General features: G+C 36.8%; 1 protein-coding gene across 1 annotated transcript; it reads right to left on the bottom strand.

Annotated features, from left to right (window-relative positions):
- Positions 1-26,302: 26,302 nt before the first annotated feature.
- Positions 26,303-58,879, bottom strand: TACR3 (tachykinin receptor 3). The gene is made up of 5 exons (XM_062574916.1): positions 58,404-58,879; positions 44,068-44,256; positions 42,433-42,583; positions 28,219-28,415; positions 26,303-26,618 (listed from the first exon to the last, which is right to left on the bottom strand). The coding sequence occupies exons 1-5, from the start codon at positions 58,877-58,879 to the stop codon at positions 26,303-26,305; spliced, it is 1,329 nt and encodes a 442-aa protein (XP_062430900.1).
- Positions 58,880-72,089: the final 13,210 nt, after the last annotated feature.

Raw genomic sequence — 72,089 nt, 5'->3', positions numbered from 1 at the left:
TAAACATCTGCTAGTTGGTTGAAGTCTGTGATTGAAGGGTGTGACAACATACTAAGGAAGACAGTGTTCATGTGGGTTCAAACTTGAGAGAGATCAGTCAGGAAGAAGGCTATTTCTAAGGTAATTTACATGTTGTGAAGATTATTTGGGCTGTGGAAGACAAAATACATTGTCAGAGGCCCTGCTGCAGAATTTCTGTGGTTTTACAGTAACCCAAAGAATAGTTTTTGGAAAGCTTGTGTCTAACTGGGCTTTTATGGCTAAGCTAATAGAACTCAGTTCCCTGAATGTGTAAGATATCCTACTGATTTTTCTTTCAGACTACCTCTTTCTTCTTCACACACTGTTCACTCTCAGCAAACATTCTGTATTCTGGGACAGTAGGATGAACTGGACTCACCATTTTTTTGTTTCCCATCCCATAACTATTATTATTTATGAGAAAGAGCTTGTCCTATTAAAAGTGATTGTAACTTCATCATCACCATCTTTTTCTCCACTTCTTTTGGTTGCAGATTATATGGGATGTCAGGTCTTGCACATCTCATTGTTAGGTACATTTGCAAGCCAAAATATGGTTTTCTGGTGCCATGCAGGGTACAGGCCAGAATGGGTCTCTTACCCTTACTGTCACGGTAGTTTATTTTATGTTATTTTCTGTTTATTTGCAGAATGTGGATTCATACCAGGGAGAGTGAGTGGACTATGGTAAGATGATACAATGGAAAGGGACATTTTTTCTTGCAATTCTTCTGAAGTGTTTTTGCTTGGTAGTGAAAATACTCTTCAGAGCAGTTTGTTTCAGAAACTTCTGTGGCAGTATTTATGCACTGACTTTCCATTTTCTTAGACAACACTCACGTTATCTAGATTTTGTAGGATACTAGAACTCTACCTTAATGTATTTATTAAGTAAATGCTTACAGAAATGGTAACAGAATAGAGGAAGGCTGCAGTTAATGCAGCAATTTCAGCTGCCTAAAGGTGAAAGCAGAATGTGAGTCAAATCTTACAAAATGCTTAATATAATTAATTTTCTCTGCCCCGTGAATGAAGGTATACATAGTATACCTTCACCTTATACCTTACCTTATATACAGTAATTGTGAACATACAAGTCACAGGTGGCCATAAGTGGTTATTTCAGGTAGGAGCAGTAGACAAACGTAAGTATTTATGCTTTATGCTGATTTGGTTCAGCTTGAATAGAGATATTCAACTCTAATTTTTATGTACCAAAATTAGAATACACATCTCAATTTTTAATGCACTCTTGCAGAAGAAAAGCTTAAGTGATAATGCTGGGAGAAAGTATATTCACTATGTATGATAACAGGAACCAATATTATTTAAAGAAAATCTTTCTTGGTTTGGCATACAGCAGCATGAAGATGGTCATATGAGATAATGTGCTGTCTCCCTAGTCTCATACTGGTTTTGGAAGCAGGCAGATTTGAATGCCAAAAATAAAAGTGTTTGTGTGTGTAGTTATGTGTGAAAATACATAAGTAAGAAATTCCATAGCTTGCTTTAATTTCATAAGTGTTAAAGGTGATTGTCCTAAAGAAGAAAGATGTTTGTTTGAATACATATAGACTGTGTTGTTCTACATATCCATTTCATAACATGGGAAGCTTATGTCTTGTTTCATGGTTTTAATAATAAACTGTGACAAACTCTGCAGTGCTAGCTTAGACTTAGGCGTTGCTAGTAGTTATACCTTACTTGTGATGTCCTTGCTTTGTCCTTATCTAATGGCCGGAGATGACTTAAGCAATTTTCAGCTTTCAAATTCTTACTTAAGAATGAGACTTTAGACACAGGCTTTCATCTATGTAAATATGAAGGAATTTGTTCATGCGTGGGGGAAAAAATGGAGTAAAATTATGACAAGGTGGAATCTAGGTAAGCTGGTTTTGTAAAAGAATCATTGTTGCCACATTGTTGCAGGGTTTAATTTCAGGATTAAAATTATCTTGTCAGAGCCATTTAACCCAAATGTCACTCCTGGCTACTACTATACTGTATTGTCACATAGTCTCGCTATTATGTGCACTTGAAATGGGACATGGGCATTATTCCTAGTCTTTTATAATCCATCTGGTACACTATTTCACTTCACACTCTGTCTGATACTGTGGCATGTCTGGACACAGTGTGGACCAACTATTTTAAGTTTGTCACAACAAAAGGACAGTTCTGGACATCGATATTGTGATTATTGTTTTTTACAGTAGTGAGTATTACTGATGCCACTATTTGAGTTAATGAGATCAACAACTCGAGCAAAGTTTTCAATTTCTGTAAGATATGTTTAATGGTGTATAAATATCTAAATAGAAAAGTTTCTGAAATTTTTTAGTCAGTGAACAACAGGACTCACTTTGAAGTTTAGTGCCTTATGCTGATTCCTGGATGATATTTTAGCAGTCATCAATGAAAGCTTGAAACCTGTCACGTTAACAATTAAAGATAATATAAGTAAACCATTTTCAAATCTACTAATGTTTAGTTTGCCTGTTGCAAAATAATGGTAACAGTTCGATGACTTACCTAATCATCTGATGTCTTTGATTATTATTAAAAAAAAGAAACATTACCGTATTCAGTCTATTTCTCAATTTACAAAGGCACAGTTCCTGACTTTTTAGAAAATAAGCAGTTATATGGGTTATTTGTTAGAAATTGAGATAAATAATTGGTATAAATTATCTGTAAGACTTCCTGAAGTCTGCCTGACTTATGCCATGTACTGTAGTTCCCTCAAAAGCACTTGTAAAACAGCAGGCTGCTTTATCGTGAGACCTTACACAGAAAACACTAGAAAACTGAATTTGCCACAAATTGCGAACAAATTTTGGCCTTGGGGGGCCGTCGGTCTTTTGCTCTCTATTGCTGAAACACCTGCTTAAGATAATGTTCTTTGCCACCAATTCCTTTCCTGTTTTAAAGAGACTCTGTTATGTCTAGTGCTGTAACAGTAGTGCTCCAGTAGAGTAGTGCATAGAATTCATTGTGTTCCGTTACTCTTTCTTTTTTCTCAATGATTTATTGCTGGTCAAAGGAATGAGAGAGGGTGAAGGTTTTTACAAATGTATGAGGAAAAGAGTGAAATTAAACAAGAAGAAAATTGAAAGTTATTGTTCACATTTGAAGGAGAAAAGAACTTATTTTTTAAAAATGGAATTACTTTTTCAAAGAGAAAGGCCTATTGCTGCCCCATTCTGTGAAAGTCTGTATGAATATGAGTTGTAATGGAGTAGACCAACTGTAAGAGTTTATACGAAAGCGTTATAGGACACAACAAAGACAACTGCCCTTTTGTTGTAGAACATTTCTGTAAAATTCACCTCAAGTTACAAACCCCACATTCAATTCTAGGCATCTTATAACTGGAGCTGGAAGAAAGCAGCAATAATGCATTAAAAAAAAATCAAAAACCTGGTGGAAAATATTTAAGGAGGAGGCAATTACATATAGCTTGTAGAAGGATTAGCCACTGAAAGGTGTTGTGGAAATGGAATAAAGGGAGTTATAACTAAGATTAATTTTATTCCCTTTAGGAAGAGGCACATTTTTGACTAACAACCTTCTGATGAACAGATTAACTAGGTATGAAACATTTCTAACAGCAAAGGCAGGAAATTGTATTGGTTCAGACTTCTGAAATGATCATACAAACAGTGGTGTAGAAGTTGTAAGAAATGACTTTTTATTAGTAAAGCAATAGACTAGAAGATCTAATGGGTTTATAATTCCTATACATTTATAGGATTTTACTCAGTGGCTCTTCATTGTAATACTATGCTGCTTTTTCTTGGTTTGGTATAGTGTGAGTGTGAACAGCCCTCAGTGCTGTTTTTTTTTTTTTTTCCTCTCTTGTAACTTGCATGTCAAAAAATAAAAAATACAGAACAGAAGCAGAGGACAGAACTGAATCTAAAAGGTGATTATTAAGGATTTATTTGATGTTTATTACATAATGCGGACATTTCTGTGGTAGAAATCTAGCAACTGTCACTTGTAATGCATAGCAGATAGTGCTTGTTGTTGCTAGGGACCTTGCTTTCAGTGGAATATGATGGTATTAGTGTGGCAGGAGAACAAAAGAAATGCAGAGTGATCAAGTAGCTGAGAAGGGCAGTGCATAGCACTCTACCTCTTCTGCAAGCTTGATATTTCCATTTGCTCTGTGAATCAGCTATGTGATGGTGTTTTGATTTGTTTATATTGTACATTTTGACTTACAAAAGTCTGTGAAAGTAGTGGAAGTAATGCTTTAGCTCTTAAGGGAGAAGGGATCAACTTTTCCAAATGGATCCTAACTTTTATCCTTATCTTAACTGTTTTGCACCAACTCGGTGCCAGTGCTTTCTAGACCTCAGTAAGAAAGAATGCTTACTTGAGTCTTTAAGTATAATACTTAAAGTATTCAAAGATAGGAGCAGAACACAAGATTAGTAGCTAAATTCTTATGTCCCTTCTGATGCTCGAAGTCCTGAGATGATAGAGCATTGGACAGATGTCTCGATTAAGGCATGGCATGCTGTGCAGGTCCTGTCTGTAGTAAGATTCACCAGCACCAGGGCTTGTTAAGTGTTTTTTATATGGTTTTGTTACACAAACAATACTATTAATCATCAATAGTGCTTAGACAGTGGCAGGTAAATCCAGGGTTTTGGGGAAGATCATTCTTTACATTTTTACAACATTTAAGCATTCAGAGGATGGCACATACAGCTGATAGCAGCCTGCTTCTCATGCACATACTAGCTCTAGGTTAAAACAGCAGTCAAGTAGTGTGGTTAAATACCACATGGATTACTACCTCCTCAACTTAATTTGCTGGAATATTACCTCCTCAGTATACAGTGGTCTTCCAGGTAAGCTGCTATACATACTGAAAGTGAAAAATTCTGGTTGCAATGGGAAGAAAGATGTTCTTCTAGTAGGTATCTAGATTCTTTGTGGTGTCTCCGAGCACCTACTTACACACCCAAATGCCTACACAAGCATATGCATTTTAATGCTTGTCTAAGTTGGAAGATGAGTTGAAACCTTCTTTAAAACATGGAAAAACTTAAGTCTGTGATTCCTCAGGGATATTTTGTGCTTCTGTAATCTGATTTGTGATTTGATCTATATGTTTGCATGTTCCTTTAGCTACATTGTAATTATAAGATGCTCTGCTACATTGTAGTTTGTAGTGGTGAATTCTCCTGCTTTTGTTAGCTTGTGAAATGATGCCCTAGCCTAAATGGTGAACACCAGCAATTACAAGGAAATAGCCGAGGCTGAATAAGTAGCTTTCTTTGCTTGTTAGGCAGGGAAGTGTGTCCCAAATGTACAGATTTTAATTAGTAATGCTTGATATATAATGGAAGTGAGTAACTTCTGTATTTCTTCTTCATGTATATTTGCATACATTTTACAAGATGCCTGTCCAAAATTGATTTTTCAGTGATACTTTGAGAGCTTTTTCCTTTGTGGCATGGTTCATTTGGTTTTGTACCTGAGTTGCTTAAAGAATTTGCATTATGCTGTTCTTCTTTTTGAGGTTTCACGTTTAGATTAGGGTGGCTCTCAGACTAGTTTTGTGTGATTTAATGGCTTCAATTAAATGTACTTACAAGATTCTGATCTTTGAAGATGGTGTTTGAGCTGCTCAAAAACATCTACAGACAGAAGTATAGGGAACTTGTTCTTTTTTATTTGTGGTCCTGTGAGAAAGCTGGAAAAAAAATAAAATGCAGATGGGAATCTAACTCAGCATTGTGCAGGGCTATAGTTGATGGAAATACTGATCTCTTAAGTTACTCATAGGAACTGATAGAATTGAAGAGTTGGAGCTGTTAAAACTTACTGAAAACAATCTAGGTTACAGGTTGTACAGTCTACTTTATAAAAATACTGTGAAATACGGAGGGATGTGATTTTAACAATTCCCTTGCTAGTGCCAATGAAGTATATTCATAACATTTCACTGAAATGTGAGTGAATTAAAGATCTTTTTTCCATTAATGAAAAATACAGGCATATTTCAGATTTTCTCTTACTTGCCTGCAGAAATGCCAGCCTTCCTGATTATGAAGAACTCCTTTAAACTGTAAGACAATTGTAAACCTGAAAGCAATGTTTGAAAACAGCCTGAAGTAACGGCTCTAAATTTCTGAAATGTCCTATTTTTCTCAGGCATCAAAGTTCGCAAGGAGGAGTAGAACTGTGAGTGATAAACATGCTGGGAATGGTAAAGTTTCCACTACTGTGTCTGTGTGAATGAGAAACACCAAGGGAAAAAAGACATTGAACATAGTGGGTGAGAAGACAGGTGCCTCATACTTTCCATGTGTGAAGATTAGAGCACTGAAAGCACCAGCTAGCATCTTCAGTGGCCTGAATATATGTAAAGCAACAGATACCACTTCTTCAAGGCTTTCTCTTCATATGTTTATGTAAGATTATTTAAATTACTTGGGTAATAAGTTGCATTTTATTTAACGATAGTGTATATTTATGGAGGGATACCTAAATGACTCAGGGCCAGATTTTTATCCTTATCTTCTAAGACCAGATTTTTATGTCTAAACTTTGGGAACTATTATGTAGTTAGTGCAAACGTGAGAGCTCTGGGGACTCAGGAATCATTATATTCATTATTTTTTTAAAAAGCTTTTTTTAGAGGATAAGATTTGTTTGAGTCTTACAAGGTCTAAGTGTATCATCAGTAGGATTTCCTGAGATGGATGTCATCACTGTTTTGCTTAGAGCTTATAAAATGACTCTCCAGAGGCATCCATTCCTGATACATTAGTGAACCATGAAGGATGAATGTGAATAATCAGCTTAGCTGATAGTGGTGGCAATTTAGGAGTATCACAGGAATGGATTAGGTGACAAGATAGCATGACTCTTCAGGCAGGTGATTTATCATGATTTATTGTGGTAGAAACTGATAACTTGATTAAACACTGATAATACTATAGTTAGACTTTTCTTCTGTCATCTCTAAACCCATCTGTAAGTAATGCAGGATATTTATTTCTTTTCAAGTGGATATATACTTTTATAGGGTATACTCAGCGTGATGGTCTTGGTGTACAAGAAAGGATGACATGGACTTTAAAAAACAGTCCTCAGTAATGACATTTGTCACAGAATTAGCTACTTGAACAGAGATGGAGAAAAATCAGTGTTGAATGAGCTAGGTAAACAGCGGGATTATTCTCCTCTGAAGCTGTGAAACAGCAGCTCTCCTTCACTACATGCATTTCTAAAGTATGCTGTAACTTTTCCCCAGTATTTTGCTAAACAGTTCCAGGATATCTTCATTTTCTGATAAACTCTGAAAGCTCTGCAAGCCATTTTGTTTTCCTTCTTTATTTTAAAGAATCTGCTAATCCACATTACAAGCAGTCAGGAAAATGAGTATTGTCTGTATGTAGCATGCAAGAATACTTACAATAAAACCTTTATTTAATTGATACCCTGGTACAAATGTTAGGTTCTTCATAACATCCTCTAGCTTCATATCTGCTATGCAGGCATGCAAAATTTGTGAATGCCTGTAGCCAAGCTATGCTTTAAACTGTAGATGAGGCCCCAGCTCTGTTTTAGCAACTCTCTGTAATTAAGGGATAAGAATCCTCAGAGTTGCACAGAATCTTACAGAGCCTGTAGTTAACAACTCTTTCTGAAAATACTGAATTGGTAAATTTTAATGTCACCAGGGTAAGAGCTCTGTAGTTTTGTTGGGTTCTTTTCTGTTTGGCTGGCACTGGATGTCATGGCTGTTGAAGAGCTGGTACTTAAAGTATCTAACAGAAGAAAAGTAGTCTTTTACCAGCGTTTCCTTGATTTTTATCTGCAAGACTAAGCCGGTGGAAAAATAAGTTGATATTTTTAGCTATAAGTTGCTTCATCCCTAATTTTTCTTTTTTGATTTTCATCATGTGCACAGTGTAGTGCCCTGATGGAGTCAGTGGGAGGCCTGTTAACTGAGTTGTGATGCTTTCATGAGATGATATCTAGAAGTTCATCCATCTGACCAGAAGCATCACTGGGGACTGTCAGAGCTGGTCATTGGCTGAATTGATTGCTGCCAGCTCGGAGTCTGTGCTGAGATTCTACTAGCTCTGCTAAGGAGAATACAACCCAAAAGTTGTAAATGTGATGGAAGATGAAATCCAAGCATGATCTGACAGACTAGGAAGGGAAAGTTTATTTTTCAATGAAATAGGGTACCCTGCAATTATTGTCTGCATTTCTGTCCTGTGGAAAGTAATTGGTGTATCAAAGTCATTCTGATGTATTCTCTAGTTCTTGCTAGGAGTCTCCTGTTTCTCTGAATAATTTTGGAGTTTTGATTTTAGGTCAGCATATATTTCCAGTACCACCTCTGCATGTGGTTGTACACTTCAGGCTGTTAATCTTGTATACACTTTTTATTTTAGTGACTATCTTAAAACAAAAAAAAAGGCTGATGGTGTTATAATTATCTAATAAGTGTTTATAATGTGACAAGCAATAGTACTATCACTTGAGCTGCAGTGTCAGGGTAAAACAAAGCTATCTTCAGTCTTAGAGTAAGGGGAAAGGAGTAGTAGACAGTTGAGTAGTTTCAGCATTAAGGTGTCCAGCTCTCATTACCCCATCTATCTGAGGTGATTAATTAATGCAGTGGTTCTGCAGATTTTTGTGCTTACAGGGACAATTTGATGATGGGATCTTTGAAAAAAAAACGTAGAAGATGCTATAATCTTGAATATAGAAGTCAAGCAGGAAAGCAAGCTCTTCCTAAGCTACATTTAACCTAAAATCTTCCCTTTCTATGTCAGGCTGTCAGTGTTGCCTCTTCTCTGACAAGTCACCTCATGCACACAAGCATACACAGTTCCATTAGGTGGGGTGAATGGAATATCAACCAATGTCTCCTTAAGCTGTCTTATATAGTGAAAGAGTTGGAACCTAAAACTAACTGACTAGAAAGAGGTAATTTTTATTGCTTGTTAGTTTTTTTAAAAAAATATTATCTAGAATATTATTTAGTACTTCATTATGGAAAAAATAAGGCAAATTTTCAGCACAGTCAACCAACTTCCAGTTCATTCCTCTGCAGGCATTCCTGAACATTAGAAGTTTTATTGAAAAAATACCTTGAGAAACATTAACTTCTGATGAGCATCTTGATTATAAAAGTATTGAAAAGGAATTGTGAAATGTGTGAAATAGGCTCTTTGTAACTATATATATATATATATATATATATATATTTTTAGTTGAAAGTTACTTTTCTTTTAGAAATTCTGATTTCTGATAGGTATTATTATAAACATTTTAAGCTATCAAGCCAGGCTTTTCTTTATGCTAAGCAGCTCCGAACATATTTTTGGGAGGCAGGTTTTTCATCTTGCTAAGATCTAAGATTGTCTTAATGAAATGTGGGGCAAGGTGAATAAAAATCTCAAAGCTTTGAGTACTGTAGTACTACTTCCCATGTACTTCCATAGCTGTTCTGCCTTTCCCATATTCCTTGGTTGAAGTAAGTTTTTCTAGTGTTAATATTGCCAATTATCTTCCTGGCCCAGGAGTGTGTTTTGAAAAAAAATTAATCCTATGCTTCAGAAGCTCATTCTTTCTGTCCCAGAAAAAACTAACAACATTCTTCTTTTTGAATAATTTGAGCACTGGGTTTCAATGAGTATTAAATTAGTTTCTCTGATGTATCTAAAAGTATATACTTTATTTTTATGAGGCTTTCATGAAGCTTTCATGGATAACTGATAAGGTGAACAAAAAAAGGCTCTTTCCCTTCTGATAAGAGTCCTTTTTCAGTCGATATCATTGGATAAATTGTTTGTTTGTTTGTTTGTTTGTTTACCATGGTACTAGTTGTTCTATCACATTTAGTAGCTCTTTTTCTTCCCCTCTAATAGTAAATGTTCCAGTTAGATCATTGTGATTCAGATGAGCCATTTTTTAGGCTTTAATACATAATTAAAGAAAGTCTCTCCCTAAGTCCCCTTTCTATTGAGATGTTTTTGTAAAACAGCTGTGTGGATGAAAATAAACAAAGGTCCCTTGAACCCATTGCCTGACGCATGCACCTGAGACCTGTTTTTACAGAGGTTAAAGCATCTCTGTTACGGCTTTCCAGTCTGTAGCCAAGTCATTGAGGTAATAGCTTTATTTCAGTGCATTTGCCACATATTGCAAAATATCTCCATGGGAAAGAAACATATTGATCTGAAATGTTTTTCTTTATTTTATAACTTCACACTTTAAGATCTAGGCTGTGCAGTGTTGAACATCTCTTGGCAAGATGCTTTACAAGCATCTCCCTTGACTTTTTCGGGAGCCAGAGCTTATTGGTATGTCAGAGAATGAAACTCATCTGGAGTGTGAAAAGATCTTACTCAGTGTAAATTGAACAGAGATGTTTGTTTGAGGCCCTTTTTCCTCAGCTGAGGAGGGGCTATTGAGCACCTATTGTAATGGTGAGCACTTCTGTTTAAATTCTAAATCATAGTAAATCCACATTGCTCAACTCTCTAAACTGCCGTCTTGTGTCAGCTATTGTGCAGGGGGTATTTTGAGAAGCTCTGTATATTCTTACCACTATCAAAGAAATCCAGAACTGAAAACACCTTAGACCAATTGCCTGCTGATACATTCAAGTTTTTGAATGATTTTGTCTACTTGAGTGATTTTGCCTGTTGAAAGTATATGCTTTATGCACTTAGAAAGAAGAGTTTCTTTTTGATATATTAGGACCGTGGCTGTGCTGCCTAACAGTCAAGATTTTCATGTATGATACCGGCATCATGTACGTACTAAAAATTTTTAGTGTGCACTAAAAATGCAAACATTAGGTAGTTGTGGAGCACAAGTCTCTTGAGAAAGATCATGAAACCTCTGTCAATAAGATAAACAAGGAGTTTAAAAGCTACTAGTTCCAGAGACTTAGGCAGGATGAAAAAAAGACAATTTTCTGGCAGTTTAAATAATGAGAGATAAAATAAATTGCAGAGATCGAGCATAAAGCAGCAAAGACCAAATTGAAACAAGGGCTTAGAAGGGAGTAAATAGAAGTGATTAACCTAAATCTTTTACAGAACAAAGAAACACGTCATTTAGTAGTCTCTTTCAAATGACATGGAGCCACTGAGTCCTACAGGCAGGTATATATGTTTTCTCCTTGCAGGTCACCTTGGGGTCATCGGCATGGAATGAATTGCATGGTTTGGCACTGAAGATGTGCATATGAGCACCTCTGTCTTGCATTTGGACTTGATCCTATTAACTCTGCACAGCCCTGTTCTGTGCAGTGGGAAATTGTGAGGACAAGCTGGTAATCTCTTGGTGATCTCTACTGTGTGCTCAACTCTGAGATGTAGAAATGTCCGTTCTTTCACTTTTTTACACAGCAGTTAGCTTTTGCACCATGCAACAGTGCTTCTTAAATGTTTCAAACTTGCAAAACATTTTGCCAGATAAAAACCTGTGTCAGGTCTTTACTGCTCTATCAGCTGGTTCAGCAAAACATAATAGTCTGTGCCCACGAAACTTACCTTCCTTCTGTCCAAACTGCCATGGCTGAAATCCTTCTAGTAGAAAAGAATCATTGAAAACAGTAACTTAACTGTATTAAGTTTGAAGATGGTGTTTGGAGATTAAAGGAAAAGCATTTCTATACGTGTTGTACAAATGTGAGTTATTTCTTAGAATCTGCATAGAAATTGCAGGTACCATCGAAGGAGCAGGGAACCAGCTGACCAGACAGTAATAGGTCCTGGCACATTGTGCAAACATAGCTGCTGGGGTTGTTCTTTCCCTGGCAAACGAACAAAAGTTATAAAAATCATCACTGTTTCTGACAATGTTTTAAATAATACGGAACAGGTAAGTAGAGACCATGAAGTCTCTCTGACTACACAAAAATACCACATTTTCTCTCCTTAAGCTTAGCTTTGTCCAAGGCATACTACCTGTATTTTTAGAGTCAATGGCACTGTCTCAATATAGCATTTATGTCCAAAATATCCAATATTTGTGCTAGTCAGTATATGCTACTGGTATAAGGGTAGAAATATTAGATCTAAATGACTTGATGTTTATGGGTAGAGGTGTGGCCTATAGGTGTGGCATCAGGTATTTGTATCTTTCCAAATATATAATCCTTTTTTTGTTCCTGGTGAATGTCTGTTAGTAGCTACAGGCTGTATATATATGGTGCTAATGTTGCAGTTTAAACAGCTGCAGAAGAGAAATCTCAGGAGAGTAACTCTATCCAGAGAATCTGCTCCTTAAAAGCTCCAGTCCATGATTTAAGCTGAACTGGCATGGAATGGCTTGGGCAGGGCAATACTTGGGCCTCCGAATTCAAGATTCCATGACAGAACATGTGGCTCCTGGATGAATGCTGTTTCTGAGTGAGTTATGCGAAAGGCAAGGTGTGGACTACAAGAAAAGGTAGCTCTAAAAGATAGGTCATTCTGTCAGGGCAGGTTGCTGGAGGATGAAGAACTCCAGCATGTCCCTTTTGTCTGTTGTCCTGAGGGATACACTTCCTGTCTGTGAAAAGGCAGCTCACTGGGTTGTTTTTGAATCATTGTGGATCTGAAATATGCTGCATGAACTGTGCATTCAAGCAAATCAGGTAGGATTTCCAACAGTGAAAGCTGTATCAGTTAGCTCAGAAAGGTATTGCGAGGCCCAAAGAAATGAGTGGGATCTCCTGGCTCAGTTTGATGGGGACTGTAATGGTCTTTGATCACAGAGGAAAGTGAAATAACAAGGACTGTTGATCAAAGTGACTTGATGAAGGATTATAGTTAATGGTTATATCTAAGGGCATATTTATCATGTTTTACTCCTTATTTGTGTTTTAATGGATCTTGCAGGAGCAGCAGAGATCAGATCCCCATTGTACAGACCTGAAAAAAAAAAACATTTTAGTCTTTTAATCGCATTTTTAGTCATATTTACAGAAAATACATTTCAGTCTTTACACTGGAATTTTTAAACCTAGCAGGAAGATTTAGAACAGAAGAGAGTAAAAGGTAAATGACTTGCAAGCTTAATGGCATAAAACTAAGACCTATACCCCTTTGACCACATTGCTCACTTCAAATTGTGAACAGGGATTGAAGCAAAGTCCTTTAGATATACTCTTAACAAGATACGGAACCCATTTTAGCAGACATTAGTCAGCATCTGGTTACATGTCTTTTTTTTAATGATGACTTTTAATATGATAACCTTTTGTGTATAGGACATCTCAAATGCCTCTTTTTTAGTACATAAAATATGAAGTTAGTAAGTTTTGCCTTGCCAGGCTACAAGGCAAGTCTGCCAGTTTTCACTGTTAAATAGTTCAGAAACCTTTCCTAAAACTATAACTGGGAAGAGCTAAGCAGCCTTCAACAAGTCATGTCCAGAGATAAGTATTCAATTTCATCCTTAACTGTCAGCATATTGCCAAAATGTCAAATGATCTTAAGAACAGAGCCTGGCTATTACGTATGGGGTAATTCTAAGATTTCTCTACAGACTGCTGCTTTTGCATATCATAAAAAGCCTTACCTTATATGTTCAGCCAATTAAATCATTTTAATAGCTTCTAGAAAATACCTAAACTCTGAGCAATAATTGGATGCTAGCAGTGCTTACTTTGCTTCATCTGATTCAGTTCTATTTCACAGAATCTTCTATAGCTGTCTTTATGATTTCAGTTTAGGAGCAGATTTTGCTCAATTGCATCAGAGCAAACCCTGCATAATTGAGTGAAATTTATGTTGCATGGAACTGAAAGGAATACAATATTTGATCCCAAATATACTCTTACAGATCTTCTTGTGAATTCAGTGTTAACCTTGAGAGGGTAAAAGTTGAACTGTACTTTTTTTCACCAAGAGAAAAAGGAGGCATTATGAAAGCATTATCTGATCGAGTTCACTGATATTATTAGCGTACCTACTCTCATCAGCCAGTGACTTCTTTGTTACATTTACATTTTAAGTTCTTTGTAGCAGATGCTTTTTTTGGTTATGTCTGAGATGCACAGCAGAGTGGATCTTGCTCCATGGAAAGAACTTAGTGCTATGTTATGTAATATTTATATGTATTTTTTTAATGTTTTATCATACTATCATCCATGAGATGAGCCATATCAATTCCCCATCACAATTTTCTGTGGCTTGTTTACCCTGTGCCTTCTGCAGGCACAGTTTGATTAATGTATAAAAAGAACCATCTCTGTTATGTAGTTTTGGGATTCCTGTCCATATTAGAAATATTCAGATGTTCTTGCACTTTGGTAGTATTAGACCACAGACGACTTAAAAGAAAATCTTTATTGGCATTTTTGGATAGGCAAGTTAAAAAGCAATTACCTTTGGTCATGATATATACCATTTTGTTTCTATTTTTTTTTTCAGTAAAAGCTCTTGTGTGTTCATTGAGAAAAATACTGAGCTTTTAAAATGTACAGTTAATGATTTCTTTAGCCTAGAGTCTGAGCACTTTCTTTCAGAGTAAGCAAGATTAATATCCTCTTTCATATGGCATCCTCTTTTTCCACTTTTCTTTTTTTCCAAAGGTCTTTGAAATAAAATGAATAATCAGATATTTCTAAAAAGTTCCATTTATGTGAATTATTAAAGGCATAACACACTTTGGGAGAAACATAGTTCAGATTTTTGACCATAATCGTCAGCTGCTTTTTGCAGCTTTTTAATCTGTGTTAAAGTAACTTTTTTGAGCACTAAAACCTCTTCCACATTCCTTATCTTCCAGATATCAACAAATACATCATCATCTTTCTATCTAAAGAGTTTGAAACAAAGCTTCTTACAAAAGAGGAGGAAGAACTGAAGAATAATATTTCTACTAACTGTAGCTTAACTGTAAAGCATGCTTCTCATGGAGGTCATGGTAATTCAGTAGGCCCATTTTCAAACTGCTTTACAAATACAGCATTCACATAATAGCTGATTTGGAGAAGTTTTTTTAAAAAAAGGATGTGTGTGTGTGCAGTTTGTGTATATGAATGGAAACATAAAACTAATGGCTCTAACGTTAATTTCATTTACTAGGGAAAGATGGGAATCTTCAGATATTTCCAAGGGATTGCAGGTCATCTGTTTATCTGGTGTTGCGGTAGTGTCACCTTGTGGGCCACCCAGACAGCCTGTGGGAAGAAGTACATACAGAGTAAAAAGCAGTTTTGATCATGGTAAAGTCTGGCTGTGTGTGTCATTTACTTGTAATAATGACTTAATTACATGTGGTAATTCAATTTGTGTGAACAATCCTCTGGCTTTGAAAGCATCAGGGTGGTGCTCAGCTGTTAAGTATCAGCTGCTCTCAAGACAGAGGCAGTGCCTGTTGTGGGCTTGGCTGGCTCCTGAGAGCTTGTCAGAGCATCAACAGCAGAATACTGCCTTCCCCTTCAGTCTGATTAAATCCCTCCCAAGAAGAGATAGCAGACAGTTTCCTATTAGTTTGGGGAAGATTTATACAGCATCAAAAAAAAAAAAAAAAAAAAAGTGAGAGAGACATTATACAAACTGAGAGAATGGCTTGAGAATTGATAGTACTGTTGGAGTAGTTTGATTGCTGGTGCTCTGCCAGAGTGACACAAGCTGCTCCAGCTGAGGTTCAGCTGTGGGGCAGTCTGGCTCCTCCTGTTGTCATTGAGCGCTCTGCAGTGTGTCAGTGTGCAGGCGCTGCAACCTGAGTGCAACCTTAGAATTACTACTCTTGATGTTCTACACCAGTGGGCATCTCTGCAGTGTTCATCAGAGGCACCTCTCTCCAAAATTTCAAGTCCACAGCTGGAAGGCAAGGGATAACTTCTTATTCCAATCCATTCTGTTCCATTTTGCTCTATCCTCACCTCCAGGCAGAAGCTTACAGCCTCCTCAGAGGCTTTAAAATAATTAATGCTCTTCTGTAATTTTTAGTCTGTAAGCCAAATTAAACCAGCAAAACAGTAATGTGCATTGATTAGGAAAATGGTGACCTAAATCCCCTTAAAGCTGTACATCAAAATGATGTGATTAGCACACTTACCTCTGTCAGTACTAATCTCCGATAGTTCCCCATGGGTTTCAATTGAAATAGTCATCTGTCAGTGTGAGAGGGATAAGGTTACTAGCATTCAACTCTTTGGGTATCCTAACATCTCATTTCTTAATTGCTGCTAGATGTTTATTGTATCACTCAGATTCTTACAAGGATCTTAGCCTTGTGGACAAGTGCCGCAGGCACAACTTGGAGACGAAGGCACATTAGAGAAATTATGTGGTTCTTTTTCACACATTGATTTCATAGATGTCATTCTGAGGTCATTCTCCTTTGAATTTATGTGAAGGTGTGTGTGTGTGTGTCAGTCATTTGTCCTATCTCAGTGAAATTCTATGTAACACACCCCTTGGCGTGTCACTGAGCAGGGCAAACTGAGTTTTTGGGGGAAATGTGGTTTGAATTAGGGCCTATTGCTTCTGCCTCATTCAGATTTGTAGGTCAGCATCAAAATGAGAGGTCTGTTCAGGGCTTTCAAAAGGCTCAGCCACACTGGGAAAGCTGTCTGATTGCATTGCAGCTCCCTCCTGGTCTCTGTGTCAAGCTTGTTTTGCATCAAAATAAGGATAGGATGCCTGAAGATCCTATTGAGGTGAGGGGTTGGGATGTGGTAGAGTGTGTGAGAAGCGTTGCAGTCTCCTTTGGAATAAGTTTAGCCAAGGGGTTCTGAAATATTAATGTTTTTAAATAGTACAGTAGTTTAATAGTAACTTGTCTTGGACCATAACTGCCCTTTCGTTTGCTGGCTTTCATCACACTGTTGTTCAGTACTCAGCCTTTCTTTTGGTGCCTATGTATGTATCCTCAGAGAAGTGAAGAAACTGTCACTTATTTTGGTATTTCCAGTTCAGTTATGCCCTTTTACCCTTTCTAATTACAATGAGGAGAAAATGACAAGACTAATGCTCTTTGCACACAATTCCTCCCCTTCCTACACAGCTAAATAACTTGCTCAGAAAGTGTTGGTTTCACAGGATATCCCAGTGTTCCAAGCCCAGTTTATTCTGAACTGGTGCACAAAGCTGTCATTTCAAAGTGAAAACTTAGGATAAAAAGCGTGGGTTTTTTTGACAGAGCCACTATAATGAAATATTTTATTACAACATTTTCATTAGGATATTCTAGCATAATATAAAAGGTAATTCAAAATGAGTCAACACATGAAGTTGAATTGGCGTTATCTTCTGTTTTTCCTATTAAAAAAATCATTAAAATTTTTACATTGCTACAAAGCCTGTCCATTCTAACAAAACTACAAGTTCAGGTAGGAAACAAGTGTCTGGAGCTGTGTCAACCTTTTTGTAAGGGCTAGTAGTGAATAGGAAACCATTTCCTCTGATCTCCGGTTGTATGGGTTGTTTTCTTACCAGCCTAGTCCTTTCTTTTCCTTTGTAGTCATAGAGTAGAACCTCAGTATGTTTCTGGTTTACTGGCAGCTACTTTTCAATCAGCTTAAGGTCCTGTTAATTTTCAGTCAGTAATTTATCAGCCTGGAAAAGACACATTTTCCCAACATTAGCACCCAGTCAGATAATAATTTTACTTTATTAGTGTTAACGGAGACTTTTTTGCCCATTGCGATTTGTGAGACAAAAAGCAGAAGATGCACTGGTGCTCCACTTTGTGAAGTTACTGCTGCAGTCAGTCAGGACGCATTTCCACAGAACACACAGTGGAATGCCATGTCTCTTCTGTAAGAAGGAGCAAAACGTTTTACTGACTATGCCCTGAAAAAGTAAACACATATCAGTGAAATAGTCACTCATATCTTAAAAATCCTAAGTCCTGTATATCCTGAAACACTTACCCTGTGATAGTAGAGTAATTAATACCTCCATGCTCATCATTTTTTGGAATATACCTATGCAAAGATTTTAAAACAGAATCAATAAATGAATGAGTGCATAGAGTTAAGTTATGCAGCAAATTGTTTAAAGAGTCCTGAGCTGAGATGTGAGCTTACACCTTGTACAGAACCATAGAAAACTGACTTTCCTGCTGATTCCTCTTGTACATATTCCTCAGTTGTGTGTGGTGCCATAGGGCGGTCTGGGAGAGAAAGAAGGCCAGGTGTGATGTTAGCTGCATCACTTTCTTGCATGCCACTGTCTGCAGAAACTACCATAACTTAATCGTGTTAGCCCAGTAGGGCAGGCAGCTTGCTATAAACACTTATTTAAAGATACGTTCCTAGTCAGCCAGCCTGATGCTTAGGAATACAGATTACTGGGGTGTTCAGAATGTTTGAAAAGGAGATGCTTTTGAAGATAAGTAACAGAAACATGGAAGCTTTTCTAGCTTTTGGACTTTTTTTTTTTTTTTTTTGTAAGCATTTATTTAAAAATGTTTTCTGAGTACAAGAGCCTGCAAGTATTTTACATAATGTTTTTAAGCTATTTCAGCTATTCAGTATTTGATGTTTATAACTGGTGGGTTGTTACATGATATGGGCATGGAAACATGCTTCTGATATGACCTTTCAGGCATACAATAATTTAAGACAAATTTCAGAGCTTTCAGTGGTTTTTGAATTCAACATTCAGATGATAGTAAATATGGCGATTGTTTTTTCACACTTGCAAAATTATTAACAGAACACTTGGAGTTGACAAAATCTAACTTAAAACTGTGCTAAATCTGTGTGCTGAAGCTGGACAATTTGATTAGGTATCTGTCATGTTCAAATAAGATTTTGTAACTAGGGAAACTTCTGTTCAGCTGTTTTTTCCCAAGTGTGAGATGTAGTTCAACTAAAATATTTCAACTGATACTCGGTGATTAACTTTTTATACTGCGTGTTTAAAGGCTATTGAACAAATGTTATCAACTGTTGACCTTTTCTGCTGAAAGAGAGAATTCTTGATCTCAGGTAACTCATTTTTGGCTACTTTGAGCTTCAGGGACAATATGTTTTCCAAAGACAAAATGTGTTTTGCCTCCTTGTTTTCTTCCCAGTCTTTTTTTAGTCTTTCAGGGCTGAAGCATCAAACTTAATATTTATGTAGCTGTTTGATAATGTCTGTGGGCTCCTGGGCAATTAGTCCAAGATACTGCAAAACAAATCAGCAAGCTGAAAAACTAAACTTGCGAATGTTATTTGTTAAAACCATTTATAATAGTTTAGTAGTTGTTTCTGAGCTTTCATCTACAGTTCCCATATGGGATATTAGTTTTTCTGCTCTGGGATATAAAGCAGTTAAACCTCTTTCTGGCAGAATGTTAAGTATCTGTAAACCCTATTGTAGTCCTTAGCCAGACTGATCATGGATATGCCATTAGTTAAATGTTTTTAGTGCAGTTTGGTATGGTACTGTGGTGGCTGAACAGTCAAATATACAACATCCTCTGACTCCACTAGCCTAAATTTATCTGGTGAAAGCTTAAGCCATATTTCTGTGATGCCTGATCAGTGCATGTGAGGAAGTATCAAGAGGCTGTTTGATCAGTGGTACAAGCCAGCATATTTTGAGGGCTGACTTGACTTGTGCCAGTAGGAATATCCACCTCTTCTGAGGCCATCCGCCATCACCAAAAAGCAGAGCACTCTGATCACACCTTCTCTTGCCATGAGCAAGCACACTGTGTGCAAGACGAATGTGGAGCCAGCTGGGCTAAGTTTTGATCCAAATGGGGGTTACACTAGAGAAGAGCACATCCCCTCAGTGTCTCCCATTTGTGCCTCAGGAGCAGAGCAAAAAGAAGGGTGTAAAAGCCAGTATCTTAGTTAATATAGGGAATCACAGGATTTAGTGAAGGGGAGGGAAAAAAAAGAGGCTTATAAAAGCCTCTTGTAATTATGAATGTTTGTGATAAAAGTTCATAGTAATTAGGTATAGTTAACTTCTAGCCTTTTCCTGTTTTTTAAGGTGTTCAGCCAAGGAGAAACTATTTAGCTGTTCTCAAAAGGAGAGTTTGAGATTTTCTCATTACATTTGTCTTGTCATGGTCACGTGGAGGCCTGACTGCTGTGATCTTCCTTATATGAACCTCCTTGGGCTCAAGATGCTCTGCAGGTGATGAAAGAGGAGGCGTTTCACTTAGATGGGAAGAAGTCTAAGAGAAGGCGTTGTGAGAGAAATTGAGGTGCAGTTCTGGATACTGGAAGTAGTCCAGCCTTGGCAATATGGGCTAGTTTGCTCTCCTTGGTGATTTCAAGGAAATCTTAGCCTTCGCAGAGATCTATGCTTACATAACTGTGCTATTTCTTGTACCTAAGCACATCTGCTGACTCTAAAGTGTCTTACATCCTGTTTGTTTGAGGAGGGTTACAGGAGGAGTTGTTTGTATTCTATTAAGAGTTGTTTACGGCCCTGGGGATAAACTGGCTTGCTATCTCTTTCTTTTCACTTCTGCCAGTGATGGTGGTGCTGCCTCTCAGAAATTAGCTGGGTAGATGGCAGCAGTGGCATTGGTTAGTGGCCCTGAAGGCACTGGGGTACAGAGAGCAGGGAGGGAAGCAAAGATCACTTTTTTCCTCGTTATAGTCACTAAGCCATAGGACAGCTACTCCAGATGGGTAGCTTCCCCTGGCTCATCACTGCTTGGTGGCGTTGGCTGCCTAAATGCTTCAGAGTTTCCAGACTCAGGCAGAACAAATGAACACTGATTATTGGGACATATTTCTTAACATAAAGCTTCATTTCTTTAGTGCAGACAAAGTCTTACTGAGTAGCGCTTCAGGCCAAGAAATGCAATACCTTTGATCTTTGAGGTGTTGCTGGCTGTCTTAAGTTTTTCAGTTAACATCCAAGGGATGGGATTGTAGACAGGAGAGAGCTGCTGGCTGGGCTTTCTGTCAAGTCCTTTGATGCTGGAATCTTTCTGTGCCCTTTGTTTGCCAGGTGCCATCTGGCAGAACCTCTGCCCATCTGTGAGACACTGCAGGAACTTTTCTCTTGCATTTGGAAAGGAGCTTGCCTGAAGGCTTGATGTGTAGTATCTGTAGAGATGATCTGTTATTATTCTCATTTACATATGAAATTATAGGCAATATTATAGGAGAGTTGTGTGACTGTTTCAAGTGTAACAGATTTGTAGTGTTCAGTTGGGGAGTGCCTGTGACTAAATGATTAGTTTATTTATAAGCTAAAGCTCTTAAATCCAAACCGTCTGGGCAACAATGAATTTTTAAAGCGAGTATGCTTTAGAAATGTACTTCATGTGACTGTTGACATCCTTGCTTGTTTTCATCACAAATATTGTAGTGAAAAACTTACTGCTGAGGAACTCTTGGAAATATTGAATCTGGAGGCTGTTACGGAGTATTCGTGACAGGCAGGTGTGGTATTTATAAATACGACCATTTGCTTTGGGAAATACGATTCTAGCTATAATCCAATATGTTTGTTTCAGTGTTATAGACAGCAAAGAGGCTGGAACGCCCTCTAAGGAGTAATCCAATTAGGTAATAAAAGTATACCATGTGATGTATGAACCCATTTGAAACAATTCGAATTTAAATACTCACAGCAACTGCTCATGGACTGCTGAAGAGTTATCCTTTATTCCACTCAACAAATCATTGTGAGTAACGAACGTAGAACTTCTTTAATTTTGCTCATGAACAAGAAAAGGGCTAAGTTGAACTGAATGCCTTATTTAATATAAGGAACTCATCTGAAACTTGTAAACGATGTTGTGTACTAGGCAATATTGCCTGCATCTATTCACAGTATTATGTGGAAGTATGTGTTAACAAACAGTATATAGTAATTGTAACTCTAAATTTAAATCTTTCTTGAATGAGAGGAAGTAGCATGACAGATTTGAATTCTTACCTGAGTTGGGGCAACTTCAAAAGTCTTGAAAGTTCTATAAACTCAGAATTTGACAATTGGAATGAAATGTCAATGACATAGGAAGCTGCTATGTACCCCTGCCAAAGAAATGCACCGGTGTCAAAGGAGAAACATCCAAGCCCAAAACACACCTGAAAATTTTCATATAAATTTGAAGACGACAACTTTTTAAGTTTCCATTTTGCTTTCCTTCCCTATGCTAGTACCTTTTGTGTGTTGCTTTGGAAAAAATTCGTATTAGGATTGGTTAATGAGCTTCCTCAATGGATACATTTAGTTATGAGACATAAATAAGCTACAGGTAGCTGATGTAGTGCAGTTTTGCCAATGCCTTCTAATCCTGACAATAATACTTAACTGGACAGGGAGGACAACTGTCAAGGGATTCCTGCCAAACAACTACAGGTTGCAGTCTATTAAATACTTCCTGTATAAAAACCTTGAACATGCTTGGAGTTCATTTTCCTCTCAACTTCATGCTTTTATATCGAAAACTTGTGGGGAAAAAAGTACAAATCTCCATGAATTGAATTTCCAAAATCTTTGTTTAGATTTAGTTATGTGTAGCTAATGCTCTATCAGGCATGCTTTTTTTTTTTTTTTTTTTTTTTCCTCCCCTCTAGGAGTTACTTATGTCAAGGGAATGACAGGGAAAGCTGATATTGAAGATATTGTCTCGGGAGATGTGAGATTTGAACCTGGCCCATACTGCAGGAACCTCACTACAGAATGGCAAGTCAGGGAGATTTGGTAAGTTTTTCAACAAAATCTTCTCTTCAGATAAATCTTTTAGAGGCAGACTGCAGTGTGAGCCTGGGATAAAGTAGTAGGAACCCTAAGATGGGCTCATGTCTTGGATGATCTTTAGGATCTGAAGACTATTCCCAGTACTGTTGAAGTTTAGCTGTTTCAGAGTATTGTTACTCTACTACCCTTGGTAAGGAGCTAGCTCTGCTGCTGCGTGTTTTTCATACCTCTCAGTAAAAGTAAAGAATGTGGATTGAGGGCTGGACCAAGGCTGTGAGACTGTTACAGGGCTGCACGAGGGGGCACATAAAGGAATGTACACTGTATGAAGGTCACTAGTTCCTGCAATCTTCTTGGCGCAAACTGAGGATGACCTGCTTTCTTCTACTGTTAATGAGGAGTGTGAGAAGGCCTATAATGAATTTTTGGGGGAAGAGGACACTGTTACTGAAAATGTTCAGAAATAGTTATTGAAATGCAGCCTGCTGTTGGTTACAGCTTTGCTGCACTACATGTTTGAACGTGTAGTCCTTCATATTCGTTGAGGTCTGGCTGAGACAAGAGGGAAGAAATTAGTACCATGTTTTATTGTAATGTTTTGTTAAAACACAACTATGAGCATGAGCACAGATCCTTTCCTTTGACGAAAGGAGCATCTTGTGACTTCAGAGGAGAGATGCAGGAATGCTGAGTGTGTTCATGGACCATCTCTCTCATATTTCAAGATGATCTTTGGCTTACTTTTCCAACAGTCGTGTCCTAAAATATTTGGTAACAGGGAAATTCTTTAAAAGACAACACGGCACCTTGCTGTGAGGAGGCCACCACTGTTCCTTGAATATTTATGAACCAAGGATTATAAAAGTATAGGAGGATGATGTTTTGTACCTTTATGACACAAGTTTTTGTAGTCAGCTTTTAAAGATTTATACTGTACATTTAAAAGCAACAAATTAAACTCTTTATAATCGTATCACATAAAATAACAATGAATATTCATATGATTTTTATCAATACTGATTTTGTAATAGCCACAATTAGAAAATACAGTTTATTGAACAACTTTAAATTCTGTATACATATCTTCCTTGAAAGTTGTACATAAACAATGAAAGATTTTTACAATATGTGCATGTAATATACCACCACTAGACTAATATGCTTAGAGGTTTTTGTTGTTTTGTAACTATTCTAAGCCTTTTCAGCGGAATTGAGTTAAACACCTATGAAGATTTTAAATTCTGAAAAAAGGGTATTCAAGGCAAAAAAAAAAAAAAGTAAAAATGACTTTTATAGGTATTGCATGACATTTGCTGGATTAGTGTAGGCTTTTTTAAAGGAAATAAGATCAGAACAATTACAGCATGATTGAAAAGAAGGCTAATTTTTCAGAAAAGCAGACATCTGAAAAGCTTGAATAGCCATTTAAAAGGAAAACCATTAGTGAACAGAACTCTTGGCTTCAGTGGATTTTGGGTCAAGTCCTGGATAGGGAGAATGTTGGTTTAGTATTATGATACATTTCTTCATGACAAAAACAATGCTTGCTGTAAGTACCCAAATTGGGAACCAAGTTCTTAAAAGTACAAAAGGTGTCCCAAATTAAGACTCCCAGTAAGCCATAAAATATGAATATCACCCAGAAAACAAATTGTAGAATGCTTCTGTATTTGACACAGATTTATATACCTTAATTTTGCAGCATGAATGTTTGGGTTTGTCTTTCTCCTAGCTGATGATGTCATACATTCATCAGGAGGAGATTAATCCTGACAGTCAGTGTCAGTCTTGTACTCTCACTACCCTTGATCCTTGATAGGCTAGCTTGTGTCACAAAAGCTGTCTCACTTTTGAAGTTCAAATAGATCAGGAAATTCACAAATGCTGTAGTATATCCATTTCATTATAGCTATATACCCTGGACTACAAATTGTATCAAGATATTTTATAACATTGCTAATTAGAGCCATTTTCATTTACTGAAAATTTTATAGAGCCAAAGGCACTACTTTTAGCCATTTTCAGAAAGTAGCTTCCCTGTAGGTTGCCCATTCTAACAGTGTTAATTCAACCACCACAAAACAGTCCAGTTCAGCCTTCCATGTCTAGGTTTTCTGCCCACAAAATGACTCTCCAAATTATTGCAGAAAGTAGTAGATATTAGGATGTGCCTGGAAGACCCTGTGAGGTGCAGAAGCATTTTTAAGATATATTATTTAGGTTGGCAAGAGACCTTTTCACAGAGGAACAGGAATGCCATTGGTATTTTGTCATTATTAGCATTTGTCAAAATAAATATTGCTATTGATATCAACTTCAGAAATGACTGGTATTAATGGTACTAATGCCATTTTTAAAAGTCTTTTGGGTTAATTTAACTCTTTGCTAAATCATACCTCTGAAATCAGTGTGTTGCATGCTTTGCTATAACATAGCCTTTGAATCAAGGTCTTGCCACAGTCACATTAGTGTTAATCTCACCTCCACAGCAGTCAGTAGGGTTATCTTGGCTTTCAATGATATAATTGAGAAGAAACTTTGATTCTCAAGTCTTATTGGTAGTTTGGCAACTTTCCCTGATTAGAGCAATGACTTTTTTTTTCCAGTAGCAGAAACTTGTCTGTGGCTGAACATGCAGTTTTGATTTCAGCAGAGCAAGATGAAGAGGCTGCTGATTTTCCTGTAGCTCTAAAATGGTCGTTACTGTCTTCCACAGTCTTCCTAAATAACACATGTGTAATAGCACCTTAATCCAAGGCTGTTAAAGTGTTATGGCTGAACCTTTTACATTTTCCAGCTGCTAACACCACGTATGTCAGACTAGACAGTTTGACTGAACTGATTTAGGAAACTGTGTGCATAGCAATGCCTGACAAGTCTTCAGATGCAGACAGAGCGGTATTTGAGTGCATATAGCTAGGAAGAAATTTAGAAAAATTGCCTGACTAGTGTTTTGTTTTTGTTTTGTTTTGTTTTGTTTTTTTTTGTTTTTTTTTTTTTTGGTGGAGGTATTTCATGCTGAAACGTGTGACTATTTTCTGCAGAGAAAAGGGTTCATTGCTGCAGCGTTTTTTTTATTATAGGCACATACCTGGTTTAAAAGCTTTTAGGGAATTTCTGACCTTTCTAGTCAATCAGTAAGCTCCTCTTAGGGTCATGGACTTCAGCTTGTTGGTTTGCTTGGGGATAGGGACAAATTGTAGAACAACTAAATAGATTTGAGACTTATCAGGTCTTCATTTTTAAAACAAATCTTATGTAACTTCAGTATTGTAGAATTAATAAACACATAATAGAAAACCTAATGCACTTGAACTTTAAGTAAAACTTACTGAAATGTGATAGGATGTAAAACATAAATGCCACAGGTCAGATAAAGGTCAGCTGAGACAATGTTTTTATGCTATTGACTTCTTTAAAATAATTCCTACAAACCTTACTATGTACAAGATACAACTTTGCTTTCAGACTGATGCATACAGATGTCTTGAAGTTTTTCTTTTTCTCCAAAGCACAAAAGTAAGTGAAGCCAAAAAGGTTCATGGTATTTGTAGCTAGGATTCATCAACAGAATTACGTTTGCTTTCCTGTTACATGGATATTTAGTTCCAAGGAGAATAGCATTGTCTTTCCTGCCTAGTGCTGCCCTTCTAGGAGCTCTCACCAAGCAGTGCTTAGGAATAGTCATCTGTTGATATGTATGGTGAACCGATGAAACTTGAGGTTGTAGAGGTGGTCTTGGAATTTTTGCGTGAACAGCCGTTGAAGCTCACATCCCTTGCAGTTGCCTTTTTCTTATGATTGGCCTGGGAATTAACTCCGTCATTAGTGTCAAACACTACAGTCATACTGGACTCCATTCTGGACACAGCGTATAGGCTGCTTTGCCGGGTGGGATGTAACCTGGTTGCTTTGAGCTCCAGCTCGTCGTAGTTGGACACCTCAATGAAGGGGCACCAGCGGAAGGCTCGCTTGAAGCCAACTCGAAACCTGAGAAGAAAGGTGCTTGGTAAGAGCTTATGCTTGACAGAGCCAGCCACAGACCTTCATTCGAAGACATGACTTTTGGGGAGGATGCGTAATACTGTGCTGACAGGATGCAGCTACTTTACTACTCCCTTGGCCCCTAGTGCTGTTTGTAGGTAAATCAGTGGGAGTAAAGTTAGAGTAAAGTCTGAGCAGGCAAAAAATGAATACTGGATAATAGTTCATTTCTGTTAGTTCATTTTCCATATGCTTTCTGTGCATTGTAGCATTGACATTTTCCAGTTACTCAATTTCCCTTCCTTTGCCCATGCTTATAAATCAAGGCCAGATTTCATAGCATTGCCTCAACAGGAATTGTTTTGATTTGCTCTGCGATGAAATCTGCATTTTCTATATTTTCGTAATCTCTCAGCTGAAACTTCACAAAACCCTTGTGTCTGACATAGCAGGGATACTGGAATCTGGGATGCTATGTTTTCCTCTATAGCAGAGAGACTTAAATTAAAAATTATGCTAAAAGATGTAATAAGTAATAGCCACATGAATTACTTGGCAAATCATTTGTAGTAATTGAAACAATCCCAGAAAAAATATAAATATATAAAATAAAGACTATCTAATGGAAATAGAGCTTTACTAAAGGAAGCTATAAAGAAGTATCTTTAGACTTTTATTATTTTTCATGCTACCTTCTGTCCTCCTCATTTTGGGCTTGGTTTTCCTTCCAATTCTTGAAATAATGCTCTTTCTAGATACTTAAATAATATATCCTAACTAGTATGGAGATGAGACTCGTGTGGATATTACAACCTTGTCTGATGCCAGATCCATCATAGGTGACAACACTGCATGAACTGACCAGAAAAAATTCCCACCAACAGACTGTACTGCATGGAATTAATGCAGTTTTAGGAACTTAATGTTGAGTTCATTCTGTAATCCAGAACTAGACTCAAACTACCAAGTATCTGTGAGATACTTGAACTCAACAAGGGCCTTTGAAATTCACAGCATAATGGTTTTATGCCTGACTTTTCAGGCCTTACCATCACAGTCCTGTAATTTAGTATTGAGTAACAAGACTTTAAACACCCATTTTATTAGCCTGTTACAGACCTCAGAGTTTACTAGAAATCTAATGTTGGGGTATGAAATACATAGTAAATCACATTTTATAATATAGCCTTCCAGCACTGCAAAATATGTTTGTGACTACAATTAGTGAACATATAGATTGCAGAGTATTGCATTAGTAACAGTCTTTATTTTTGGCATATATTTAACAATTAATAATCTATTTTGGAAGTCCAAGAGTAGGAAACCGCTTGTGAGTTTTTAAATTTTGTATGTAGAACCAGGATGGGCTGGTTTCTGAATGCAGAATTTTGTTCTGAAATTCTAAGCAAACAGAAGTATTTACTGAAAGTGTGCATTTGGTTCTTTAAGTTTATACTTAAAGCTAGTCCCAAAGGAAGATTTTTTTTTTTTTCTAGCTTCCCACTGACTGAAGTCTAAAGCAGAGAGTCATCATCTTTTATCATACTTAAACCATTTATATTCTGGTTAAGTCATATATACCAACTGTTTCATAACTAGTTCTTACCTCTTATTAAGACAGCAGTAGATAATGGGATTGTACATTGTAGAGCTCATGGCAAGCCAAAAGCTGGCCAAATAGATTTGCTGAATGTATTTCCACCGATTTAATTGTTGATAGATCCCAGTAACTATGAAGTAAATGTGGTATGGCAGCCAGCAGATGGCAAATGTCAGCACAACCACAATCATCATTTTTACCACCTGAAAGAAGGAAGTAATGATGCCATTTCATAATACACATTGTCCTTTTTTTATTCCTAGCACCATTTCAGTATCAATTCATCATTTTGTTGCATGGTTTCATTATTGAAGTTAGTCAAAGCAAAGATGAGCATGCTTTTATATCATTTTCCTTTTAATCTGACTTTCCTACATTTCTTTGTCTTTTAAATTTAAAATGTTTTGCTGGACATCCTCCTTTTCCTAAACAAAATTATTAGATGTAATTTGAGTAAACAGTAGGTAGTAGGGAATGAGCAACTGCATCATCCTCTTTAATTTTAGAGGTTACCAATTTCACTGGCAGGTGACTGTTGTTCTCTGTAGTCATTGTAGCATGTATTATCTTCCTTAGTTTCTGTAAAATGCAAATAAAGAGGAGCTTTCTTTTGCATTTGAGGGGAAAAAATGTGAAAATCATGGAAGGTTTTCATTACTGTCTTTCCTTCTTCAGATGTATCAGCTACTAGCCCAGCTACCATTTTCAAAGCAATACGTCACAAATTAACACAAAAGGTTTTATTCTGTGTAGGTTAAATGAAACCAAACATGATAGATCTGTACTGGGAAGGTCTCTTGTTCACTTGTACTATGAGTATCTACATGTCTTAAGTTGATTTTTTTTCAAAACTTCAGTTAGCCTAATTCATTCAGTTTACATAGATATGTTTATCTAATGATACAGCCTTTAACTCATATAATGTTTTGTTGCAAGCATAGCAATTTTTCATTTGGTATCTGGCACTGATTTAGAAGTCTTTCTGCTGGCTGGAGAGTGCTGTACAAAATTTTAGGAGATGAGAATGCTTATTATCACTGATCTGTACATTAATCATCACTTAATATAAAAACTATATTTCTCTACACATATAGCAACATCTTTGTTACATTGATTTGTCTGAAGCACTTTTCATCAGTTGACTATAAAACATTTCAGAAGAAAGAACAGTATTTAAGGGAGGGCAGCACATCAAAATGTAACATCACTCCCATGCTGTGAGTGTATATTTGTATGTCTATATCTAGGTGTGTATAGATTAATATTGGACTATATGTGAGGGTACAGACATCAATGTGTTTTTTTGAGGGAGGAAGAGGTGATGACTTTATGTGAATAGACATTTCTGGACTAACTTACACATCTGAAATAATACCATAAAAATACATTCTCTTTAGCAAGTCTAGCAAAATTGTTGACAATTTCCTCAAGTAGAGACCAGCATGCACACAGTACAAGACAGCACTTTATAGCTTATGCTATGGTTCTTGTCCATTCCGTTGCTCTTTCCAAATCATGTTAAATTTCTTCTGTAGTTGGTGATCAATAGCTCTGAACAAGAACTACCTTCAAGTTCTATACACCCAGGGCACTTTAATTTGACCTTGTGTAAATCCTGATGAATGAATATAAATGCCAGTAGAGAGTAAAGTTCAATCAGGACATGGGGAAAATAAATGAAACAGACTTTGCCCCCAAACCTGGTTGTCTCTTCCCTCTGCATGGTGGCATTCTGTAGTGACACTGTGCATGTTCAGCTGCAGAGGATAAGAGAGCCTGAATAGGTTTTATTTTGTTTGGCATACTTAGACCTGTGACACTGACAATAACAAAGTTCTTTTATTTTCTAAGATGCCTATTCTGTTTTTTTGAGATTTTTCAAATTTTCAATTGCTTTTTCCTCTGTTGCATAGAATTCATTAATAAGAGTTTGCTGTTGTGCATTCAGAAACATTTCTAAGGCAAGCAAACCAGAAAATACTGAATTCAGTTATACTTAGCTCTGGTTCTGTTCCTGCCACCATTTTGCCATGGAGGGCTTTCCAAAATCTGTGACTGCAGTGGGCATCACCAACCTGCGTCTAAATTCTGCTGGCATTCTGTCCAAGCTCCCCTAGCATACTGTGAGCAGTGTGGCTGGAGGAACGGGGTGTTATTCTGTTCTGAGACTTCTATATTTTGTTAAAATGAATTGTACTGAGCCCTTTGGCAGTTGCACAACCTTTAGAGAAGCCTTGAGGCTAGATTTGGAATATGATGGAAAAATCAAAGCATTTTGTATTTTGATTTCAGCAGCATTTCCTGCTGACATTGATCCTGCAGACTTCTGCCTATGCCTAACAAAAAATCTGTTGAAGTAGCTTTATTTATTTATGTGCTTTATAGTCTTGATGGTCCCTTTAAGTCCTTTCTGTCCTGAATAAGCAGCATTCTTTCATAAATAACAAAGCACATGTAGTTTTATTGGAATTAATTTGTGAGTTTGCTTGTATTGTAAAACATTTGATGCTGTAAAAGGGAAAGAGGATAAAAGATTTGCTGCTCTCTGTAAACAGAATAGTTTTTTTTCCTTCCTGTTCTTATTCTGCATGAAAAATAGCTTAAAAATTAGTCTGATTTAGATATAGCATAGAGAACAGCTCTTTCAAGATTAGGAGTAAAAGGCACACTTTCCAGAGAATTAATTGATGCCAAGAGACTATAGCAATATTTAGAAATACTCTCATTGCAAGATATTGGTTTGCCATCAGTATCTAAGACTTAGGCCAAGCTATCATTTAATTTTCAAACTGCTCGGCAGCTCTTCATTGTCTTTCAACGGCATCTTTGATATTGCTACTTCTACAAGGTCAGGGATTTTGCTTCTGGCTTTATATATGCACCAGTTTCACAGTCAACAACTTCATTAATTTCAGAGTTTTTACTCCTGGGTTATGGAGATGTAAATGAGAAACGGAGCAAAGACTTTGAAAAACCATACTCCATAAGAACTTCTTAGTTTACGCATTCATGGATATTGCTTATCCATGAGCACAGCTCAAACATGAATATTAAATGCAATTCCGAAATAATCTCTGGGAGCTCAATGTGTTCTCTTTGTGCTTTGTGCTCTTGGAGAAGGAACAAACTGCCAAAGTAACCTTGCACAAAGTATTTCCCTCAGCATGGTAGCATGCAGTCAGTAGATCCACTTCCTAACCCTGGGGACAAATATGAACACGCTTGCAGACTAAGCACCAGAGAGAGTGGAACGCCATTATGTCTCTTTCCCCCGACACTTGCCTGGAATAAATCACAGTCTGTCTTTTGCAAGAACATTAGGATTTCAAGGTAACTCTACCAGCATTAGTACAGAGATTGGACTGTTTGCTGAGATACCAAATACTGTGGTTTCTCATATCATTTTTGCAAGCTCAGGGATTGTCTGTACTCCTTTAGCCTGTAGCAAGGATATGTTCCTAATAAGTGAAATAGATGCAGATTTTGAAGGAGAAAGAATCAGAAAGCTTTAAAGTGCAGGATTTCTTTCAATTAGGTAGGACACATGCCAGTTTCAGTGCTCCACAAAATATTCTTTTGCTCTGACTTCCACTTTTCATCCATTTTTTTTTCTCAGTTATGTTAAAAAAAAAAAAAAAAAAGCAACTACTTTTCTATTCAATTTTGTCCCTTCATATGAACAGAATTCATGATCACTTACTTTGTTATTTAATTAATAAAGTTGAAAAAAAAGATTCTTATATGAAGTATTTCAGCATCAGATTACTGTCTTACAAATGCTGAAATATTGTTTTTTCCCCTCCAAATCGAAGCAGTTCTGACTTTTTACTTGAACAGACTTGACTACTGCCATTTTAAAATTATACTATTCTGATGTTGCATGGCTGTCTGTACCTTTCCTGGAAATAACTTTTCAGAATTTTGCTGAATGAGTTTGCTGATGATTGATTCTCTGAGGCACAGTATTGGAGGTCTATATGTCTGGCGCACAGATACTACAGAGCAGGGAGAGCGGTACATAAGACAGTGCAAGTCCTTTCTGTCTGTTTTGGGTTTTTTTTTTTTTGAGTTAAATTCCGAAATGGAGTATGGCTGTAACAGTGAGCTTGACAATAAGATTCTCTCAGCAAATACAGAATTATCCCTAGGAGTAAATCTTCTCATCTTTTTGTCATGCTTTTTGTCCTGAGTAGAGATTATTTTACAAGGATCTCATTGGCAGGTGTGTGTGGGAGAAAGTAGCCACCAGTTTTACATTACTTTATATGGTAAGTGTCTTGATTTCTCGTAAGAGACTGTTAAATATAAGAAAATACACTAACATCTGCTGTTGAGATGATTACTGTAATCTGGACTACAAGCAAAGGTTGGTAGCCTTGGAGTATTGCCTTGCCCTTCAGTGTAGGGGAGCACAAGGAGTTCACGTTCTTGAGAAAATGACCCAGAGTGGCTGTTGAGAGACGGACATTAGTGAATTTGTACTCACCTGAGAACTAGTGCTAAAAAAGTGAAAAAGCTGAGCTAGTGCTTTTGCACTTAAAAGTTATGTCATCGTTTATTTTACAATAGTCTCCTCGTGTAGATATGCCCTAGAACAATTAATGGTGTACACTATGCTACTTTTGCATGCTTTTCAATCCGAGAGAAGAAACTAAAAACAGTAATGTTCACTCAGTCCTATTTTAATTTAAATTGAGTTAAGAGTAAATTATTATGCTCGTGCTATCTGAGGTTTATATTTGGCATTGGGTGTACTCGATTTGTTTTTGTTGTTTCATAAATGACTATATGAAGTTATTCATTTATTAGGAAAAAACCATAATTTTTACTCCTTTTAATCCAATGTATTTCTATTCTTAAAAATATGAGGTGCTGCTAAACTGCCTAGCTGGCCATGGACTGCTACCAGACTTAATACTTCACATGAGGTTTCTACCACATGTGATGTGAGATACAGAAATACAGAGGAGAAACATCAGGGAAGTTTTAAGTGTGTATTCCAGAACTTACTCACTGACCATGCAGAATCAGTCTGTTACCTCTGCTACTGATCCAGAGTTGTTGCCAACTGTATTATAAGAAGAGAGGTGATAGCCTTAGGATATTTCTCCTTCAAAAAAGAAATGCAATTGCCCAAGCTCATACAGTTGTAATCAGAAACCTTGTATCAGTCTGTCAGTAGGTACTTACTGTGCAAGATTTATGCATGGCATAAAGCCAGTTTTACAATTTGGTGTTCTTTTACACTGTTGTGGTTGCTACTTCAGGCATAGGTGATGAGTGTGGAGTGATACATTCCTCATTCATAGCTGAATTTTTAGGAAAAGTTGAAAGACAATGAGCAGAAGCTTGTGCTGCTGCTGAGTGTGTTGTAGCTTTTGATAGATAGAGTGGAGTATGGCATCTTTCAGAATCATCAGTGTATTTCATTATGTATGAGTTTTTAAATGCAATTTGGAAAAGGATCAGGAGATTTGACTTTATTTTTACCACAACAAGGTAACAATTATGGGTGAATTCTTAAATGAATTGCCAAAAGGCCTGTAAAACCCCAGGAACAGAAGAAAGCCTGGTTAATTGTCTGAGTTTCTGTAAAGGAGAAAGGATGAATCCTATCTTTTTGAAGTTTTAAGCCTATAAAGTAGCTCTGTAAAAAATATTTTGATTATGGATAGTTAATTTTGGTTTCTTTTAACATATAATTGAAATAATTTCCCCGTATCTTATGTCTCAGTCTTCTCTGGGGAAGCTGAGCATGTGAAGAGTGAGACTTTAAAACCAGAATTACAACACACAACGTTAAGAATACTTGTTCCCTTGTTCTTTATGTTTCCAATGGGTATTCATATACTGGATAATGGAAAAGATTTAATAGTTCTTTTCTCCACAGTTTCAAAGAATGTTTTTTTCAGAATATTGACCATGCTGCCTAGCACTGCTGGAACAAAAAAAAACCAAAAAAACAAAAAACACACACACACACACACACACACACAAAAAAAAAAAAAAAAAAAAAAAAGTGGAGGGGAAGGGAAGAAGGAATATTTTGTCAGTATATGAATTGTGCAAGAACTTCAGAATTTAATTAATAGTAAATAAAAAAGCCCACATCAGGTTTTTCTCAATAATCTATTTGTGTTCTTCTTAAGATTTTTAATACCTAAGGGAATATATTATTGATCAGAATAATAAGAGATATGTTCTCCTGCTAATACTTTCACCAGACAGTTGTTATTCATGTGACATTCTGGCCTTATATACCTTTAGGAGCTTTTTGTAAGCATGCATCAAAATAAAGACAAAGATCCCTATTCTGTAAGCCTTTACTTGTGATAGCAGTTACTCACAACTAGCAATTTTAACCTCTGTGTTAATAGCAATCTAGTAAGTCTGAGGGGTATCAGTCTCAATGGGTATGGGGCAGTTGTTCTGAACATATTAGTAGAACACACATTCTCATGTGCTTCGTATGTTCATGTGTTTACTACATGAACAATGCTGGAGCACCCAAACAGAGCTATAGAGAAGAACAACAGACAATTACCATTAGTTCTTCACAGAAAACATACTACCTCCCCTTCTACAGTGTTGTTTTAGGCATGTGTAACAGTTTGTGAAATTAGATTCTGGCTTTATCAGGCCTTGTTTGTATTTAACATGTTAACAAATGTATTTCACTTTTGCCAGTTAGGGTTATCGTAGTAAGAGTTCCCGGAAGCAGAATCAGAGACATTGTTACTAGTTTTCACAGGTAACCTTTAACTACTGCATTTCACTAATGGGCAAGATTTGGGGAAGACTTTTTGCTGTAAAGATAATAGAAATGAGAAAAAAAAATTAGTATTTAACAGTAATCTCCCTTCCATCCAGGAAATGTTCTTTAGGTGTCAGTTTTGAGACTAATCTCATTTAATATATTTATTGAGGAGCTAGGGATGAAAGAATAAGAGTATGCCAAATACTTTTGGTAAGAATACACCATTGTGCAGCATTGCTGATACAGAAGTATAACAGAAGAAGAACTTGGATGTTTTCAAAACTTCAGGAGCAGAAATGCAACTTCAAAAATCAAAGCACTAATGATACATTTAGTGTAGTGTCTGTAGTGGTTGTGTCTGAGTTGGGGCATGGTAATCACAGATACCACAGACAAATAGAAACTGGTGCTGTGCTAGTTTGGGGGATTGCTTGACACTGTTCTATAATTAGGATCATACTCAGAAAAATTGGGGGATTTGCTGATTTGGGGACTAATAAATTTTTCTGGCGTGAGGTGTGGAGTTACCTGTTGTGAACATATGAGGAAGAGAGCAATATACATGCATTGATTCCTTACAGCATGACCAAAGAAATGTGATGAAATGTTAGGATGTTCCAGATGAGGCATTTTCAGTGGAGAGAGGAAAGTGTTAATATGCAAGGGCATGATGAGACTTCATCTCTGGCATTCCTTGTGTGGTTTTGATCACTCATTGTATATAGATGTTGTTATATAAAAGAACACTTGCTTGTTTCATTTATGTGATGAATGTAAATGAAGGTCAAGAGAGGATATAACTTTAATTCAAACACCTGCAGCAGCAGCACCAACATGGGATAATAGTTAGTTAAACTAATAGAAAATATTGGCATAAGTAAAGCTGTTCATAAGTAAATTTAGCCTGGAAACTGGAACTCCGGGAATAGTGAGATTTTGGAACACTTTAAATTGGAAGTAATGGGCCAGAAGGCAAACTGATTTTAGGATGGAGCTTTTGATATCAGAAGAATTCTGGATTGCCTGTGATGATGGGCATTAGGCCCTGAGGCTACTTTGAGTCCTATATTCATTTAACTTTTTAGTATTGATAGATAAAAAATGACATCCAAGGAATAAGAGAAGAAAGATCTAGACAGGGTTCAACATCTGGTGCCTTGCAAGCTAGGGATGAGTTTGCTTTTGGAGGGGTGATAAAAGCAGCTGCTGGTCTAGTCCCATTTCTCCTCAGATTTGATTCAATACAGCTTTTTCAAAAGGGTTTTCAATAGCTTTAATTACGTAACGACTATAAAGGATGCAGTTGCACTTCACTGAAGTATTTCACTTTTCCTAGGCTTGTATGTCGTCTTCTCTCAGTCAAAATTCAGAAACACTTACAGATACATTTTTATATGAATAAGACTGACAGTTATCAAAGCAGATCATGAAGAAGAAAAAAGCAGTTCAACCTCAGAGAATTCAGTTACTATAAATACCTCTCTGATGTGTTTGCTTGACAGTGATTACTAGTACTGCATTTAGTGTGAATGATGTAGCATGGTCAGTTTGAAGACCCTGTCTTACTTCTGTCGTCTATCTCACTCATTTTTTGACTACTTTATGATAGCTGAGGTGCATATGAAGCTTTGAAAACACCATTGTAGAGGAATGGTATTGTTGACTTACCCAGTGGCTTTACTTCCTCATGCTTGGTGCTAATTTCACATTTCATAAAACCCAAATTAATTTTCATTAAGTACAGAACCATCTGGAATGGTCCATCTATCCTTTTTAACCCATATAGAGGAAAGAGGTTATTGGGGCTTAATGATCTAATTAATCTCGATGTTGATTTTGATGGTAGCAACGTATGCTTCCATGACCTGTTGTAAAGGCTTTATGCCCTCAGGTATGGCCCATATTAGCGCATCTGAACAAGCACTCTTGTCTGGTTGATGTTATTAGTAAAATTGGCCTACCTTGGTAATTTCTAGTCTTGCTGCAAATGTTTTTAGTTCTTGAGCATACTTATTTATAATAATAAACACATTTAATACACATTCAATTTATCAATGTGGCTTTACATTTTGACTTAGAAGGTGCAAAGTGCTGAAAATAAAAATTTTACTGCTAGAGGAATAATAATGTCTCACTAACTACCAGCATTAACCCTTAGACTTTCTTCTTTTCTCAACTCCATCAAGAATAGTACAGTGTAAATTGACGATAACATGTTATTTTTCTCTGATGCAGGAAAGAGTTTTTTTTTTTTTATGGTGAACTCTAATGAGGAAATGAAACATTAATTTTAGAAATAGTATTTTAGGAGTTAATGATCCTCAAATGGCATCTGAGTCAATAAGAAGAATAACCATAATATAACGTATGTGACAGTTGCATGTAGTGATATACTAGCATCACACGTATACTTCTATGATTTATTTCCCTAGGGGAACAGATTACCAGTCTCAATATATTTACACAAGCTAAATATCTGTTAAATGGCTGTGCTCTAAGTCTCTCAGAGAAAGCCTGCCATTTAAATCAGGCCATACAGCAGTTCTGAAAACAGACACAGTAAGTGGGTAGAGAGAAAATGCCCCCTGTAATAAAAAATAAAGGAAGCACAGTGGAAAATGTTTTAAGGTACCACTGATTACATTTACTTCTCATTGTGAAATAGGATGTGATAATTCAGTAACAGATAAAAAGTCTAAACTACTACAAAGGAATAGAAACAGATGATAACTGGAGTTCATGCAGATTGTAGGGAGGGCCAGGTCACTTCTAATGAAGAAATCTAAGACATGCAGTACATGCATGTCTTGTGTATCTGTCATTTAGAGAGCTGTTAAATGGGAAAAATCATAACTGAACTTGAAACTAGGCAATCTTTACCAGATTTCAGGTTCAGGATGCTTGGTTTAGATTTGCTCTTTAGATGCAAATACTGAAAATGCTCCCAAAAATTTCTTCTTCCTGGATTTTTTTTTTCTTTAAGAAAAATGTGCACATGTGAAAGACAACCACATAACGTTTAGAACTTGCCCAGGCTCATTAGTACTAAAATGTTCAAATTGATTTCATTTCTAAAATAATTTCATAAAGCATAAGCTATATGACTTAACATGAGCCTAACTTCGGAGGAGAGCTGAGCTGTATTTCTATAGCTGTTTTGCTATTTGATAAAGGAATATAGCACAATCTTTCTGGATATATTTAAAATTGTTGAGTTGAGATGACTTTTTTAACATTAATCTGTAGTCCTGCAAGACTTCACCGGGCTAGTTCTGTTTATCTACTAAAAGCTTCCCACACATTAATTTTGGATGATTTTTGAATATTTCACCTAACCATTCTAACTCGTATTTGGAAAACAAATTATGCTGTTTTCTTACTAAATTTGGCTTCTCACACTATGTAATATTTAAAATTCATGTTCAGGGGTGTCCCTCTTAACATCGTCATTCCTGAGCAGTCCCATGTTGTTTTGAGCATCTTTTCAGATAGCAATTATAAATTTTCTGCTTTTTATTTTCTCCTCCACTGTGTTGCACATACTGTGTTAATTGATTAAGTAGATACATTTGAGTGTAAATGGATATGGAATACTTACTTTTGCTATCAATATGTATATAAAACTTTGCAAATTTTCTTATGTAATTAAGCTAGTAAACCTGACAATCTCTCTAGTGTTTCCTACAATACTGAGAGTCACTAGCAAATATGCATTTGTTTTTCTGAGCTTGTATTTACAGATTTGCAAAAAGATTTTGATATGGGGAAAAATATGGCTTTTATTCGAACTCTTTTGCAGTAAGGAGTTGAGATAAGACCAAAGCTGACTGTGTCAAGAGAAGCAGAGACTACTGGAAGAGCCATAACTATAGAGGAATCATGAAAATTGCCAAAGGAGATGCACATTGAAGTAGCGTTGTCATAAAGTTAACTGCTAGAGGTAAGGAGAATTGTAAAGATAAGATATAAAAGTTAAGGAGAGTATTCTTATTCTTTCTATTCAGACAAGACAATGGTATCTTCTGCTGTGAAAAACATTATTTTGTCATAAGAACATAGTATCAAAACTGCATCTATTTTGAGAAAGTCAGCAGTAACTGGTTGACTGGATCTTTACTGAACATGATTATCTCCTTTTGCAGGTTAATAAAATTGGAAGGGGGATTGGAATAGAGGACTAAATAAAGTAAACAGTTGAGAGACCAAATTTGAGAACAAAACTAAGTATTTGCATTTGAGTGTGAAGAACACTTTGGCCTAAAAAAAAATTGATAGTGATGCTGTAAGCCACCTATGTAAATTTCATTTGTGTCTCACAGTACTGAAACTATAATTCCATCTTGTGAAAATGGGACTTGCAGGAGAATAAAACAGCTGAACATGAGTCTCATGACAGGAGCTTTAAGAAAAAGGAGTAGTGGCTGAAAAGTCCCTACATGTCATAATTGTTTGAAAGACAGATTCCAGGCAAATTTAAAGGGATCAGTCCCTGAGACGCTTGATCTACTAAGAAAATAAAAATGTGGTTCAAATGTTGGAGCATGAATCAGGACAGAGCATTACTCAAAATGGACTGAGATCTGAAGCTGCTGGTCTAATGCTTTGTCTAGCCCTGGCCTGGTGCATTTTATGAATGGTAGATAATTGTCTGTTCCTGTCATGAAATAGCATCTCCCAAAATGGTTTCTCAAAGTAGTAATAGTATTCCCTTGCACTTCTGAATTTCTAAAAATTTCAAATCTTTGATCCTTAAAGATACTAAGCGTGTAGTGTGTAGTATGAAATTCTTTGTTATTATTTGAGGTTGCTTTCAGAATAATTTGGGGTGTATTGCACAGCTGCATATAAATGATAAGAATATCTATTCAACTGTTAGCTTAATCAAGTTTCAAATCTTTTATTGGAAAACATGATTTCTTTAAAAGGTCTTAAATGAACTGTTCACTAACTGGCAACATTAAACACCATTTCAAGCAATCTTAATCAAACATCTTTTGCACTGCATCGTGGCATAATATGTAACATACAGCCTGCTATTTGGTATTTCCTCTTCATTATAAGTATAGTCAGTACAGACTTTCCATATGCTTAGTTGTGTCTATGCTAAATAGAAAGAAGGGCAGATCATTTCTTGTTTTAATAAAGGAGAGCTCTTTCTCACTGTTTATCACTCTTTATCACTCTATTATCAGAGGCAGGATGAGTGATAATTTGGATTCTAGTTTGTTAATTTATCTCCATAAATGACCAGTTGTGATTCATCTTTCCAAATACCAGTTATTTCATGAATCCTGTTTGAGAGCACAGCGGTGGAACTGAAGAGCTGTCATGAGGCTTTGCTAATAAAGTCACTGATGCAGTTACAATATATCTGCACATAATTTAATCCCCATATTGCACATATTGAAGGCATGTATTCCACTACTTTCACATTCACATTCAAAACCAGTTAATGAAGGATGCTGTTCTTGGTCTCTTGCATATATTTAGAGTTCAAAAGATATGTTTTCAAGGATTTTAATTGGACTCTTCATAGTGAAGAGTACGGTGAATACCAGCTTTTTTCTTCAGAGACCTTTAGTATCATTAGACATAAGCTGTTCATTTTACTTAGTCTTTATGATGAAAGGTGCTGCAATTCTGGGATCTCCTAGTTCTCCAAGTTATTACTGTTAATAATCTTCTTTCCACACTTGCTTTTGCAAACTGTATTGATTACACAGTGATTTCTCAGTTTGTTTTCACAGTTAGACCCCAGGCATCCTCCAGAGAGTGTTTCTTTCTTTCCTTTTTTCTTTCTTTCTTTTTTTTTTTTTAATGGTTCAGAAGATAATATTGGAAATAGCACAATTAACTGACCGGTGAAAACTTTTCACTTGCTTGCATTCTGTAGGAAAGGTCGTTTTGTACCTTTGGAAATATATTTTTTGATAAGTGGTAATCTGCATGACAGATATTTTAATGGTAACATTGGGCTTTTATGGATAACATTGAAGACTTAAAACCTGATCTTTAGAAATGCTGTCAGCATTTCTGGAAATGAGTCCAGTAATTTGACCTAGGGACTAGTATGTAAAGCAAACTTTTTAGTTTTCCAGGATGACTTTTTTGTCATTATCTCACAGCTCATATACCAAATAATCTTTGAAATATTACAAGGCAATAGTAGTGACAATACCAGTCAAAATGTATTTTGTTTCCTTAAGAGAGGATAGCACTTTTCCCTCTTAAAAGAGCTATGTAAAGACCAAAACAGATAACCTGTCTGGTACGATGGGAGAAATTGCACGTCACACTGTAACCCTGCCTAAGCATGTCTACCATTCTGACAACTGAAACTTGGCATAGAGGGTTTTGCATTTGTCTCTAATGCATCTGAAGATATATGAATGAGAAAATGATCCAAATCTTTCCTTTCATAGATCCTCTGCCATTGCAACTCCTTCTTATGTAGTGTTTGGGCAAAACTGCTTACACGTTCCTGGTAGTGACCTGAAAGGAATGGGAGCATTGGTGTTCCCCATTATTTATAGAAGATCTCCTACTGACTCAGGTCTGGGGTGGTAGCAAGATCTGTGTTCAATATGGAGATGTCCAGTCAAATGTACTCAAGGTGTCAGGAAGAGAAACTGAGCAATTGAAAATGTGTTCATTAGTGTGAGTTAGAATTCCACGTGTGGGGTACCATGGCTACAAATCCAAAAAATTAGACACATTCTAGTATGAAAAATTATCAGAAATAATCTGATGGGCTTGCTAATTATTCACTATACATTTTGCTATTTTGAAGATATTTCTGCTATGCAGTTAAAGAGAAAGTTACATATATTAAAAAAAAGTTCTTCCTGCCATTGAAACTTCTTGAAAACTGTTGTCAATCATTCCATAAGCAATGCACAGTGTTATTGGATTAGGCAGTACTTACAATGAAAGAAAATTACTGGAAAAAGTAATTTGTTGATTTTCGCACCAAAAATGTTTTTTATTTCAAACCTAAATCATTTGTTATTAAAGGCTGATCAGCTGTCTTCTCAAAGATGCCTCATCCTTAATCTACTGAAAATTACACTTTTTTTTTTCAGTAGGATAAGAATCTGTCTCAAGAGGAGCAAATGCTTTGATAGCCCATTGTTCAAAGCCCATTCTTTTTCTGTGAAGGCTAAACATGTGGACTTAGTTTTCAGACACCAGATATACTACCTGCACCTATAGGTGGATTAAAAAGTTAAAATCCAAACACTGATTTTATTTAAATGAAGAACAATGAAGTTAGAAAAAGAAGTGCTAGTGAATGTAGAGGACAGCTTGTCAAACTCAATCAAATTTTTTTTATTGAAGTAAATCTCGTGTTACTGTTGCTTCAAATGACATTGTGTTTCTGATAGAAAATACTGTCATATTTTGCAACTTAATTACATGTGATATTAGCAGGATTCACATAGTGAGGTTTAATGGAACAGTACCTTTCTCTTAGCTTTGAGCTGCTCATGATATTTGTCAGATGTGTCACCTGGGATTTCTCCTCCCCAGAGGGTAATTCCTACTATGCTGTAAGTGATGCCCATGACAAGCAGTGGAAAGCAGTAGACCAGCACAATCACAATGAGATGATACCTGCAATGAGAAAGAGTTAAGCTGATAAGTGCTTTTGGAGGAGCTACTCAGAAGGAATGTGTTATTAGAAGTTAACAGTGTTACTGTAACACAAAGCATCTTTTGTATTATTTGTTAGTCCATGGGTAGAGAATTGGGGTTACCTTTGCCTGGATCTGTGCCCAGCTTGACAAGATGTTCATCTGCCTTAGCTTTCATTGACTTCTTGAAAAAGTCTCACAGGGAACTGCAAATGTATTTACATTTAAATGCAAGTGCTTTATGAGCTCTCTGGTTTTGATTCTGAACAGGTACTGGCATAAATTGAGAATGACTTCATCAAAATCATGGTTAATAACTGCAGAATAACATATCTTTGTCCATAACTAGCTGAATCCATTTGAATATTACACAGCCAAGTATACTAAAGGCAAGCTAGGGGTTTTGAGCTCTAGTTTGGACCATAAATGAAAGAGGAAAAAAAATACTTTAATAGTGTTTTTATACAAAGGTGCTAATAAGCATCCTGTGTTACTTAACGTAAAAGATGCCTTCTCATATGGCAGATCTGCTGCCTATGTGCATTCAGTCATCTCTGCTGAAGTGTGTGGGGGAAAAAAAGCTACTGCTTTTTCTTCCTGTTAGTTGCTGGTTAAATGCTATCTTCAGATGAAATCCCATTGAACAATCAGTGAAGAATACCCAGCCGTCACAGAGTGACCTTACTGTCCTATAAATAAATATCTGTGGATGGCTCCTATAGTGATAAAAATCATGTATTATCAGAGCCTCTTTCACCTGCCTGAAAGAGAGAAGGTCACTTGTGATGCTAGGTGGTTACACAGTTTTTCGACCTTGAGCACAGTTCATCCTTCATGCTAACAAAGACATAGAAGGGCAAATAATTCTATGGCTAAGTAACCACTTGTTCTTAATTCTGCCAGTAGGATAACCAAAATATATTCAATCTAGTTTATGGTTATTTTGGTGGAATAACCTGAAACTGATTACAGACTTGGCAGATCTTTTATTCAGTTGGATATCTAAGATAACTGTGGTCGTGTAGCAGAATGAAGTGTGCAAATTCAACCCTCTCACGAAGAGATACAGTGAAAAATTTCTGATTTGTCAAGGAGAGGCAGGAAGTGCTTGTTTTCATAGTTAGGATGATCTGGAAGTTTGCTCTAAACTCCATATTCTGTCTTAATTTCTGAACATCTGTCTTGTATATACGTAGTTGTCTTAAGCGAAGCAATGATGGTAAACATGTGCAGCATGAGATAGTAAATGCTTATAGAAATTGAAGAGAATGAACAGCTGTGTTCCATTTATAATTTAAATGCACTATCTTCCTAACTTAGAAAGTCCACTTTACATCTCTGAATGGTCAGGGCTGAAGTAGTTAATCTACATGTGGAGTATCTGCATGATCCTCTACAGCTTTTGCCAAGTAAAACGCAAGTGTAGACATCACCATGCACAAGTTAAAAAGAACAAAAGCTTACGTAAAATGCTGTTTTGGACCACCTGGCCATGCTACATAGCAAAGAGTTCTCCCAGGCATCACCTTGGTTATGGAGTAGAGGCACTGGGGAAGGGCCAGCAGAACAGCCAAAATCCATATGCTTCCAATGACAACCTTGGTAGCAGTTGCAGAGAGTCTGGGTTTCAGGGGATCAATAATGGCCATATACCTGTAAAAGAAAACAGAAACCTTTGCATGAGAAACCTTCAGTGATAAGCCTATATCTAGAAGCCACCAGAGCTTAGGGTTGGGTAGGGGATATAAACTGATATTTGTCATCCTGTAGCTCTGGTGGAATTGTGCTCTTTGGTTGGTACAGCTCCCATGAAGGAAGTGCTGGAATAAAACAAAAGCTCACTGAGTATTAATTTAAAGTTAGGGGGCACCTTGTTCACTATGGTATATCAGTGCAGCAACTATTTCACAAGAAGCTAGTTAATCCTGTCAGAGAAGAATCTGATTCAAAAGCATCAAAAGCATACATGTGTATAAAGCTCTCAGTTCTATGTTCTGAGGTAGGATAGCATTAGTTTTGATTCACTGTGATTGTATTGGCAAACCATGCGTGCTGATAGCTTTTGAACATGAGAATAATCAGTAACAAGGTTACTCTGAGTCATTACAATTTTAAAAAGCATGGTAAAAAGAGCAACAGGAAGGCACCAAGACAGGCAGTAAGGTAAATCCTACTTTCTATCTTTTGATCTCTGTGTAGATTCAAAACACTGAATTAACAGCTTGTCCATGAACTTCCCGGATCGCTCCATTTTGTTTCGTTTATCAAGGATCAAACTGTGACTTATAAAGTCATTGTTAGTGTTAACTAAATTGGAACAGAATTCACAATTGTCTTTCACTGCTAATTAGAATGCTGCAAAGTACCTGCCATAATTACATTTAAAGAAATTTTTGTACTTTTGTAAAGCCACTGAGGTGCTGGATATACCTGTATTATGCTACCAGTGTAACATACTGAATTATCAACTGTATGTTCTCTAATTTGACATCCTAATGTTTTACAAAACTAACCTAAATTATTATTTATATTGATATTTTACTTCAGATCCAGAGGATTCTCAAAGCATATTAAAAAAAAATCATTTTGTAAATGATTGAAATGCAGCAGTCTTTGTGAGGTAATGTAGGAGTTAAAGAATCAGCAATTTAAATCAACAAATTTCCTTGGAAGTATTCAGGGGGTCTTTACTTAAGACATTGAAGATCAGCCCTTCTGCACACATTGGTAGCACTGACATTCTGCCCTGGGGTTTGCCAAGCCATCATGTTTCTGAAATTATTATTAGAATAAGAGTGTTGTAAGAAGCTCCTCAGGAACAACCAGGGTAAGTCAAAAGGAAGTTAACAAAATTGTGTTGTTGTATTCTGTGTTTCCTTGTGTTGTTTATTTTCACATTTGTGAAAACTCTGAAGCAGACAGGCAGCACAGACGAATATGAAGAAACAACTTGAATATTCTACTTCTGAGAGTTTTTACAAGTTCCTAAGAGAATGTCTGAATCAGTTTCAACAGTTTTTCATCAGTCACAGGGATTAATACTAACTTGTAAAGAAGCAAGCTCATTACCAAAGAATAGTTACTACCTATATACATCCACTGTCTTTCACAGTACATATGCCTAGTCATCTGATCATCTTTGAGAAGATCATTGAGGCAACTCAGTGATTTCCTAAAGGTCCTTTTACTTATGACTTTGTCTTTGCTTTTATTGTAGGCCTTCAATTTTCATGCCTGACAACTGTCATTTTCTATGACCATTTCAGGTGTTAAATGCAGATAGAACATCAGACCACACCTATTCCAGCTGATAGGTGTTTAAGAAGTATTTACGTAAGGTTCCACTACTGTTTACCTCCTTGTATTGTGTATCTTGCTCTTCATCTGCTCTTCATATACATTTCCTCCTCATATAAAGATAGATTGGGATAGATTCAGAGATAATTTTCCACTTTGAAGATTACACAGGCAATTATAGGCATTATAGGGCAAGACTCTATGCTGAAGATACCATATAGTGTGAAAAAAAAATCACTGTTTCATAAACATGTATATTTTGTGCTTTTATTGAGACTTTTAGTATTGCTGAGAGGCTTAAATTATCAAATGAATTTACTTTACACTCACAAAAAATGAGTTGTTTTGTATGTAAATAGGTATGAGTTAGTAGATTCTCTTCTGAAGTGATGCTTGTTTGTGATTATTGTTGTTTTTCTTGTACATGTCCTTGGGGCATTTGTATATCATAAAATATTTGAAGCCATTCATGATATTTACTTTTCGCATTCTCATCTTCTCTCGTTTTTAGATCATGAATACTCTTCTTACATTTTTAGATGACTGATTGTGTTTAGGCTTCCAAATACGTATGCTTTGCTAGATTTTTAACCAGAATTTGAATTGAAATCCTTGGAATTCAGTAGAAAAGCTGCCATCAGTTTGAATTAATCATTTTTTGGATGAATAAGTACTGCTGCAACTAGAAGAGTTGTATTCTTTTAAAAAAACAGAAGGTGTGGCTTGTCTGATTTGTTACTATATGCACCTAGGCTCTAGGCAGACTTGCCCAAGACTTATAGGCACAGGCATTAGGTACAACACCATAATAATAAAAATAATCTTCTTAAGAAAAATATGTGCAAATAATCTTTTGCATCAATATTTAACTGCTAGGGCAAACAAATTTCATTCAAGATATTCCTACTGGTTGGAAATTTCACACTTGGGCAATGGGTAATTGTACAATGGATACTTGTTTTATAAAAAATAACTCATTTTCTGGTTAACTATCAAATTCCATCACTCTGGTATTTGGCCCTTGGTAAACATGGTAACTAAAATAATACCTAGATCATTTAAATGCTGTTAGAAACAGACCGTGAATTAAAACAGCTTCAGTTCTGAATCATCAATTTCCATATTTAGAATTTCAGGGCTTTTATTTTCTATTGTTTTTACTGTATTCGTATCTTTCACTTTCAGAGTAGTTAGTTCCCCTCTCATTTACCTGCTGTTTGTGTTTCAGCTAAAACCGGTGCTTTTGGTATTACATATAAACTGTGAAATAGCTCTGTTTTTGTAGTTTTGGATATTTTGTCCAGATAGAATAGCAAATCTAATGAAAATATAAATGAATTGGATTGTCATTCTCTACCCACACTTCCCTTCCTCTCCAAAGATTAAGTAGAACATGGTTATGAAGATAACCGTGTAGTCATGAGTTCCGTCTATTAAATTAGCTTGAGTGTGAGTTGCCAAATGTTATCTAAAATGCTTGATGATCTGTACCCATAGTAGGTGATAACCCATAAACAAGTTGTCATTTTTCATATGCTTGTGAGACTTTTAGGGCATCTCCTAGCTTGGAATCTTTCTTTTCAATTGCTGATTTTCTTCAGGCTGTACATTGACATTATTTTATGTTCTATTGTCAGTTTTCTATTGCATTCATATTTTTCTTATACTCAGTAATATTATTCTTATTCCCATTAGTTTCCAGCAGTAATTCTTCCAACTGAGATAAAATTCTGTTTCTATATCTCCCTGTCTGGTGACTACCTTTTAATAGAATGGATTGTTTGTGTTTTCTAATGACTCAGAACTGTGCTGATGGAAATACTAACTATTAGCTATCTGTGTGAGATAAGTCAAAGGGCATGGATCAGTAAAACAGCAAGCTGCCTGCCTTTCATGTTGAAATTTGAGTGATGAGCCAGCATCTTAACTTCTGCACAAAATAGATTACAAAACTGTAGGAGGCAGTTCATTCTAATAAAAAAAAAAATGGGAATAAGATGGAGGGACCTTGACTATTCCCTGAATAATGCCTTTGTACAAGAAGGATTCAGTTCATCATTTATGGTATTGACAACTCTTTGCTGCTGAACCTTTGACAACAAAGTTATTCATTCTAATTTGTCAGTATGCTTGCAATTAAGATAATATATCTAACATATTTCCTAGGTGGCTTTTCTCAAAACCAAAATTGCTTAATTAAGATAGTAAGATATTGCTTTTTCATTTTGTTAAAATTGCTTTGATATTGTCATGTAAAATTGGTAACACTTTTCTAGAAAAGTCATCATTACCATAATCAAAGATAGTGGAAAGTATGGAATTACTCTCAGCTGCAGGTGCTTGCTGCAGTGTTCTATTCCTTAAAGATTGGCTTTTTTTTTTTTTTTTTTTTTTTTTTTTTTTATCTACTGAGGTCAGAACAGATCTACTTTTCTTGAGACCTGCTCAGTTTGGCCAGAATCCGCAATTTACTGTTTCATAGTTGTTTGTTAGCTTCACCAAATCAAAAAACGTCTATCTGTTTTCCCCAAACCATAATAGGAGATGGTCCTGATCTGAATAACATTGATGAACTCTCTAAGCTGCTGGTTTTAACAATGGCATGATCATGTACTGTCTGTTGGCATTGGTGTATAGCACTCTGCTTGCTTGTTACAGCTTGTAAGTAACATAAAAGAGACAAATAGCTGCTAAGTGGTATAAAAGCCTCCTAAGTTTGTGTGTTACAGACCTGAACAGTATGTTTGGAGACATAGGACCAAGCTATGAATCTCACTTCTAGGCATGTGTTTATGATGTTGAGATGATAGATTATTAATACATTATCTCACCTGTAGTAAAACAGGAAAGAAAAAGGAAAAAAACATTTTCTTGTTTCAAATATGTAGGGTTAAGTCATCTTACCACATATTCTAAAACTGTGAAAGAACGAGTAAATACCAGTAGCCTTATCCTATGTACCTCAAAATATCATGAAATTGGAAATGTGTTTAAAACAGGCTAGATCATGTTCTATGAGAAGTTCAACTTGGTCCATTTAAAGCTTAAGAGCTTGTTCAGAGACTGGAAAGAAAAAAAAGTAAGGATAAATCCTAACATCTTTTTATAAAATATTGTAACTTGACTAATACAGACATGAAAATCACTTGCCTTTAACATGTTTAGCAAATTGTAGCAAAACTGCATAGAATATTTTTAAAACAACACCATGCTCAAAATTGAATTGTACAGATGCCCATCTGGAGACACAGTTGGAACCCTTTAGTCATCCCAAGTGTTTTGTTTCACCTGCTGGCAGTGTGTTTGTAAATTCAAATAGGGGGAAAAAACATCAATTCATTCCCAAATTGTAGCAGGAAATTGGGACTTGACAGAGGAAGAGACTGAGGGAAAATTGTAATGGTTGCGTATAAGCGTCTTGTCAACACGAGACGGAAGAGTGTATTTCATTCATGAATACACAGATGCTGTTATTCCCTCAGAACAGAAGCTGTTTTTGATACATTGTCTCCTACTTTTGCATTTGGAATCAGCTGGTAATTAAAAAACTTGAGTGGGGAAAATACTATGATTCTCTGCCCTGGATTTAAAACTTTGCTGTGGAAAATCTTATAAAGTGTGTCTGTAATGTGGTTACGGTAGACCACAGAAGATGGAATGAACTGTGTGATTTTAGGAGCATTTTTAATTGAGAAACACAAAGTTTTAGTTTTTGATTTGTATTCAATCGCTGAGACTGTCTATGGGAAGTGTGGCTATGGGCATATTTGTAGTATTATCTCTGATGGTTGTGAACAACCCTGGATTTTGTGGCCAGAAGGATCTGCAGTGAGCAAGGTTATGGTTGTGCCACAGTCTCTTTAAAACTAGTGGCGTAAACGAGGAGCATATAGCAGTGATAGGTGAATGCAAAAAAGCACACTGGTTTTGAGAAACCAATATGCTGTATCCTATAGGGATTAATCAGTCTTGACTCACCCTGGGGCACATATGCTACACTTAGGGACTGGCAGACCTGCCTTGAGCAGGAGTTAACACTGTACCTTGTCCCTTTTTTTAAGATTAGGACTAGGCTGCCCATGTGTCGAGGACTTTGCTATTCCAGGACCTATTGCAAATCTATTAATAGAAACCTTTAAACAGGGAAACTGGAATTCTGCAGTATGGCTGAGTTCTCATAAAAAGTACAGTGCTGTCTATTGAGGAACCTGTTGGTAGTGGGCAAGATTTTTATAAACATGTAACTGATTTGGAGCAGTAACTAGTATGCTGTAACTGTGAATATTCATAGAAAATGAATGATTGATGAACTCATCATGCCTATGTGACTCCCCTTGACAGAAGGGCCTCTGTTTCCTCCTACTGTTTGAATTTGATCTACCTGGGCTATTGAGGTCCAATCTCTGTGCACATTCTGCAAAACGGCTCTATCTGTCGATAGACTACTCCATTACAGTAGAACACAGACCCATTACACTTGTTCTTTATCTTTATAGGTGTGCACATCATTGTGGTGACAACATTTTTGCTTTACATTAATGATTTTTTTCATACTGGGGCAAAGACAAATTAAAATCATTCACAAATACCATCAAAATCAGGGGATTTTAATATGGAATGTTCATTGGAAAGTTCCAGTTTTGATGCCTAAAATTGATTTTTGTGACCAAATTTTTGAAAGCTCATTTTAAAGCTTTTGGCTCAATCTATATTCAGACAGCTGAGTATAATACAAAACATCCAGTCTGAATAAGCCAAATATGAGATGTACCTAGGTTCTTGTCTTGCCACAGAACGGTGGGTTACAGGTATTTGGAAATTAATTTTATTTCAGGTAAACACAAATATTGTGGATGACACAAATTCATCTGTTGGCTGGTAGATCAAGTGGGTATACATGCATATATATATATATATATATATATATATATAATTATTCAAGGAAAAACGAAAACAAAAACAAGCCTTTAGCTGTGTTTCTTTGACAAAATACTGCAGTTTACATTATGTAAATCACTAGCAAATCTTTTAATAGTTTTCATTAAACTATAGGTAAAGGTACTGAGAAAATGTATTTAAGGCTAGCTAAGACATGGTCTAAAATGAACTTCACTTCTGAACATGTAGCTTAAACTTGACAGATGTTGTTTCCTGCCTTAGACATGAAGGCTTGGGGCTAGGCACTGCTGTAAATTTTGCTTATACTCCTTGAGAGATTGGCTTATCAACCTCATTTTTTCATCACATCTTTTGTAAGCAGCTTGTTAAATGGAAGATTTGTTTAGTTCAAAACAAAAGGAAAGGATTATCTGTTATGCCATTTATTCTCAGACTGACCCTGTTATCAACAACGTGACTCTGACATGAATTCTGACAGAGACATGATTCTGTCTGTGCCTGCTCATTCTGAGCTTGTACCACAGCAAGATAAGGATTACTTCTCCTATGTTTCTGGCAGACTGGACCCTTTAGACATTGGATCAAGATGCTCTGCATAAGCTATTTCACTCTTTTTCTCAGAATGAAAAAAGAGAGAATTGCCAACCCATGAAAATCATGTTGGCCCCCAGGACATGTGGTTGACTTACGAATGACATTTCAGAACAGAGTTCTTAACATTTTGCCTTTTGATTTGTGAGCCCTTAAGGCTCTCCTGTTCAACTTTTTCTTTCCAAATTGTGAAGAGTTAATGTTTTCTTTAGAGGGCAGCCTGTATACTTGAATCCAGAAATATCAGTGTGATTCATGTTAAAATACAAACAGAACACCGAGAATGAGGAAGAAGATTCTCATTTGAATTCTATGTTGGTTAGCAAAATAGTAGTATTTTTAGAAGTATATTTTCGACTATGTTTTTCTCTTCCGGACATGCAATGACGAAGGCTGATACAGTATTATTAAATCATCCATTAGAGGGGAAAGAGAGCTGTGTTGAACTATAATTTGGGAATATGGCAGGTAGAGTTTTGCATACAGTTACGTGACACCAGAGGCAAATAAAACTAAATTACAATAAAACAGCATCTTGTGAAAAAAGGCATATTGAGGGTACTAGAACTCCCTTTACCCATTTCTCTGGATGAAAAGGTTCTGAGGTATGAGGGGGGGATTTTTCTGGGGAATGTGTCTAGTAAAACACAAGAAGTCTGCAAAGATCTATCTGGCTTTTGTTTTTTTCCCATCCATATGTCTGCCTCTGTCTGTCTCTCTCTCTCTCTCTCTCTCTGTGTGTGTGTGTGTGTGTGTGTGTGTGTCTGTGTCTGTCTTCAGTGTAAATTCTGTCCTCTTTTCCCTTCACATGGAAAGCATTTTCTTTGAGGCACTGGAGTTTGAGGGAAGGGGTTGAAGAGGCCAAAGGCTGAAGGCCTGTTTGAGCTGAGCTGTCTGCATGTGATGGCAGCTGTCTGCATGGTGGAGGTTTCCTCCCTGTGTTTCTTCAACTTCCTTTGTGCGTTGGTGAGCCAAGCATAGAAAACTTGGAACTAAGCGCATGTACAAGAGTATAAGTATCAGTGTTCATGTTCATGGTGTACATTTTTTCCTGACACCACTAGTATATGACCACAGCACGTTCATGCCCTTTCCACTTTCTATTTGAAGTGATTAGTTCATATACACATCTCCCTATACTTCAGAGTATTCTGAAGTACACACAGGATAGGTAACTCTCAGGCTATTAACTCCCAATTCAGATAATGTTATTCTACAGCAAAAGATGCTGGAGTACAGTTTGGCATGAATATTGGTTTTGAAATATTTATGGCATATGAAGGCCTTGAGCCATTTGTCCCAGGAATAGAAACTCATGCAGAGACAGATGCCAAAATGTATCCCACTGGAAAGATAACACATTTTTCTAGATGTATGTGTATACTGGAAGTCTAAAAAAAAAATAAGGTGAGGAAATTAAAATTGCAAATTTTGAATATGGGTATTTTGTGTAATAGGCATACCAGAAACTACATAGAAGGAATGCAGCCAGTGGGACATCATAACATTAAGGGTCCTATAAAAGGAGGAGTAGATCATGCCAGAGGAGGAATAAAACTGAATTTTAAATATAGTTTAAAATCAGGGCAGATAAAGAAAAAAAAATAGATAAACAATATAGAATTTTATGGTTTGAAATTCCAGTCATGAATAGGAAAAAATAAACTTTTAGAATTATACATACAGCTAATTGGTAAGAGTAATGGTGACATGCCAAGGGAAATGAGAAAGGCTATGAGAGCAGATAGATAAGGAAGTTTGTTAAAAAGAAATGAGAAGGGCAGCCAAAAAGCAGCAGAGACTGTACTGTTATGACTCAGTCTTATTCTGAAATATGGAGATTTTATATTTGTCTAATATTTTGTTAGTGAAGATTAATTTGATTTTGAGTTTGATTTGTGTTAAACAAAGTGAGTATAAGTATGTTGGGGAAAGAAAGGTAGGGCCCATGGATCTTGGGTTCTCTTTCTGATTCTGGTGTAGATTGTTTGGTTCTTTGATTTTTTTGTTTGATTCTGTCACTTTTTTGTTGTTGCAAATTTTCAAAAAAATCCATCAGGTTTGAATGTTGTAAAGGTTTGTCACCAATGTAGTGCTGTGCTGTCATACTAAACAGAGGTGTGTGGGTTAACAGAAGTGAGACTGCTAATATAACTATCTCTTAGCTCTAATTTTAATAGTCTTATTCCTCCTGAAAATATAGTTGCAGATAAAGTTCTGTGGAAGAAACACAACATAGAAAGTTTCATAATGGATTTGTTGGACTAGAGAATTAAATAGTTCTGTACCTTCCTACTGAGCAGGAAAAAAAGAATTTAATATCATCAGAAGGACCAGAAAAAAGGAAAAAGACGAAATTATTATTGAAATTGTAATGGGACTTCGGGACATGATTGAATCTGAATTTAGAAAAATAGTGACTTTGATTAACTTCAAATCAGAATTTTATTCTGTGATGACTTAATATTTGTGGCTCACTGAGGCAACAAATTGTAACATCTCCAGAATTTGTATCAGCACAATCAGATATCTAAGATATGAGGAAAGTTCCCTGATTTAAAAAAAAAAGATAAGAAAAAGGTGCATGACATTGGAATTCCCTAGATTAATTTTATCATTCTTATATTTCAATAGTTTTGACTCTGCAAGTAGCTGAACTGAAAAATAGGCTGGGATTTTTGTAGAGTTAGAGGGTTAGGATAGATCAGTAATATCTGGCAGAATCTGATCATTAAAAATGGTTAAGCCAATTTTATAGTTTTTTTTTTCATGATAATTTTTAAAGAATTTTTACTTAAGATTTTTCTTTGATACCAGCACCCCATTCTGATGCTATTGTGTTGAGCTATGCTGAATAGCAGTAAGCCAATAAGCTTTGGAGCCCTTGTAGGTTGTCTTACAGTGATGCAGAATTTTTGTGGATCCTAAATGTGATTTTGTTTATGCTTATGTGATATATTGGTGTATGTATGTCAGTCTTGAGAGAGACACTTAAAAAGCACATGGAAACTATTCTTCAAGGAGTCTTGCAAACTAAATGTGTGTCTGGTCCTGGAAAGCTGTGTAATCTATGAAGAGTAAAGAAGGCACAAAAATAATATTGCAGAGACATTTCCGTTACTTTTTCGTATAAAGAGCTATAATACCAATGTGGTAGTTTCCAAACCAAAAGTTTGCTTACATGCCAGGCAGAAAAGGTAAAGAGAACTTAAAGATGTGAATAAGATTGGCAACTTCTGACTGTCACCATTAAGATACCTAGTTTAATTTCAGAGCAGTAATTCTTGCATAAACTTGATGAAATATGGAATTCATTATGGAATTCCCTAAGAGAACAATAACTGAGAAAGCCATACTGCAGATATGATAATAACAGGAAATAAATGCATAAAAATAAACTAAGTGCTCTGCTAAAGGCATGTTATTTAATGTTATATTACTGTCTCCAAACTTCTCTTTTCATCTTCAGATATCTGTAGGGAATTTCTAGGCCTGCACACAGAACAGGTCATATAACAAGGCAATCCTGGGACTGGAAATGAATTGTGAGAACACATGTACCATCATTTTCTGCATACTAGGAACAAGTGGAAAGGTCTGATGGGCCACCAATGGCCAGATCTAGATGACCTAAATTCTGCCTAAGACACTGTGCCTACGGTGTCCAAGTAACTGTACTGACAGCCAATAAAGAGATTCCTAGGTGAAGTTAAGACACATGATCCGTTAGGATCATGTAGTGGCCAGTGGCACAGAGATTTTTGGCTCAAAAACTATCCTGTTTGATATATCTGAGAGTTTTTTAAGAATGTATCCCTGTAAGGCAACTAAATGAAGCATATGGAGCAGTGGAAGCAATGTAGCTGTGGTTCTGTGTAGCTCTGGGCATAAGCTGCAGAAAAGTGAATGAATGCCTATGAAGCAGAACAGCACAAAACCTGTGCTGCTTCTAGCAGCTGAGTTGGCTTGCTTAGAGCTAGTGTGCCATCTCTGCAGTACACTGCAGTGTAGACAGCTTGCATCTTCCAAACAGCATGTTGGAAGAGAAGCAGAAGACAGGAGAAAAAGACCACTAAGAAGGAGGGGTCAGAAATGTTAATAAACCTCCATAAATTTGAGACTGTGTTCAATGACCAGGTGGTCAGACATTGAGTCGTACAATAGTCTTGGATACGTTGATCCTCAGCTCTTGACCTAGCACCTTCCACTGCCAGAAATCATCTACTCCACAAAAGTGTGTGTCAGCCCAATAATTTCACAGTACATGCAGCGTTTACAACATGGCCTCTAGAAACCCATCCACAGAATCAGACATGAAAGGAAATTTGCACTGCCCATGACTCCGCTCAGTGAGATCTGGGATCGCAGTGACTCATTCATATTCTGGGAATGTTAGTATAGTCTAAAAATGACCAACAGAGTATATTGTGACATTTTTAGTGAGTTGCAACCCATGACCTTTAAGCATTTAACATGTGAGTTTCTATTATAAAACCTTCCTATTTGATCCTATTTTTTCAGTTCCCTCAGCTTAGTCTTAGTTTGTAGTTTTGGACTTTTTTTTAGTTATTTGTGAACAGAAACATGTAAGGATAAGTTTACTGGGTCAAACCTAAAGCATAGTGTCCTATCTTAAGCATTGACAGAACTTTAATGCAAGTTGAAGGGCAACCGATGTTTTAAAAAATGTCCATGCTGCAGATCTGTGGTCTGGAATAGGGTAGACTGTACATTCAGGGAGCTTCCCAGCTTAACCCTCTATTTTCGTTTTGACTCTGCAGAAGTGTTCTGCTGAACAGTAGCCAGAAAGTGGTTAAAGGTACAGAACACATCAGGTGTGATTTGAGATATATATATATATATATATATATATGTATATATATAAAAAAAGAATGACACTCTGAATCAGGAAAGATAGATAGAATGTTCCTCTCTTTATTTTAAATGATGCTTGTTAGTACTGCAGAGAGCACACATAAAACCCAGCTTTGACTCTCCTGAGAAAGATTTTGAATTGTCTTTGTCTGGGGGCAAGTGAGCTTAGAAGGTGTGGTGGAGAGGAAACTGATTCCTTCAGGAGATTTTGAGATGAGAAATGTCATCAGACGGAATAACAGCAGTATTTGGTTCACTGCTGCACACAAGTGTTTCATATTGTCAAACCAGTGAAAATATGTCCGGTATATTTATATCTGACCATTGTACTTCAAGCAGCTGGTGTGAAACAGAGCTCTTCTTTACTCACTCTACAAGTGCACCCTTCTCCTTCCCAGGAAACAGTGTCATATAAAACAACTTTGCCTTTGTTTCCAGTTTTCTAGAATATTTAGAAACTTTCCGCATAGTACATACTACACCTCTGTGGGTGATTTTGTCAGAAAATCAAAATACCTTACTCAGAACATCCTAGCAGCTGGGTGGCTAATGACAAGAACCACTGCAATGGTAACAGCTACATCCTCAGCATCCACTGAAAACTTATCTTTCTGAAAATGTCAAACTAGGCGAGAACCTTAAGCTAAACCTGAGTTAGCAACTGAAGAAATCTCTGCCTGGTTTAAAATACAGCTTTATACTGCCTCCTCATTTATTTATGTGAAGTAATAACTGGGAAAAAAAATGCATCACCAGCAGGAGGAGAGTGCTCTGTTGTCATCCTGTCTTCCCTTGTCCCAGGAGCAGAGACGTAGAAGAGCTGTTAAGAATCTCATTTCCTCTTTCATTTCTACTTTATGGAAGAGAAATTCATCCAGCCGAGAATGACACCTGAAATTTCCAACTGAAATTAGCAAGTAGTAGAGCTGAAGAGCATTATTATGACCACAGCAAAGAGAAAGGCACAACAGCATATTTCCTAATCTTTGCACCTGGAAACAAGATATTTATGAAGTTTCAGAAAATAAATTGAACCTCATAAAAGTCCTAACTACCATCAGCTGAAAGTGCTGCAGCTCTGCCAAGTCAATTCAGGCAAGATCTATAACATGATTTTGACATCTGAGAAAGGAGTTCTGTCAGTAATTTCAATGCATTTCTAAAAAGAAGAAAGACCTGGAGTATAAAGCAATCTTACTCTGAATGAAAATTCAGGAATTGCTTGCATTTCTGAAGTTTGTGGAAAGTTAGCTTTCTAATACAGCACAGGTGAAAATAATCATAAAGAAGGGAAAATCTCCTGGGAGAGAGCTACATCAACTTTTGACAAAGGTGGTCCGTTAAAGCACTTCTGTTGGAAATCTGACAAATGTGGCTATCCTTTGCTGTATAGAGACTAAAACTGTCATATTCCATTATTTTCTTTAGCACAAAGGTAATGTTTGTCCCTGCCCTGTTTTCCTTCAATGACAAAGACTGCTTTGCTGCCAGTAATTAGAAAAAACATCAAACACTTGAAACCCTGTAATACCTGTTCTTACCACACTTCTCGGTATGCACAGATGGTAATGTAAATAGTCTGTTTAGTTAAAATCAGGAGGAGGAACAAAGCATCTCAGCGCTGTCTGTGAGAGGAGCTGTTAAAAGCAGAGTCTGAAGTGGTTTCTGAGGAGACAAATGCTTCTGCCAGCTGCAGAAATACAAAGAGGAGGGAAATTTGAAATCCTCTTGCTAAATCTGCAGTCTCTGTAACTCCTCATCAGTATGAATTAGATGACATCGACTGAGGAACAGAGATTACTTTGGCAGATGGAGAAAGCAACACTCAGTAATGGCTGCTGTCATGGGATTAGTGTTAAAAGATGGGAGCACAGAGAGCATCTGAAGTCAAACAGAGAGAGGTGGGGATGTAAAAGAAAGCAAGAGTAGAAGCAATGAAAGGTTGAAGGAGAGGAGACAGACTAAAGACAGGAAGAAAACGGTGCTAGAGAGAGATTTTGAAGAAGCAGACGAATACAGGTGATGAACTATTGAAGAGACTGCCTCTCATCAGTTACTGCATGTTATCTCTGATTTTTGTTTTAGTAGAGAATCTGATCTCAACCTCTCACCATAAAGCTTTTCCTCTTCTTTCTCACCTGTCCACTGCAATCGCTGTCATGGAGTAGATGCTGGCAAAGACAGCTGTGATGGGGAAGAAGTTGTGGAAGCGGCAGTAAGCCTCTCCAAAGTACCACTCGCTATGCAGTGCATAGATGAAGTTGATGAGTGTATTAAAAGCAGCCATGGAGGCATCTGAGAAGGCTAGGTTCACCAGGAAGTAATTGGTCACTGTCCTCATGCGCTTGTGAGCTAGGATGATCCAGATGACAATGAGATTTCCGAAGACAGCCACTGCCACCACCCCGCCATACGCCAGAGACCACAGGGCAATGCGCCAAGATGGTTGCACAAACTGATTGGAGAAGTTGGCTGCTGAGGATACTACAGGAGGAGAAGCATTTCCAGCCAGTGCTCCCTGTGCCTGTCCCCAGAGATCCCCCGACTCAGCAAGGCTCGCATTCCACCTGCTGCTTGTGTTCACACTCCAGTTGGCTGTGGGGACAGAAGTCATCTTGGATGTTCCTCTCCTCTTGCAAGAATAAAAAGATCTCTCCTAGCTCCTCCAAAATTCCCTCCAATAGATAAGGAAAACAAAAAAAGAAAAAAGCAAGTTAGCACAGTAAGACCAGGATGCTGGGAAGGAGGGAGCTGTCTACAAAAGCTTTGGCTGTGCTGTTCAGACCCTGAGGACTGTTGTACTGGCTGGACCAAGAGAGCTACTGCTTCTGGATAGAAGAAAGTCCCATTGCTCAGAGCACAGCCTGCTCTTGCTTTCGGTTTTGCTGAAGGGGATCAGGAGCCAAGGCACGTTTTATAGGCTTGTGAGTTACCAGCGTCATAAGGGGAATGGAGTGATGAGCTCCATCGGCTGGTAAGATAACACCTCTTTCTCTCCCCTCTCCCGCCTCCCTTTTGTTCCATTCATTGTCAGCAGCAGGCACTTTCAGGAGCTGTGGAGAGAGCCTCCAGGAAGATGAATTCTCCTCTCTTTTGTTGTTGGGAGATTTTTTTTTTTAATTTTGCCTTTCTTTAAGTTTCATTCTTGCACTTCCTTTTTAAATAGCTCCTTTGCCCTGTCTTTGCAGGAGTAATTAAATAGCTGAATATTCAAGGCTGAGACTGCTTTTTATTAAAGCTATTTTCAAATAAATTTTTCAGATCCTCTTTTCTGCTACTGTCTATTCATTTAGGACATGTTTTCCTTTTATTCATTGTTAACTACAGATTTGAAATAGTGACCTCTTTCATATAAAGTAATATATCTTGATATTCTCTAATTTCTCTTTTCATTCTATAATATGCTAGTAACATCAAGAAACATCTATAAAATTAAAATGTAATTATTTTTTTTCTTACAGCGCTAACTTTGATGCCTTAAAAAGTCTTTGCATATCCAGCAGATACTGATTTCTGTGTAAACACCATACAGCCCTGTATAAAGATTTTCTTAAATATGCATAAAATAGTAGGCATTTATTTTCTTTGTTTCATTTATTGTCTTTTCAAAAAGCATATATATATATATATACATATATATATACAGAATTCTTCTTACTTTTTGCATTTATTTTACACTAAGTGCTATTACTATTTTGAGTAAACAGTGATTGCTATACCAATATAAAAAAGGTAAATGAGTAAAAGTAATACTTGATTTTTTCACATCCAAGAGATCAATTTTCTTGTTAATTTGTTAACAGCAGCTGGCACAGAGATTGCATGCTATGTGCAAGGGTTGATTGCGAGGGACTTCAACCAGCAGACCTATGTTATTTGATAGGCTGCAGTCTTCGGGGAGAAAATGTGTTTTAGCGCTGATGCTCCATGCTTCAGCAATTTAGAGCTGCTACTTGTCATCAGCAGAGATTTTCTTTTAACTGTATCACAGCAGTGGGAGCTATTTCAATAGCTCTATTAGAAATGACACGTTCTACATTTTTTAAACAAAAGCTTTGCACAAAAATGAAGTATTCCTGTGTATCATTTCCTCCCTACTATATTTAACCTGTGGAAGTGGTGCCTGCACTTTAGTAGTTGGATCTTCACTGCAGTTTCAATTTTGATGACTTTGGCCATTTTTATATGCGTCTTAGGTCTTATTAGCTGACATGATGCCAAGCAGCAGCCCCTCATCTTCAGGCTTAGAAGCTCTGCTGAAATCCAACCTTTGCTACAGCGTATCTAGAACCTATCTGTATGCGGCAGAGCCTGCTCGCGGGGAAACCACTGGATTTAATCCCACAGTTTCCTGTTTTGAGTCCTTCCTCTTCCCTCTGCATCTTCCTTCTTCCTCTCCCTGGAGGTAAGTCTGAAGAACAGTAGTTCACAGGCCATTTCCAAAATAGGTCTTGTGCTGCAATCTCAAGAGATTCCATAGTAAGAAGCACGGAGTCAGTCCTGTAATGTCGTGCTGTAATAAATTGAATCACACTTTAAGTCTGTTCCCAGGGGAATTGTAGGATACCTTTCTCTGCCTTTTGGGCATGAATTGGTGGGGTAGGAGGACTTGGGAAGGCAGTGAAGAATAAGCAGTTGAGTAGTTCTGGTGTGCTCTCCTGGTAAAATCAATGAGTTGCTGGCCAGAGGGTTAGCAACTAGGGCTCATTGCTGCAGCATGTTCTCCAAAATAGACCCAAGGGTTTGGACTGAGAGAATCCCATACCTAGGCAAGAGAGTCTGGCTTATAAGAAAAGATCCAAGTCACAGGCAAAATCCAAGTAAGAAACTGAGTTACCTGGAGTGAAAAAGATTCCTGTGAGTGAAGAATTCAAATGTTGATTCTAGTGCATGAGAAATCCTGGACTTGGTAGTTATAGAGGTGGCTTGAAGACCCAACTCTTAATTCTAGAAGTTTAATTCAAGACTTTCACATGACTGTGAGCCAGAAAGCAGAAACCCAGCCCTGTGCTCTATACCTTTCCACCTTCATCTTCAAACTAGAAACTCCAGCCTGTGTCCTTTCACCATACTGATATGTTTCCCACATTTCCACACCAGGGACCCATGTCCTCATCTTTCATGTTTCTGCTATTTCCACCCAGCTGTCCCAACCTCAGTACTATTAGTCTTTGTCCTCAACCTGAACAGACACGGGACCTGATTTTTTTGCACACAGTACTGCCAAGCATGCAGCAGAGTGGAAATATATAGGAACAACATAATGTACAGAATCTGCTCTGCAGTTACTTTTCTGTATATGAACATGAAGGAGCTGTGTTTGAGCTATCTGCTCTGTGTAGTTCATGGAGCTGCATCCTTGCCATATATGAGACATTCAGATATAGAAGAATGTATATTACAGGATTAATAGGTCCAGACTAAGACCTTTAATTCTTTCCTGTTTCTGCAATGCTGCCTTTATAAACACTTCCATTACTAATTCTATTTCTTCATGGTCTCCATGAAGTAGAAACGAATTCCATCATACATCAGCAAAATCTGTCTCAGTGAGTCCTTCTCATCTTCTTTAGATTCCCCTAAAAAAGAGGCAATATGCAGTAGTTCTGCTCTCTTCGGTACTTTCAAGTCAGTACAAGTCACCATCTCATCATGCAAGCAAAGCTATAGGTAAATTGACTCCTTGAGACTTAATTTAAATAAAAATCAGGAAGATTTTTGTGTTTGTAAAACACCAGCTAGACCACCAATACAGTGCATGACTATAAGCGTCAGCTTCCCAGTGTAGAAATGAAAGTACACTTCCTTCCTCTCTTCTTTGGAGGTACTCTGAGGAAATATTCCATTCATACAAGAAACTTCTTACACACTGTATTCTTCCCCTATCTCCCCTGATGAAGGGAAGAAAAGCTATAGGTTATCATTTGCATGGTTTCCTAATGTATCCATACAAGGAGAACCTGGAGTTTTGCTAGTCCCTTGCTCGGTAAGGTGGGTGTATCTGCTGTGTCTGAATCCAACAGAAGAGATGACTTGAGTGTTTGGGAGCTGGTTAGTGCTGGGAAGCAGAAAACTGAGCAACACAGAGCGAATGCTATTTTGGGAAACATTTATGATTCCTTTTGGGAAGGACTGTAAAAATTTTCTGGAATAAATTCTTCTGTGTTCTGGCTTTCATTCTGAGTAATGCAACTCTAGAGGAGCATTGTGGTAGAATGAACTGAAGCAAAAATAGACAATACTGCCTTCAAAAGTCTGAAGCAGAGAGGTAGATTGGTCTGTCCCTTAAAACTTACCTTTCTAGCATTTAATTTAATTAATTTAGGAAGAGGTTAGGCAGCTGGTGTTTGGCCCTTGTCTAGAAGGGTCAGCTATGCTTCCCTGTCACAATTTATTTTGATACATATCAAAACACTGATCAAAATTCGGTGACATCTTTGGTAAAAGTGTTTTTATTAATAACTTCTGTGTAGCAAAACCTGCCTGATTATGCTGTAGCTGATGCAAAGGAGCAGTACAAAAGAGCAGGATCTGTGTTTCTTGTTCAGTCACTTGCAGAAAGATGCACATAAATGAAATAAGGCAGTTGTAGAGGGTAAGTATTATGGGAACATGTTCTCCTAAAACTGTCATAAGTACCTGATTTCGTATGTTAACTTCTGTCTGTTACAGCTTATGCATATTCACAGTGGAAATTTTTCCTTTACCTCCAGGTAGGACTGTATTTGGTTTTAGAGTCGCTACTTTTTGATCATCTAATTGCTGCTCTCTTTAGCCCTTCCACTGATGAACTACTTTGTGCTTGTACAGTCAGTTGTGGTTACATTTGCATCTATTAGTAGTTCCCCATTCCCAGCTTCACAGAGATACTTAGGCATATGAAAGGAATGCCCCAAGTGTGATCAGGAAAGTAACTTTATCTATAGTTCTTCCTTTGTATTACGCAGCTGGATGCTATATTTTACAGTTCCAGCAAAACCTTTCCTACTGTGCCCAAAGCAGAACCTAAGATCTTGACTTAGCATCTTCACTCTGTTTCCAAGGTAGATTTAGAAATTATTCTGATTCTTTGCTATTTATTGAGAGTATGATTTCATCTTCTACAGGGCTCCGCTGTTGTACTTTAGGTTTCCATCTGAAGTCATTCTTCCACTAAACTCGTCTATGCACTATGTTAGAGAGAACCAGAGTATCAGTGGTAGTGCACAAGTAGGGATTTATAGCAAAAGGGCAGCCAATACAGCAAACCTAGTTAGCATGAAAGCTAACCTACCTCATTGTTAATTACCTGAGTCCTGTTTCAGAGCTGTGGTTCCTTTCTTTTGTGCATAACACTGAGGGTGTTGCTAGGTTTGCTTTTGTTTTTAGATTTGCTTGCAATGAAGACTTAGCCATACAGCCTCATTCCCTGCCTCTTTTCTCCAGCCCCTGGCTGGTGCCACAAAGGATGATTCTTTATCAGCAGCTTTAGTATTCCATTTTTTTTTCTTCAGCGGAGCGCTACTTAACTACTTTGATATCTACTGTTCATCATTTCGTCATGGAAAACTTTAGTTGCAGCAGAAGGATTTTTGCTGCTTAAGGATGCTCAGCACTGTCCTGTTTGTTATGGCTGCTTGTTCTGCTTGTGCTGTTGTTATGAGAATGTCGGCCTCTCTGGATTTTGAATTTTGATTTAATTGTGTTTATCTATGTAGCTTAAAACACAGCTGGAAAACTCAGCTTGACCCTGATTTGTGGTTATTGCTTATGAATGCAAAAGTCATCTTCCTAGCTCCAGTTCAAAACAAGTCAATAGGTTATTAGACAACCTCACAAGCACCTGAGTGTATTGATACTGCAGCAAAGGGATTAGCCAAAACCAGGAATATTGTGTGTGTTTTTTTGTCATAGCTAGATGTGGCAAGAAGTATGGGGAAAATCCAGATCATTTAGTTTTAGGTCTCCCTTAATCCCTTGCCTCCTATCTTTGTGTCTCGGGTATGTGTTCTCTGCATGAATTCCTGATACTGTCTTGATTTTCCAGCAAAAAATCATTAATTTTCTAGTGAAATGCCCTGCAGAGGAACTGTTAGAGTATGTTCCCTATAAAAGAATTAAAGACTCAACCACTTGTCATGTAGACTTATATTTGCTCAGTAATTAAAATCATATTCTAGTACATTAATTGGAACCATACCCTTCCTTTCCTTTTGAGTTGAAGGGCTCCTATATAAGAGAGTAAGTTTTCACAATTGAGAACTTTTACCACATACTGGGAATTAGCAGAGAATAAATCCATTACAAGTGAGGGTTTGGCCCAGCTAAAACCAGAAGCAGATTAGTAGCCAAATATAGTTAGTAACTGCAGCCAGAAATATTGAGGTAGGGAAGTTTCTAGTGTAAATACTTCTACGATCAGAAATAAACTTTAAAACTTATTTTTGGAACATTATTTTGTTGAAAAGGTAACTATCTATGCCTGACTCTCCCCACCTTTCCTCAAGCTGGAGTTGGTGAAAACCTTCCTATTGATTTGCATTTTTGTTAAGCTATAGAAAAGGAACAGTTACAGAAAGTAGGGACTTTATTTACTTTTCTGATTACATTTCTAGCACCCATGACTGAGAAAATGCCACATTCTTTATGCACTTTGTGGGTAGGTCTAATTGATGCTCTGAACTGCATATTTATGACTGCCCTATGCTTTCTTTTATTTGTTTTTTCTTCCTGCTTTTCCTTTTCTTCTCTTTCTCTTTTTCTGCCTTGTTTCTGCTTTGATGTATTTGTGCCAGGTATAATTTGGAATGATGATTATTCTGATATTTTCAGTCTCTTTCGATTTCTTAAATTAGGAATAAATACAAAAGATACAAATAAAATAAATATAGTGAATAATGCTTGTCAAATTTTCTAATAAAAGCTTTCTGACTAAAAAAAATATTCCACAAGTATGACAGATGCCTTTGGTTTGATTTGGTGTAATTTATTTGATTAATGAATTATTTTTTTCTTTTTTTCATATGTTTGAAATGAATTACAATCCAGTTATTCCTGAAAAAAACTAAAAGACGTATCACTACAGACAACTCCTGTGGTGAAGGGTTCATTAAGATGTATGTATGAAAAAATACTGAGAGAATAGCTGTACCAAGACTCATAAAAGCTTTTGATAGGCATGACTGGGGTAGTGTAGTAGGCTTGCATCATCTGTTACTGGCTTCTTGTTTTAAAAAGCTACCAATTCTGCCAACCTCTTTTATTTAAACCAATCTTCTTACTTTAATTACGAGAAAATTGCGAGGTAGCAGGTTTCTTCACTGCGTAGACGTCATTTGCCTGTAGCTGGACTCTAGAAAACCACTTTCTAGAAGCATTTGTTGTTGTAGGGAACTGCTCAAAAAAATCTCTACCTCAAAGCACTTTTATTTTCTCTTTCAAGGGTCTTGTCAGAAGAAGTGCTGACTGAAAGCACTTTCCTGCCTATAGCTCTAGACACTTGTGAGAGGCAGGTTTTATGGCATACTATTTTGATGTGACATACTTTTGTTAAACAAAATGATGAAGTGAGAGTAGAAGTAGCCTCACAGGAGTGTGTAATCTAGCGTAAGACACAAACATACTAACATTGAGCATAATTGAGCACAGAGAATGTCCCAGTGTATTTAGTTGACCAGTATTTTTGTATTTTGAACAAAATGATCAGGAGACTTCCGAAATGTAGCCTTCAGAAATGGGATATTATTTAAAATTATGTAGAAGCAATTCTGTCAAATGCCTATTAGCTTTCAGCATTTTTTGCATCTTTTTCTCAATGTGAAATAATAATTTAACTTGATCAGTTTGGGGGATGGGGAATTGATAAGATGCTGAGGAAGACTTGAGGCATTCCTTCATTTTTGGCAATGTAAGGCTGCTGAGGGCATGTTATCATACTTAATACTTGATCTCATTTCTGGCGTATCTGCAACTGTTAAGTTTCTCGCTGCATAGCTATCTGGTTATTTCAAAGGCTTTTTTATAACTTTAAAAAATACCTTTTGAAGCTACATAAAAGATAAGGATATGAAATTGTTCTCCCACTGTTACTTCCATGGGAGATATCTGCCTTGTTGCCTTTGGTAGGACTCGTTTCTTTAATATTTTGCAAAAAAATAATTTGCTATCTGTGTTGGCTCTGCCTTTATTAACTACCTGGGAGCCTAGAGATTCTGTGGTCCTCTTGTGAGTGAGCGAGACCGCACAATTGGAGTCAATGGCTACTTTAAAGTGTGTATCTTTCAAATCCCAAATCATGACCTTACATCCTAGTAGATAGTGTGCATGAGTCCTAGGGAGTGTCTTTCCTGCAAGAGATGTCACTGTGCTCCAATTTCCTAAAGTGTGGAGGATGTTCCAGCAGGCACATCAAACTCAGAAGAAAGCCACTATAATGTTAACAAATCATTATTAGCCATTTAGTGCGAAACTAGGCTGGGCACAGTTCACAGTCGCTTATGAGTTGGTGCTTATTTAGAATCACATATGATTGCAGTGATGTGTAACATAGGTTTGATTTATAAAATCTGAGAGTAGGCATAAGAGTCTAGATATTCTTTTAAGAAAATATGATGATCATTGGAATTCAGTAAGACTTTCTTAATTGACCTCATTGCTCCTTGAATTGAAACCTAAATAAAAGTGACCAGATTTCAAGGGCTGAGGAGGTGTTACAGTTCTCTGCCCCATGTGTCCTGTTAGTGATAGAATATTGTATATTTTGCCTGGAATTAACTATATGAGTAAGAAAGTAATAGAACAATGTGGATTCAAAGGCATTCAAGAGCAGTGGTACTGTGCTTTCATAGGTACTTCGTGGAAACGCAGAACTCGTTGATACCGTAGTTACTTGAGCCACAATGCTGCAGAAGCATTATCACATCATTGCATTAGGCATCATGAACGTAAACAAAAGCAGTGCTTTAAATAAATGTCATATTACTTACAGATTTACATGGTAATACTTAACCTTTCAAGTCTCTCCTACAATAAATACATTAGAGAAAATGTAGAAATAAGAATATCTCTTCCGTATCACTGCTATATTATGCTTCCCATCTGGAAATGTTACAGAGTGGGTTGAACCAGAGATTCAAATAGCCAGTATGTTGTTTTCAGATGTGTCTGTTTAGGAAGACCTGCAGCAGGAAGGAGCAAGACAACAAAAATCTCATTTGGATGTTTAATATTAAAAACTGGTGGAAGTCCTATGGAGTGAGATTGAATTTCCCTTCTTAATGGTTTGTTCATTATAACATGTAAGGTTGCACGAGGGCAGTTCCTTCATGCAATGCGTATTTTTGAACACAATTCTTTGGCCTCAGTGAATTCCGCAACCTAATTATCTAGGCTGTTATATTAGTATGTACTAGTATGCAAACTAATACATGTATTAGTATCTATATATATATAATTATACATATTTATACTATATATTAGTATGAAAAAAATCCTCCTATGAGTTTAAAGTGTCAGACTTCTAATTTCATTGTGTTCTATACTAAACATTAGTTACAGTTTTCCTGTCACTCAGAAATGTTAAAGATGAGTGTTACGTAAATAAAATGCTAGTGTGGAAGGTTACTCAGACCCCTTACTTTGCAACACTTCTTTTTTGATTCTAATAGCTTTTCCTCTTCTGTTTTGTAATTCATCCTGAATAGTTTCATTGAAAGAGCCTTTGAAAGAGATTTTTGTAAGAGAAAACCTCATGTCTGATTTGAATTGAATTTGGGGTAAAAATTTTCCCTCAGCACCCACCCTGTTTTTTCCTTTTTTTTTTTTTTTTTTTTTTTTTTAACAGCTTTCCTAGGAAACGATTACCAGTGAATTTCAGGATCTCTGCATCAGGACCATACAATTTAATGTACTCTGAAATACACTAAGTACAACACCAAGCACTTAGTCTGGGATTACTGTTGTTGGCAAGATCTCAAGTCCCCATCATGGTATGTCATGGGGCCATGGTCCCCCAGTTATGTAGATGAGAGACCAAGATGAAGCACGCAGTAGCTTTCTTCTAGCTCCTGCACCCCACCTGTCCTTTGCACCAAGCCCTGAGCGGGAGGAGCAGCTGAGTCCTGCCCAGCAGTTGCCCTGATATGAGCATGACTGCATCTGACCATGAGCCAGGCCCAGGATGCCAGAGCTGGAGAGTCGATCAGGGCCAAATATTCTTGTGGAATATGATATATTGAGGTACAACTTCACTGAAGCTACTTTCAGAATAGAGTAATACTCAACAGGTATAGGGCTGATAGGTTGTTGCTGGGAGACAGCTAGCACATAAATAGAAAAGAAGATCATTCTGAGTTATAGATATATTCACAAATTACTTTTTAAGGGAAAACATTAATTCTTTTTTGACACGGAGAGAACCAGTAGGGTTTCTCCAGCCATTGAGATTTTGGTCTGGTGATTTTCCTGAAAGGCTAAATGCACTTAGTTCCCATTGTTGCCAGTTAGTTCAGCTCAGTATAAAAAACATCTGCCTGCTATTTTTCAACTACTGTACACAGGACATGCCTAAAGGGGCTGAGCAGCTGGTATAGTGAGGTGCCTGTCTCAAAATGCAATTTGTAGGGCATGTCTGTTCTGTGAGAAATAATTTTTACTCATTTGCTTTTCTGGTCAGCTAGAGCTCTGAGAGAAGAATACACTATTCAAAGTATGATACAGGCAATTTTTTCCCTGATGTCTAGAGGCAATTGCTTGTGCTCGTTCTCTTGTTACAGTTTCTCCAAATATTTTTTACTGGTCACACAACATGATGTTCTCCCATTTTTTATAGTTTAAGATGTGCTTCCATTTGTGGTAAATAAATACTACTTACCTGTATTTCTGCTGCAAATTCATGGTTCATATTCTGCTGCAAACAAAGAAAAATGGGTGCTTAAAAATTTTTATTCAGGTGGATAAAAAGTATTTTAAATATAGTGGATTGATTTGAGCAGCTTAGCTGACAGCAGAACATCTGGAGAGAGGGAAATGCAGAGTGAAATGCACCTTGTGCAATGAACAGTACATTTTCTTGGGTTATTGTGATTGGTTTTCTTCCCTACCATTATTCCTTTCCTCGTTACTTTCTTTGGTGCAGTCCTTGACATTAATTAGTCTCAAACATTACCTGAATTAAAATGTTTTTCTCCTAACTTCTGTATGTTCTTTATTTTCTTCAGCAGGAAAAAAAATTATTTGTTTATCAGAGATATTTTATATCTCTGCCTTTTCCTCTTTCTCCAAATGCTCAAGTGTCTGTCTAATGTAAAAAATGAAATGAATTAGGACTTGTGTGTGTGTGTGTACACCCCCCCCACATATATATTTGCTCTATCTTCTTTTCTTTTAGATTGCTTTAATAATTCTTTTTTAGAAGTTACATTTAAAACTGGAATTATGGAGTTACAAAAATCAGAGATGAAAAGAAAGCATTTTATTAGATCTTACAAACTCTGATCCTTCAGTTAAGAACGAATGAGTAGTGTCCTGTTTGCTGTCTTAAATTCCTGAGGGCCTGCTTCTAAGCCCCCTAAAGTCGGTAAAAAGACACTGGCAACAACTGTCAGCACAGAATGTCCTCTGTCTGCTACAGTATTCTTTCCACTGATATATTTCCTTCCAAATACTGAAATTAAGGGGAATTTTATGGTGACTTCTCTGTCTCCCGGGCTTACCGAATGTATATCATATGTAATAAAATGTACATACATATTCATACATAATAAAATCCATATTTCAAGGTCCTGAGCAAGCTGGAGAGGCATGGATGGAACCATAGTAACTCAGTATTCAGTGGAAGCCGGACATAAGATCTTTAGGTGATTTTATCCATTTATTCATAGGGCATCCTTGACATGGTTGTGGCTCACTGTTACCTGAAATGTGGAACAGGGAGTTGTCCTGACTTTGCTTGTTACTACCAGGTTTGTAGAGGTATCCACACCAATAGATGAATATACTTAAAAGCCATGTGGGATTAGAAAGCGTAAGGATCATTTGTTTATATTAACAATGAAATCCTATAAATCTGTGGAATTATTGAGTATTTGGCTTCAGATGTTATTTGGATTTTAGTTGTCCAGCCATAGCACTGTGACTACAGCAGTAACAGGGACGTATAGGTGTCTGTAAAAATAGTTGCCCTTTCATTGTTGCATTTGTAGAACATAAGTGAATGACGATGTGAAATGATGCATTGAAAAGAGCAAGAGATACAAAGAAATTTCGTGAGACTTAAATACAGGCAATTGATTATATAATATTCATGTTAAAGTGTCCTCTGATTGAATCAATTTGCCTTTGATAGGCATTACTTGTCTTCATATTAAAGAATGAATGGAAATTTCAGACTTGCTCTGACAAGCAATTTCCTTATTATCTTAATACCAATGTCGTGTCCAGAGAATATTCAAGTTTGTTTCCTGTGCTGAAAAAGATTTTTTATGGATTCTTCTTCATAACATATTACAGGCAATTTATAGAATTGTTGGGAAAAAAAAGGCTTTATCTACAGAGTATTTGTAAAAAATAGTAGTATCCTCATGCAGTTAGAGAAGGTTGCCTAGTCAGAATGCTTGTATGAAGCTGTATAGCATAATGTGGCAGTATAGTTATAGCTTGTTACTGTTGTCTACACTGTACAAAAAAAATCAGTAAAAAAGTATAACTTTCCATATGATATTACTTCATTCTTAGAATTTAATGTATTTTTTGGACAAAAGTTATAAGTGCTAGAGTAGAATCAGTGACAAGTGGATTTTGCAGTAACTTCTGCAGGAAGCAGGTGACAAGTTAGTAGAGAAGCATGCAGCTGCGAATTCTGTAGCAGGTACAGATGGGAACATTTTAGCAATATAGGGAATTTTAGGATTTGAAATGCATTTTTTTGCAATGGAACTAAGGGGTGAAAGTAAAACACTCTCAGCTACTCTAGCTACTCTCTCAAACCTTGGAAAATGCTTGTGTTTTGTCCTGTGATTTGGAATCTATGGTTCATACTCTGCCTAGTTGAGAAGCCAGTTTTTCATCTGACACAGTTTAGATGCAGATGGAGAAGGGATCTGAACTTGGCTATTCAACATCCAAAATCAGTGCCCTCACCTACAAACTGTTGAAAGTGTGTATTGTGCATCTGCCTGTGTGTCTGTCAATGGAAAAGAAAAAAACTGTCAAAAGTGATGTATAAGGAGTATGATATTTTTATGATATTTCTTTATGCATACATTATTTCTAAATTACAAAACGCCTTGAGCAAAAAGATTTGCTAGGTAGTTGCTTTTCTGTAGAAATAACAATTCAGTAATTTTCACCTAAATATTAAATCATCATTTTGTCTGATAGTTGATCTACCTATGTAGTCTTACGGAACCTATCATTGAAATAATCATGTCATTAAGGGCTATTGTTTTTTAATGAAAATTAATCAGTGTTGCTAAACTTAATCTTACCTTTTTTCTGTCTCTGTCTGTAATGCTCTGTTTCTCTTTTTTGGTTATGTGAATTTTCTCTTTCCTGTAGAATTGGAGTGAAAAGAAAAAGAGTGCAATCATGACTAAATCAGTGAAATTCAATTTCTAGCTTTAGAGATTCAATTTTTAAAACCTTTTCTGCAAACAGGACATCTTATTTCTATTTCCATACACATTTAAATAAGTTTTCATTCATGTAATTTCCTATATTCATGTGGGAAACAAATTATTTATTCAGAACTAAGAGTACTTGGCTTTGCCTTTGATCATTCAGAATTTTTCCTTCTGAGAGGACTCATTCCTCCAATCAGCCATTGATATAGTGAAGTTGACTGGCCA

This window comes from Rhea pennata, chromosome 4 (genome assembly GCF_028389875.1).
Source record: "Rhea pennata isolate bPtePen1 chromosome 4, bPtePen1.pri, whole genome shotgun sequence".
NCBI classification, from domain to species: Eukaryota; Metazoa; Chordata; class Aves; order Rheiformes; family Rheidae; genus Rhea; species Rhea pennata.
Note: the sequence above shows the minus strand (reverse complement) of the source record. Positions and strands in the feature narration are given on the sequence as shown.

Bases quoted from the DNA above. Each gene is read 5' to 3' on its own strand.
- TACR3 (XM_062574916.1), bottom strand. From the start codon at position 58,879: ATGACTTCTGTCCCCACAGCCAACTGGAGTGTGAACACAAGCAGCAGG. The intron at 42,584-44,067 runs GTAAGCTTTTGT...TTCTCATTGCAG, and splicing joins GGTCCAAAACAGCATTTTAC to GTATCATCTCATTGTGATTG. The intron at 28,416-42,432 runs GTACTGTTCCAT...TCCTTCTTTCAG, and splicing joins AGCTCAAAGCTAAGAGAAAG to GTGGTAAAAATGATGATTGT.